Below are 67,987 nucleotides of genomic sequence, written 5' to 3'. Positions count from 1 at the left end.
GGAGAAGACTCTTGAGAGTCCCATGAACTGCAAAGAGATCCAACCAGTCCAGTCAAATAACTGTGGGGGCCCAATCCATTGATTTCCTTTTAGATACTGGGGCAACTTACTCCATGCTTACTGAAGCCCCTGGCTCACTTTCTTCCCAATCCGCTTTTGTAATGGGACTGTCTGGATGAGCCAAAAGGTATTACTTCAGTTTTCTGTAAGTTGTGACTGGGACTCTGTGCTATTTTCACACGAGTTTCTGATCATGCCAGAGTCTCTGAGCAAGGTCCATGCCTCTGTTTGCATGAATATGGAGCCCTCCCTTTCTCTCCCTTTAACTGAGCAAAATGTACATCCTAGAGTCTGGGCTGATGGAAAATCTGTGGGTCAAGCACAAAATGCTATTCCTGTAGTTGTCAAGCTCAAAGACCCGCACTTATTTCCACATAAGAAGCAGTATCCACTGGAACATGAGGTTAAGGAAGGGTTAAAACCCATCATCGAAAATTTAAGGAGCAGGGACTATTAATTCCCTGTAACAGTCCATGCAACACTCCTATTTTGGTTATAAAGAAATCAAATGGTAAATGGAGACTAGTTCAAGATTTACGAATAGTAAATAAGGCTGGAGTGCCTTTACACCCCGTGGTGCCTAATCCTATTGCCTGAAATTCCTGAACGAGCCAAATATTTCTCAGTAATTGATTTGAAAGATGCCTTCTCTTCAATGCCTTTGGCGGAGGAAAGTCAATTTCTATTTGTCTTTGAAGACCCTATACAGCCAGCTTCTCAGTTAACCTGGACAGTTTTGCCCCAGGGATTTCGTGACAGTCCTCACTTATTTGGACAAAGTTTGTCACGGGATCCAGAAAACTTTAATAGCTCCGAAGTGGTGGTGTTACAATATGTAGATGATATTTTGCTCTGTGCTGAGACAGAGGAAGCTTGTTCACGAGCCTCAGAAGATTTCTTAAACTTTCTGGCAGGCTGTGGTTACAAGGCATCAAGAGAAAAGGCTCAGCTTTGTCAACAATCTGTTAGATATCTGTGCCTAATCATATCAGAAGGGACTAGGGCCATAGGCCCTGAGAGAAGTAAACCTATACTAAATCATCCCCTACCTGTGACTTTAAGACAACTGAGAGGATTTGGGGGAATTACAGGTTACTGTCGCATTTGGATTCCAGGTTATGGGGAACTTGCCCGGCCTTCTATAAACTTATAGCTGAAACTCAGCAGACCCAAACCGACAAACTGGTTTGGTCTCCAGATGCTCAAAAAACTTTTAAGGTTCTTCAGACTGCTCTCCTGCAAGCTCCCACTCCGAGCTTTCCCACAGGGTCAGAATTTAATTTGTTTGTCACTGAAAGAAAAGGTATGGCCTTGGGAGTTTTGAGACAACTCCAAGGGCCTCACCAGCAACCTTATCTAAGCAGAGAATTAGATGTAATTTCATGTGGGGGACCCACTGCCTAAGAGTAATTGGGGCAGCGGCTTTATTAGCACCTGAAGCTTTAAAAATAATTAATGGACGAAACCTTACTGTACTGACTTCTCATGATGTGAGTGGAATCTTAAATTCTAAGGTTAATATTTGGATGACAGACAGTAGGCTTCTTAAATACCAGTCATTGTTGTTAGAGGGACCATTAACTAAGCTTACAGTTTGTGGAATTTTAAATCCTGCCACTTTCCTTCCTGAGAAGGAAAATGAAACATCTGATCACGATTGTTCCCAATTTCTAACTTTAAACTATGCAGCTCGGGAAGGTCTAATGGATACCCCATTAGACAATCCTGACATGGAAATATTTACAGATGGCAGTGCTTTTGTTCAGAATGGAAAGTGTAAAGCAGGTTACCCCGTTGTGTCTGCCGAACAGGTTTTAGAGGCAAAATCTCTCCCCCAGGGAACCAGTGCCCAGTTAGTGGAGCTGTCGCTCTGACCCGAGCTCTAGAGTTAAGCAAAGGGCAGTGGATAAATACCTACACTTTACCTAAGTACACTAAGGATGCTTATTTGGCTTTACATGCTCATGCTGCAATATGGTAAGAAAGACAGTTTAAAACAGCAACAGGAGAACCTACTAAACATTTCAGAGAGATCAAGAGACTTTTAACTGCTATATATTGTCCTAAAGAAGTAGCAGTTATGCATTGCAAAGGGCACAGCAGGGATGGGAGTAAAGTAGCCAAAGGTAATCAGCTGGCTGACTGTCAAGTCAGAAAGTGGCGCTTTATGAAACCCTTTCACTGCAGATGCCTTTGATCTGGACAGGTCCTGTGGAACAGGGAAAACCACAGTATACTGAGGAAGAATTAGAAAAATATGAGAAAAGAAGAGCAAAGATTACTGATAAAGGGTGGTCACAGTCTGAGGATGGACGACTAATAGCTCCTGAAAATGCTCAGAGGAAAATTCTTAAGGGTTTACACCAGAGTTTTCATTTGGGTGCGGAGAGTACTTACAGATGGCTTCTCGTTTGTTTGAAGGTAAAAATGTAATGAAAACTTCAAAGAACATTATCAAAAAGTGTGAGGTTTGTCAGAAAAATAACCCAAAGACTGAAAAGCTAGCAAAATCTGGATTACAACTAAGTAGAAAGTATCCTGGAGAGGACTGGGAAATTGATTTTACTCATTTGCCAAAAGCTAATGGGTATTCTTGCTTACAAGTTTGGGTGGATACGTTTACTGGATGGATTGAGGCTTTTCCCTGTGGTAGTGAACAGGCTAAGGAGTTTATAAAGATTTTAATCCATGAAATTATCCCCAAATTTGGGCTGCCACGGAGCCTTCAGAGTGACAATGGCTCCGCCTTTAAAGCTGCTGTAACTCGGGGGGTACTCTTTCTGCCTCCTTCTGATGCCTATGTCAGAAGCTTTCTCGATCTCCTTTATACTTTAATAAAACTTTATTACACTAAAGCTCTGAGTGATCAAGTCTCATCTCTGGCCCCGGATTGAATTCTTCTCCTCCGGAGGCCAATTCTTCTCCTCCCCGGCGTCTTTTCGTGGTTCAACAACAACCTTTCATTGCCATTCCCTTCTCCAGGGGATTTCTCAACCCAAGGATCAAACCCATGTCTCTTATGTCTCCTGCATTGGCAGGCAGTTTCTTTACCTCTAGCGCCACCTCGAAGTCCATCATCCCTCTGTGTCTATTTATTTTTCTATCTTCTGTTTATCATCTATTGTAATTACCTGTCTCCAATTCTATATCTATCTATTAATATCTATCTGATATTTATCTATCTATAGCTAACTATACCCAATCTACACCATGCAATATTTGGGCATGTAATACATAATAGACATCTACCTAATGATTTTTATTTTTATTGAAGTATGGCTGACTTTATATTTAAGTCAATAATATTAGCTTCAGGTGTATAACATAGTGATACAGTATTTTTTACTGTCTATATTTTAGTAAGCGGAAGATATTCTTAAGCAGACAGGAGACCTAGAAACTATAAAGGAAAAGATAAGGAAATTTCACTACAAAAAAAAAATGTTAAGAACCTCCATTATGAAAGGTAAAAGACATGAGAGCTTGGTAAAAACATCTGCAATACACAGAGGATTACATCATTTATTTAAAGAGCTCCTATACATTGTAGAAAAAGGGGTGCACTATAAATCAACTATACTTCAACTTAAAAAAGGATGACTAACCCAACAGAACAAATAATATGAATAAGCAAGTCACAGAAAAGGAAACTATTTTAAAAGGAATAGCTGAAAACAATAAACACACAAACAGAGTAAGAGAGCAAAATGTCAGTTTCACCCAACAGAGTGGCAAACATTCAAAAGGACAACTACATCCAGACTGCTGGTCACGTGGAAACTGGGTTTTCTCAGAGACAGTGAGAGTTGCTGCTACCATCATGCTGTATATGTTAACATTAAGATGACACATTCTCTTTTACCCTACAACCCCAATTTAATCTCTTATACCAATGAAGGATTAACAGTGAAGATAGTTTAAGTAGTATTTGCCTACTTATAGGTCTATGAAAAGCAACTCAAGAGAGACTAGCATCAGATCTTTTCCCAAAGAGATCCTATTTGGGAAAATAAGGGAAACACAGTGGATGGAGCCGAATTTTCCAGACTTAGGGAAGCCCTGAAAGAGCAGTACAATGCCTCTGCATCAGCTCTAGGCCAACTTTATCACTTATGATTTTATTATCCATTATTTTTTTTTATGACTGAATACACCCAAATTATAATTAGAGCCTGGAGGGTGATTCTTAATTATAGGCCATGGAGTATTTACTGCTTTCATCCATTTCTAGCTTGTTCCACTTACATCAGTGGTAGTTAAGCTGCTGGTACAGAGCTGGACCATGATGGTGGTGGTGGGTGGGTGCATGACAAAGATACCACCAAACAGGGGACAAATGGTAGGTAAAGCAGAAACAGATGAACAGCTAAACGCAAAGCTCTTTACTTTTGCCCTGCCCCCTCCCCAATGGTTCCCCCACTCCAAGGAAAAAAATCAAGCCCCAAACCCCAAACCCGACCGCCTAAGTCTGTAATGGGAGAAAAATGACTAAACAGCAGCGTCTGCCAAAAAAAGATCAATTCTATATGAATCAGCCAAGTGACTCAGCAGCTGAATAAAAGCTTATCTTGAGTGTTTGTGCAAGAGAGCAGGTGGTCCTCCTCTGGCCTGTGGTCAGTCCTTACCTGTATTGGCAGGCCCAGAGCTCAAAAGAGGCAAGGTGCAGAAGGCCAAAGGGTTGGGGAAGAATTTGCACACAGTGACAGAGCAGGCAGTGACAAGCCTGGGAAATGCTGGGAGTAATGAATTAGCCCTTCAAATAGCTGAAGGGCTACTAGCAGTAGGGAGATGGATTGGGTTTTCTCTGTGTGGCTCCAGATGACAGACCTGGATCTGAGATTGTCCCTTGCAGGAGCCAGACTCTGACTTCAACAAGCTGTACAGACAACTAACTCTGTGGACAGTTTTCTAGATGATTTCACGCATGGAGGTAGTGAGCACTCACTTATTGGGGGCATCCAAACAGAGGCCAGGCTGACCACCTGATGGGAATGTGGCAGTGGTGGTGGTAGTTGGGGGCAGTTGAGAATCAAGTAGTGGAATCTAAAAAAAAAAAAGGTATAAGGGGACTTCCCTGGAGGTCTGGTGGTTAAGACTTTGCCTTCCAATGCAGGGGGTAAAGGTTCCATCCCTGGTTGGGGACCTAAGAGCCCATATGACTTGTGGCCAAAACTCAAAACATAAAACAAAAGCAATATGGTAACACATTCAGTTAAAAAAAACAACTTTAAAATAAATATAAAAAGAGTATAAACGAATGCATCTACAAAACGGAAACTAAAGTACAGATGTAGAAAACAAACTTATAGTTGCCCAGAGGTAAGGGGAGGGGAGGGATCAAAATTGGGAGATTGGGACTGACATATACACAGTACGATATATAAACTAGGTAACTAATAAGGACCTACTGTATAGCACAAGGAACTCTATTCAACAGCTTGTAATGACCTATATGAGTAAAGAATGTAAAAGAGTGGATATGTGAATATATAACTGATTCACTTTGCTGTACACCTGAAACTGATACAACATTGTAAAAAATCAACTACATTCCAATGAAAGTTAAAAAGAAAGAATCAACTATTGGGTGAGGGCTTTAGACTATTTAAAATCTAGTTTATGCATTTACGGTGCACTTTTCCCCTTTAGGTTTCATCTTCTGAGCCTTGTGTGCTTAGTGGGGAGCTGGAGTCATCAAGTAATTGCTCCCAGAGGACCACAGTTGAGGCTGTGAATCATGTTATTTTCTCCCAATCCCTTCTTCTCCTCCCTTCCCCTGCTTCAGCTGACTAAGGCAGATATCCTTATCTTGTCCTCCAAAGTCTGATTTTGAAAAAAATATAATTATTACAGATTTGTGCTTACTGTACCAGATGCTGGGGAGTCACAGAACAGAAAAGTTACAAGGAGGGAGCTCAAAGAGAATCCATCTGGTCTGGGGGCATTGATAGAATGCTAAAGAGGTAGCAGTTTCCATAGAAAATGTAGCTGTTACTGATAATTAGACTTTTTCAGGAAGATAAAGTGAAGCCTCATGGGAGAAATACTGTTGCAAATTCTGGTTGGATTTTTTTTTTTCTTCTTCTTCTTCCTTCTGGGCTGATGATCTTCTCACACTTGGCATTGCTCCTGGTGACGTTGAAGGGGACCTCAGAGATGATACATTCCAGATTCCTCATTGTCCAAAAGGAAGAAACTTGAGAACTGAGGAGCCCGGATGGGGTGTGGGGGTTAAAATCTTCGGGCTGGCCAAGGTCACCCAGATCCTCAGGATGGAGCTAAGAGCTCCGTCAGAATTCTATGCAACACTCCTCCCCCCTTTTGCTCCCACATACACTTTCTCCCTGTTTTTCACTTGCCTAGAAGCTCCCTCTGTGCTCTGTCCTGAAAAGGGTGGAGTTCTAGTTGCCCCGAACCTTGGGCAACCAGGGACTGGGTCTGAAGCTGTATGTTGAAAGCTGTGAGCAGGAATACTCAGCCCCTTGCCATAGGACTCTCCTCTTTGCCCCTCATCTCGCCGGTTTTCAGTTGGCAAGTGAACCAAACTGTCCCCACCTGCCCTGCACACCCATCTTCACCCAGCCAGGGCGAGAACCACCCTCAAGCCCCTAGGCCTTTCTCTTAGGGCTCAAACATCCTGGACCAGAGTGCCTGACTCGGTTTCTTCCCCACGAAGTATTAATCGCTATGCCTGTGGTGCTTCTGGGTTGGTCCCCTCCCTGCCAGGGGGTGGCATAAGGGCTCCCACCCCTCATCCCCATCAAAGCCCCCTGCCACAGGGAGTCTGTTGGCAAGCTTCCTCCTGCCAGCAGAGGGAACTTGGGGCTGGTGGAGATGAGTGAAGGCTTTTGCAAACAGGATCAGCAGCATAATTTGAGAGGCCCTGGGCACAAGGAAAACGCAGGGCCCCTTGTTCAAACACGATTGAGAATTTCAAGACTTGGACAGTAGCTCATCAAATAATGCACGGGGCAGCAGGGTACCACGTTCATGAAGCCCACTCGGTTTGGCTGAGTCTCAAGTGGATGGGGACAACATTTCGTTAAGGTCCAGGAATCAGAGAGTCAGGGAGGCCTTATGATTTCCCAAACGGATGCTCTGTTCATTCCCAAGAACCTGTTTCTGTTCCTGCCGCCTAGCAGGTCTGCCGTGGGATCACCAGGTCACTGTAGTGGTTTGGGAAGCGGTCATTTCACTCTTTCTGCGTTCCTTCTCTATCACGACATCCCTCTCCATTACAGCCCCGTTATTTCTGATGCTGTTAAATGGAGCCGGAGGAGTGGCGCAAGTGAGAAATTAACGTTCAATCGGGCAGCGGAATTGTGAGTTTTGATTTGGGAGTAGGCACCAGCCTGGGGCGCGGAGCATCCCTCCACTTCTGCGGAGCTGGGGGCTCGCCGTGCACGTTAATTCAGGCTCTTCCCTCCTGGGGGCGCCGTGCCCCAGCTCTGAGCCCCAAGGGTGCGATCCCGCACCCCAACGTCTGTCTCCGCTGGAGCCTTTCGCGGTGCCAAAGCGCCCCCCTGCGCCCCCCGCTGAGTGCTGCACCGGATCTCTCCCCCCCTCCACCCCCAGCCAACTGCCCGCCCCCCGCATCTCAGCACCCCCTCCCGCGCGGGCTTCCAGAAAGCTCCCGGTGCTTTCTACGGCATTCTTTGGGCGTGAGTCATGCAGGTTTGCAGCCAGCCCCAAAGTGGGTGTATACGCAGCGGAGCGCTATAAATACGGGCGCCTCACGGTGCTGTGCACGCGGCGTGGCCAGGAGGAGCGCGCGGGCAGCGGTGACTGGTGAGACGTCCCCACCGTTCCAGTTCCCTACGTGGAGCCCCGCCGCCGGGACGATGAGCGAGGGGGTGGGGGTGGGGGTGGAGGTGGCCGCCAGGCTAGGAGAGGATGATCGCTGGTAGTTACAGGGCTGTCAGAGGGGCGCTTTGAGTGGAGTCGGGAGATCAGGGAAGGCAGGTGACCGGAACCCCATCGCCTGCGAGCCTGGCGGGGTCCGAAAATTGCTGGGGTCGGCGCACAAGCAAGGACTCGGGAGCCCTTTTGCTCATGAACTCCAATCACAGTTCTGTGGGGGTAAACAGGATAGGTGTGGTGAACCTCTTTTTGTAAAGATGGGGAAATTGACATTTGGAGGACTGCCGCAGACGCTGGAGGCCAGGCTCGTTAGTGGCAGAGCTGGCCCGCTCTGAGAGCCTTCCTGCAGCATTTTCCTTGGAAAGGCGCTGATATCTCCAGGGGTGGCAGTCAGCTTGAGCGCGTGAGTCATCTTGTTTGCTCCCGAATTCTCTAGTTCTCTGGCTAGTGTGTTTATAAGTATGATGTTTTAAGTATACATTGTGTGCGTGCTCCATCGTGTCCGACTCTGGTACCCCATGGACTGTAGCCTGCCAGGCTCCTCTGTCCACGAAATTCTCCAGGCAAGAATACTGGAGTGGGTTGCCATTTTCTCCTTCAGGGGATCTTCCCAACTCAGGGACGGAACCGCATCTCTTGAGTCTCCTGCATTGGCAGGCAGATTCTTCACCACTGAGCCACCTGGAAAAACTCTTTCTCCTTCCTAATGCCCCAGAGTACATCAGAGAAACGTGTCACACAACCTCCATCAGATTTCAGACGTCTGATTCAAAACTGTCACAATTTATAGATGAAAATCTGGAAGAATAAACAGAAAGAAAAGTCTCCAAAGATAAACAGAAAGTAGGTATCAGAATTGGGATTAGAACCCAAGTCTTGACCTTCCAGAATTTCTGGACTTACTGAAAAAAAGAAGCTGATTATTACTATTTAAGAGTGAGGTTAAGAATTTAAGAGTAAGTACAAATTCTATAAAAGGATGCTCTTGAGAGTGTTCATTATAATAATAGTCAGAAATTAAAGACAATTTAAATGCTCAGCCTTGTGGGATGGCAAAACAAGGTACACCAGAAAAAAGACTATTACGCAGCCATGAAAGTATGCTTTTAGAGTGTATTTGAAGATAGTAGATGTAAAGGACCCAATTGCACAGAAAAGAGGAAAGATACCGCAGTGCTATTGTTTGCCTCTGGAGGGTGTGAATTACAGGTGAATTGTTTTGTTTTTCATTTAGGTAGAGTTTACTTATTTGGGGAGGGAGTAGGAGGGGAGCTTGGGCTTTGGACCCTGCAGCTTACTCTGCCTGACGTGTCCTCCCCATGGCTTCTTCTGGGGAAAGGAGGGCCTTTGAGTGGCTTGTTTAATCAGAGCAGTTGGCAACCAGGTGCCTTGGTCTGAAAATGGGAGGGGAGGGGAGTTAGTGCAAAGGGAGGGTAATTTGGCTGCACAGCCGCTGTTCTCATACTGTCTGTTCTTCGGCTAGTATCAGTATTGCTACTGCTGCTGCTGCTAAGTCGCTTCAGTCGTGTCCGACCCTATGCAGCCTCATAGATGGCAGCCCACCAGACTCTGCCGTCCCTGGGATTCTCCAGGCAAGAACACTGGCGTGGGTTGCCATTTCCTTCTCCAGTGCATGAAAGTGAAAAGTGAAAGTGAAGTCATTCAGTCATGTCTGACTCTTTGTGACCCCATGGACTGCAGCCTACCAGGCTCCTCTGTCCATGGGATTTTCCAGGCAAGAGTACTGGAATGGGTTGCCATTGCTGTCTCCAAGTATCAGTATTACTTGGAAGCTTTTTAGCACAGCAGTCTCGGAATCAGAATCTGGTGTGATAACAAGACTCCTGGCTAATTCCCAGGTACTTTTAAGAAGCCGATTGCTTCATTAAGGCAAAGCCTGCAGCAGGGAAGGACTGCAGGTGGCCTCTGTGTGCCTGCTTCAGTTTCTCTGTCCCTGTCTCTACATGTAGGACATGTCTCTACATGTCCTCCCACTTCCCTGAAAGATATCGTGCCAGTGCCCACAGTTGGTCCTACGTCTATTTTTGAAGGAGTCAGAATTTCCTGTGGTGACATAAGACTCTTGTGTTTACAGAACAAATTCAAATCTCTGAGGTCTGTATTAGGTCCGTTTTACAGATGGAAAAACTGAGGCTCCAATTTCAGTGACTTGGTGTCAAGGAAAGAACACTGGACTGGGGGATTGGGAGGGCTGGGTTCTCAATCCTGGGGTTGCCACCTGCTGGTAGGCCTTGGGGAGCCCCATCGTGTTTCTGGGTTCTGCCTCCCCTCTGAGGTGGAGGATTGAATGGGAGACAGGTCCCTGTCCCAGCTCTCAGCTCCATGGCTCCCGTGGTCTCCAGACTCCTGATGGCAGATCCTGTACTGACCCCTGGGTTTCTGGACTCCTCATCCAGTGCTCTTGCCTTTGACTTCCCTGACTTCCCTGCATCTCTTTTCCTTAGGACCCAGTGCCCTGTCTTCCGGTCCAAGCCTATTTCGAAGACTGGTATATGGGTTTCTCAAAAGCCTTCACTTATGGGGGGTGCTCTGCTGGAGGGGTGTTTCTCTCTGGGTTTGTCTCTCTAGCATGACAAAGCCTCTGTCCCTGCTTGAGGCGTTTCAGGCCTCAGTGAGCAGCTGGGGCAGTGCCTGGCAGACCTGAAATAGCGCCCTGGCTCAGCCGCCCACCCACCATCTCTGGAGAGGTCAATGACCCGCTCTCCTCTCCCACGCTGCTCAGGGACCACAGCCCAGCTGCGTTACTAATTGCATCTCAGAAGAGACTTGCCTTATTCATGTTCTCCCAGGGTCTCAGCCTACGGAGCTGAGAGCAGCTTTGGAGTGAGCGTCATTCCAGGAAGGGGAGAGCCCCTTCCCGTTCTTGTTAGGGGAAGCGGGTGAGTTCAGATGATAAGTTGCGGGGAGGGGTGCAGCGGGAGGGATGCGGGGGGAGGGGTTTCTGTTTTGCAACAACTTCAGCTTTGGGGAAAGGATCCATTGTGTAAGACCAGCTGGTCCAGGGTTCAGGCAGCCAGCCGAGTGTGGTGGAAGGACCTTGGCAGACGCGCTGTGGTGTGTTAAGAGAGACCAGCTGAGTGAAAGGGACCTGGCAGAGCAGAGAGGCGCTCCTCCCAGCAGGACTTCTTCTGGGGAGGCTCCTTGCCCTCGCCCCCGCCGACGCCACATGCCCCTCCCCAATCCTTTGGCTTTGCCCCTCCCTTGCTATGCTCCCTGGAGACCACTGTCCTCGCCTTGCTCCACTCTCATCCACACCTCCTGCCTCAAGTCTCACGCTGGTGATGACAAATGGATTTATTTTCCTGTGCCAACCCAGAGGGTCTGAGGCTGTCAGTGCCTCAGGCCCTCAAAACAGCCTCAGACCCTCGAAAAGCACTTTCAGGAGGTGTCGAGACATGGCTGGGGACAGTGCTGTGATCGATTGGTGATGCCTGCTGCGGGCAGGCTTGGTGATGTCAACAGCAGGGGGCTGGCTGCACTCTGGGCTGCAGTCCCCACGTTAGGGGGATGGAATAGGCCGGATGAGTGACCCAGGAGAGGTGTGTTCAGAGTTGAGTTTGGTGTGAGCAGGTATCATCAGATGGATGTCCTCTCTGGATGCAGACGTTTCCTGTGCCTTTTTCGGGCACAGTCAGCTATGATGAGAAGAGGAGGAGGAGGGGGAGGAACAGGCGGAGGGTAGCTTGGACCTGAGTCCGGTGGTTCTGACTCCAGATCCTCGTTTCGTCTGTATGAGGCTGCTTTCCTGCGGTTCTTCCCGGTACCCGCTGCCTCCCACTTTCTTTTGAAAATGCCCATTGGCAAGACTGATCCTTTCTTGTCCAGTCCCTGGGATAAAAAGGTGTTAGTGCAAGTAAGGGCATAGCGGAGGGCCAGGCCTCAGCAGGGCTCCAGGAGAGCAGGCGGCAGGCTGGGCCGGAGACCAGCGGGCTGTCTAGCTGTTGCCATGACAGTTCCCTGTTCTCTACAAACAGAGGCGTGCTGGGATTCCAGAAGTGGAGAAGGAGGCAAGATGAAGACTCTACTGCTCTTGGTGGGGCTGCTGCTCAGCTGGGAGAGTGGCCGGGCAATCTCGGACAAAGAGCTCCAGGGTAAGTGACCAGGCCCCCAGGGGTCAGAGACCATTTCCGCCCTGTGCATCGGATCTGGTTTGCTCTGCTCAGGCCCCTCTCTGAGCCCTCTGTCGCCAGCCCAGGCTCCTGGTGGTCAAGTTGTCTTCCAGGCACTTTCAGGTGGAACCCAAGCCCTTTCTGACTGCTGCGTCTCCTTCAGCTGTTCCCTTCCCAGGCTGCTTGGCCCAGCGCCCGCACTTCCCCCATGGCGCTCCCTGAAGCCTGGACCACTGGGGCCTCTGTGGACTTCCCTTTGAGTTTCCATAAAGCTCACTACCTGTATCTGCCACCTTGCCACCTAGAAAACCAATGCTCTGGATTCAGGAAAGAGGAAATATCATTTACTAGGAGGGCTTGTCATCCTTCAAAGCCCAGCTTTTGCTTCCCCTCTTCTGCTAGGTCCTTCCTGACACCTGTCTTCCCTCTGCTTCACTCTCGTCCTGTGAGCTGACCAGCTCTCCGGGGTAGTAGTTAGAAACCCTAATGCTGAGATCAGAGGTGGGTGGGAATCTGTCTCTGCCCTCCCCAGCTGTTATAACCCTGGGTGAGTATCTTGACCTCACTATGATTCTTCATCCTCATTTGTGCAGTGGGGTGAAGGCAATGTTGAGAGTCTTAAATAAATTGCATGTGAAGCGTCCAGTGTGGTGCTTGGCCCAGGATAAGCACCAGAGAAGCATGGGCTGTTACTTTCAGTACCTCGGTGACATTATCTCATTGTATTTGTCACACGATGTGGTGTCTGATCACAGTCTCACTTCCGTGTCCCTGTCACCTGATACCATCCGTCAGAACAAAGATGAAATTCAGATGTTTGCTTAAACTGCATTCCAGAAGAAATTGTATCCAAAAGGATACTATTTTATATTTTGATGCTTAAACAATTACGCTTCCAGGATTTTTTTTTTCCTTGAAAATTTTCTTCTGCAGCTGGTTAGGCTGCTCTTCCAGCGTCCCAGGAGAACACTGGGTTATTCCTCCTCTGGGGTGTGTCTGCTCCAGTGTTCGCATTTCTGAGCAGCTGGCTGTAATTGATTCTCAGGCCCTGGGTCTTCAGTGTGCCCTGGAGATGGAACCGGGCATGGGACCCGGGTCAGGGTGAAGCTGGGACCCTGAAGGCTGCCTGCCAAGGAGACCCCAGCCATGGCAGCCCCTAGACCCCCTGGCCTTTCAGACCCTTTAAACTGGTTCCAGGGTTGTATTCCCAGCACCATCCCTTCCTCTCACATCATCCACCTGCCTGCCCTTTTCCTGCAGAAATGTCCACTGAGGGGAGTAAGTACGTGAATAAAGAAATTAAAAATGCCCTCAAGGAGGTGAAACAGATAAAGACCCAAATAGAACAAACCAATGAAGAGCGCAAATTACTGCTCAGTTCCCTAGAGGAAGCCAAGAAGAAGAAAGAGGTAAGGAAGAGCCGAGCTGCCCCCACCTTGATCCTCTGTGCTGGAGGGAGGGCATGGGGAGGCCCTGCCAGGTTGCCATGGTGACCCTCTGTCTTTCCTTCCCGGCTGTGTCAGCTGATATCCAGGGCTGTGGTTAACAAATAGGGAAGGTTTATTTGCTTTTGAAAGCTTCAAGGGGTGAGATTTTGGATCTGGTTTCGTTTCAAGCCTGGCCTAGGGCCTGCTGCCCAGATTCATTTCAGTAGATTTTTCTAAACCCCGATTGTGTGCAAGCTCCAAGGTCGGCTTTAGGTAGGGTCTGTCATTGTCACAGGTTAGGAGGTGGATGTCACCCTTCCTTCAGGAAGCTTAATCTAGTGTGAGTCATGCCTTTGGGGTACAGCAGGCACACACTATTGCTCACATCTGAGTTTTGGACTACTTTGTGAAGAGACATCTAGGTCCGCTGGTGAACACTCAAAACTAAACTACTGTTGTTCAATAAACAGCTTATTTGTGCGGTGCTAAGTCGCTTCAGTTGTGTCCAACCCTTTGAGACCCCATGTACTGTAGCCTACCAGGCCCCTCTGTTCCTGGGATTTTCCAGGCAAGAATACTGGAGTGGGTTGCCATTTCCTCCTCCAGGGGAATCTTTCTGACCCAGGGATCGAACCTGCTTCTCTTCAGTGTCTTCTGCATTGGCAGGCGGGTTCTTTACAACTAGTGCCACCTGGGAAGCCCAGCTTATTTGAAAAATAAATGGTCTCCTTGAAGATACCCTCAAATTCTACTCCTGTTGCTACCCTAACCCAATGACAGAAATGCTGAAATGGGCCCTATGGTCCCTAATGCATGGAGTGAAATCATTATAAAGACTCAGAGAAGTTCTTCAGTAAAGCAGCATATGTGACTTCATTCAGCCCAAGTGCTTTCCAAATCCAATTGACCAGGGAATCCATTAATTTTTTTCCTGATAACTTGTAGCACAAGTTCATGGAAGCCACTCACAGAAATGTTGGCCTGGGTGCAGCCCTTTCTTTGAAACTTAATGGCCTTTCTTGGCATGAGTAGAAATTCCCACCATGCTATGAGAAGGCTCCTAGGGTCCACGGAGAAGTGGCAAGTCTTTTTCTTGAATATTTGTGCTACTCACTGGAATTTGATAGTTGACAATCTATGATAAAGCACATCATGTTTGGAAAAAGACTCCATGACTTCTCAGTTGAGGAATATGGGAACGGGAAAGAAAGGAATTGCCTGTGAATTGGCCTAGTAGAAGGCATGGTGGCCTTCCCCATTTGGGAGCAAGAGGCAGTGGACACGGACCAGAGGGACAGGGAACATGAAGCAGGGAAAGACCTCACATAGCTCCTCCTGGTCACACATGCCTAGTGTAGCTTCATTTGGGGGTTTGGGTGGTCTACTTAATTCCTTGAAGAGTAATACACTCATTTATCAAGATTTTAATATAGAAAAGCAGAAGAGGAAAAGTTTTTCCATAATCCTTTTACCTTCGGACAATTCCTTAGGCATCTAAAGATACCTGCATTTGATCTATTTCTTACTACTTTTTCTCCTCTCTACTTTTTGGACAGTGGCTATACTCAAACTCATGAATTTTTTAATGTGAGAAATGCTTATTATAATATTTAACACTTATTATAAACACCCTTGGTAATGCTACCCCGTTTACCATTTGTAGGTACCACAGTTTCCTTAACTGGTCCCCTAGTTTTGAGCATCTGAGTCGACACCAGTATTTTGTTTTTGCCATTCACGAATATTGAAACAAATATCTTCAGGCATATGAACTTCTCCTTTATTGCAGGAAATCCTTGGGATAGATTCTTGCAGATTTCCTGGGTCAAATGTCATGGTCATGTTAGAGAGTTTTGGTGGTAGATGTGACCTTGATTTTGGAAGCTTACTTATTACCGTGGTATGCCAGGGGCCGTGGTTGCCATAGGAAAACAAGATTCAGGGAAGCTTTGGAAGATGACATTGAAATTCCTGAAGTTGAGAGTAGAAAGTGGGGTATTTAGTGAGAGGGGAGAAGTCTTGGGGTAAAGACTGTAGGTTCAGCGTCAGAGAAAGAAGTCCAGATGAGCTCTAGGGGCCAGAAAGGAGTAAGGAGCAGGATGAAGATGGGAGGATGTTTAAAACCAGATGAGAACGGACATCCACATGGCAAATGCAAACCAGGGCAGGGATGGAAACAAGCACCCCGTGTGCCCAGGTTGGGCAGAGGTGGGAGGGCCCACCCATGCCTACCTTGGGCAGGGGAAGCCTGTGGTTTCTATGGCTAAGCCAGCCTGTGTCATCCCCTAGGATGCCCTGAATGACACCAGGGATTCTGAAAACAAGCTGAAGGCGTCCCAGGGGGTGTGCAATGAGACCATGACGGCCCTCTGGGAGGAATGTAAGCCCTGCCTGAAGCAGACCTGCATGAAGTTCTACGCGCGGGTGTGCAGAAGCGGCTCGGGACTCGTTGGCCACCAGGTGATGAGGGCCCCGTTCCTTCAGCACAGCATGGCTTGGGGTGGGGAGTGAGGAGAGCTGAAGATGCTTCTTTGATTCTGCGCCGAGTTCCAAGTCGGGGGAGGGATTTCCCCACCAAGGGCTTCTCTCATACCATCTGGGTGCCCTGCAGTTCAGCTCAAGTTGGACCCCATCTACCCGGAGACAGCCTCAGACCCCACAGGTTCAGGGCTCAGTCCCACAAGACTGCTCCATCATGCCCACCCCCAACTTCAACAGCCAGTCAGAAGTCCAGGTGGTTACCTGTGCTTCTGACTGACTGGCTGTAGATTAGAGGGTTCCATGACTGCTTCCTTTTGTTGCTGTTGATTCGCTGAGTCGTGTCTGACTCTTTGCAACCCTATGGACTGTAGCCTGACAGGCTCCTCTATCCATGGGATTTCCCAGGCAAAAATACTGGAGTGAGTTGCCATTTCCTTCTCCCAGGGATCTCCTTGACCCAGGCGTCAAACCCAAGTCTCCTACAGGTGGATTGCCCCCTTAGGTGCAATTAATTTGCTCGAGAAGCTCACAGGACCTGGAAAAACATTTTACATAGTAGATAATCAACTTGTTATAGAAGGCTATAACTCGGGGGATTTCCCCAGTGGTCCAGTGGTTTAAGTACCTTGCAGTGCAGGGGACATGAGTTCAAACCCTGGTTGGGGAACTAGGATCCCACTTGCCATGGGGTAAATTTCACATAGGTAAAATCATTTTTAAAAAAGCCATGAATGGGTGACCAGCCCATTGGTCACCCATTAAAAAAACAATAAAAATAAAAGGATATGAGTGAGGAACAGCAAGACAGAAGAGATGCCCAGAGCTAGGGATGGGGAGTGGTGGGTGTCCTTCGTGTCCTCCCCAAGTGCAGCAGTCTCTTGCATCTCCTTGGTGCATGTGTCTATCAACCCAGAAGCTTTACAAGCCCATCCTTTTGGATTTAATAGAGGCTTCACTACACCAGCATGACTGATTAAATCATTGGCCATTGGTCACTGATTCAATCTCCAGCCCCTCCCCTCTGTAGAGATCACGGGCTGGGGCTGAAGGCACTAGCCCTTTAATCATGTAGTTCGCTCCGGACAGTCAGCCCCCATCCTTAGTTGCTTTCCAAAAGTCACCTCCCTAGCATAACAAAAGACACCTTAATTGCTCTTATCACAGGAAATTCCAAGACCTTTAGGACCACCTTGTCAGAAACCAGACTATATATACATATATGTATATGTATATATACATATTTATATATATACATATATACATATTTCTTATGATAAATCACAGTATCACAGCTTCATTTCGCATGTCAGTTGCAATTGATTAATTCTGGCTGCATTGGGGCCCAGAGTGTGTGATTGATTGGTAATGTCTGCTATGAGTGCAGTAATGCGGAAATGTGAAAAACACCTGTGCCAGGTATTTGCCATCTTAAAAGATTCTCATCCAGCTATTCTTAGCTGCATAAGTTAACAAATGGCTCCACAGTAGGGCAGAGCCCTGTGTCCTCTTTAGCAAAAGGAACTAAGAATTTTTAGTATGCTAATATTGATCTACCCTCCCCTGCAGGCCTTGCTCAATTAGGACTCATGAATTTCGCCCTTCCCCAGAGTCCTATTGGTTGGCGCTTGGCTGATTGGGGAGGGGGGTGCGTCAAAGAGGACAGAAGACTAGTCTCACCTGACGGGTCTTGTGACTTTCTTAGCCTCACAGGTCTTCTTACTCCTCCCCGCTGGGGTCAGTAGAATGGAAGGGGGCTGGCCTGGACGTTTCAGAGATGGGGAGCCATGCCCAGCTGGGCCTTCCACCTCGGCTGTGACTCTGAGATGTCCCAGATGCAGCTGGGGTGGGCCTGGCCCATCTTGACAAAAGGGGAAGCATCCCTGACTATCCCCCATCTCCTGCCACAGCTCGAGGAGTTCCTAAACCAGAGCTCCCCCTTCTACTTCTGGATCAACGGTGACCGCATCGATTCCCTGATGGAGAATGATCGGGAGCAGAGCCATGTGATGGACGTCATGGAGGACAGCTTCACCCGGGCGTCCAGCATCATGGACGAGCTCTTCCAGGACCGGTTCTTCCCCCGGAGGCCCCAGGACACTCAATACTACTCCCCCTTCAGCTCGTTCCCAAGGGGGTCACTCTTCTTCAATCCCAAGTCCCGCTTTGCCCGGAACGTGATGCCTTTCCCCTTGTTGGAACCCCTCAACTTCCACGATGTGTTTCAGCCCTTCTACGACATGATCCGCCAGGCCCAGCAGGCCATGGACGCCCACCTGCAGAGGACTCCCTACCACTTCCCCGTGACGGAATTCACAGGTGAGAAGGAGGGGGATGAAAACTCGGTTCTTTGAGATGCTTAACCTAGTCACACAGGCTGTGATGCTGACGAGACGTACGAATAGCTAAGGAGCTAAGGAAGTGTGGAGGGAGGGAGCCTTAGATGCTCAGATCTGTGCCCAGGACTTGGCCTGTATCGTCTGAATCCCCCAAAGAGCAACCTGGGGAGGGGGCTACCATCCCTGTTTGACAGGGAGTGTAGGAACATGCCCAAAGGTTCACAGACATCCCTGTTGGCTCAGCTGTAAAAAATCGGCCTGCAATGCAGGAGATGTAGGTTTGATCCCTGGTTTGGGAAATCCCCCGGGATGGTCAAATCTAGCCCTACAGGACTTGTAACTCTGGTATTCTTTTGAATTTTCCAGGCTCCTTCCAACAACTGGTGGGCATGACACTATTTCCTCTAGGGTAGGGATCCCCAGCCTCTGGGATTTAATGCCTGCTGATCTGAGGTGGAGCTGGTGTAATAGTAATAGGCATAAAATGCACGATAAATGTAATGCTCCTGAATCATCCTGAAACCATCCCCCACCCACCCCCTCCCTGGTCCATGGGAAAATTGTCTTCCACAAAACTGACCCCTTGAACCAAAAAGGTTGTGGACCACTGCCCTTGAGGGCTAGACCCCTTTGTCTTGGGAACTCAGGTGCTTTATATGGATGCCATGCATATATTGGCAATGAATTATATAATCAGCTCACTGTACAGTTAAGAAAGCTGTTTGTGGCTATAACCTTAGGGTCTGGTAGAGAATGGGCACATAGCGAGTATCTTTTGAATGAATGAACTCTAACACGGACACGAAAAGCCGAAACTTTTAGATGTGATTTCTTTCATTGAACCAATAGACTCTGGTTGGTCAACCCCATCGCCTAAATGCTACGGCTGGGCCAGCACTGGGTTCTGGCTTGTAATGGATTGGAAGTGCGGGAGGGTGCTGACTTAAACAGGTTTCCCTGGTGGCTCAGTGTTGAAGAACTCACCTGCCAATGCAGGAGACGTGGGCTCAACCCCTGAGTTGGGAAGATTCCTTGGAAAAAGAAGTGTCAACCTGCTCCAGTATTCTTGCTTGGAGAAGCCCATGGACTGAGGACCCTGGCAGGCTACAGCCCATGGGGTCGCAAAAGAATCTGACACAGCTTAGCAGCTAAACAACAAATTGACCTGAACAAGCATTTCCTGCATATCCATAAGGTTGAGGGGGGTGGGGTGGTGGTGAAGTGAAGTCGCTCAGTCGTGTCCGACTCTTTGTGACCCCGTGGACTGTAGCCCACCAGGCTTCTCCATCCATGGGATTCTCCAGGCAAGAATACTGGAGTGGGTTGCCATTTCCTTCTCCAGGGGATCTTCCCAACCCAGGCCCTGTGTTATAAGGAGGTTCCAAGGTAAATCTTACTCCTGCCTTCAAGGAGCTTGCTGCCTGGCCAGGGGGAGAGAAACAAGACAAGACAGAATGCAGAGCAAAACGGGTTATGATACCAAAGAGAAGTACACACAGCTAAGGGAGTGTGGAGGTGGGAGAGGTGTCAGCCGGTGAAGGAGATGAGAGGGTGGCCATGCCCAGCTCAGGGGGGCCCGGGAGCCACCTCCTGGTCCCACTGCAGGGAGTCTCGCTGCTGGTCCGAGCCTGGAAGACCAGCGGTCTTCAGGCAGACAGCCAGATGCTAACCTGCTCTGCCCGCAGAATCATCTCAAAGGGCCTGACAGTGGTGTGGAAGGGCCCAGAGAGATGGGGGCAGCCCATGTTGCTCTGTGTGACTTGTCCCCGTGTGTTCCCAGAAAACAACGACCGCACTGTGTGTAAGGAGATCCGCCACAACTCCACGGGATGCCTGCGGATGAAGGACCAGTGTGAGAAGTGCCAGGAGATCCTGGAAGTGGGTGAGTCAGGGACCCCCTGGTCTCCTGTGTCTTCAGGTCCCCAGCACCTCACTGGGGTTGCCTTGAGGGGCTCAGGTGGGTGGGAGTTTAATGCCAGCTCTGCTGCCTTCCAGCTGTGGCTTTTAGGTGAGGGGGACTGTCCTTTGCTCGGCTCTGCCTGGATCCCCATCTGGGGTTGAGGGTTAAGATGCAGAGTTGTCCCTGAGGTCAGGAGACAGAATACTTATCACATCAGCTCATGGTTAACAGGCTGACTGTGGGAGCGGTGGCTGTGCTTTCTACAAAGCTGTCATCCTGTGACTTCCTCCAATTAGTCTGTTCCCAGGGGCCAAACCTAGTATACGTCTTCTTTTTTGGCTGCAGACGAAAATTTAGAAAGTATGTTGTTGTTGTTCTGTTGTTTTGTCGCTAAGTTGTTTCTGACTCTTTGCAACCCATGGACTGTAGCCCACCAGGCTCCTCTGACCATGGGATTTCCAAGGCAAGAATACTGGAGTGGGTTGCCATTTCCTACTTCAAGGGATCTTCCCAACCCAGGGATTGAACTCAAGTCTCCTGTATGGACAGGCAGATTCTTTACCACTGAGACATCGAGGAAGTGCTTCAACAGCACGGAGACTATTAAACTCTTGCCGTGTGTTTGTTACTAAATACCCTTCTTCTCAACACTTACAAACATTTACTCTTCTCCCTAGAATAACGGGTGGCTGCTTTTCTTACAGAGGAGGAGACTGAGTTAGAGGTTTGATGACCTGCCAAGATTACTGGATGCCCCTCCTGAGGGGATGTTTGGGAGGTGTTCCCCACCAGGGCTGCTGTGTTCTCTGCCCTGAACATATGGTCTCTCCTTGGGGTACCTTCGCTTTCTGGCCACCTTCCCTGTGGTTGGTTGGTCCCTGAGTTAGAGGAAATAGCTCTTTTCCGCTGTTGCTTTCTGTTTTACCAAGGGGACTGAATTCTTTCTATTTGGAGGTCAACAGCTATAAAAGCAGTTGACACACAAAACTTCCTGGCTCACAAAAGTCTATGCCTGGAAGGAAGGAGTTAATTATTTCCCTGTACTGAGTGAATCGATCCCGGTTGGTGTGTCGGGGGCGGGGTGGGGGTGGGGGGGTGGTAATGATGTTTGCTTTGCATTTAATTCTTTTCGGTGCCTGGGCAGCCCTTCAGAGTCTAGTTAAACATTTCTAGTCTCAGTGCTGTGATTTTAGAAGCCACTGAAAAAGTACAAGTGCTATACGAGGCTGATCTGTGAAGGAGTAAGGTGAGTCCACAAACCCGCCTCTTGGGTTTAGCCCATAACATACCATAGTTAGAAAGCCGTAAATCACATAGTGCCTCACGGTGAGAAGGTCACCTTAGGGCCAGAAGGAGAGACCTACCCACGCCCAAGCTCAGATTGGTGCCCCTGCTACTGATCTTAACCGACACTGATCACAACTTCCTGAAACGCTGCCTTTCTTTCCTCCATTGAGGAAGCATGTGTGTGCTGCCTGGGACCTCCAGCCTGGACTTTTGCAGTCTCCCTTCTCCTGGCATTTTGAACCAGATCATTCTTTTTTTTTTTTTTTTTTAATGATAGGCTTCATCATTTTTTAAATAACTATTAAAAAATGTTTTTTTCTGGCTGCACTGGGTCCTAGTTGCGGCATGCAGGGTCCTCATCGCATCATGCGTCGCAGTGGTGAGCTCAGTAGTTAAGGCATGCAACGTGGGATCCTAGTTCCCCAACCAGGGATCAACCCCGTGACCCCTCCACTGCAAGGCGGATTCTGAACCACTGGACCCCTGGGGAGGTCCCTGGACCAGATCACTGTTTGTGATGGGGGCTGCCCTGTGCACTGTAAGTTTAGCAGCATCTCTGGCCTTTAGCCCCTGGATGCCAGGAACCTCCCACCGCCGCTGCCCGCCCCCCGCCCCCGCCACCCCCACCAGTTGTGACAACCAAAAGTGTTTTCAGACCTTGTCAAATATCCCTGGCGACAGCGCCGCCCCAGGTGAGAGCACTGCCCTAGGCTGCATCCCAGTTGCCAGTGACTGTCCTTATTTTCAATGACTCCCTGGCACAGAGAGTTTAGTCATGGTGCGTATTTCTCAACCCAGCCGATTGTTCATAATCCTATGTCTTGCTCCACCTAACATTTTATTTTAATTTAATAGAAATGATTATAACCAGCATGATGAAGCATGCAAGAACTCCTCCTTTTCCCTGACTTGCTTGGGGATATTTTTCAGCAATTAAGGGAGAGAAAAACAGAGAGTGTTTAAAGAGAATGTTGTTTCTAGCTCTTGTTTATCTCACCATCTGCAGTGGGTAGGGTTGGAGGTGGGGACCAAAAGCAATGAACTTCCCTACTCTCTGGTGAGGTTGGCAGCCAGCCACGGTGGGCAGGTGGGCAAACCTGGACCCACAGCCCTCACTCCCTGTGTGCTCGTGGTCCGAGGATCCTGGCTGGCTCTTCTGCTACCCAGGTTCTTGGGTCCAGAATTTCCAACTCTATAGATACAGGCTAGCTTGGAGAACTTTCCAGAGCCATAGACTGAGCAGCAAGAGCCCAAGTTTAGGAGTGACAGCTCTGGGTTCACCATCCTGACCTCCAAAATCGTTCATCCTATGACCCTGGGTAAATGATTTAGCTCTGTGATCCTCAGTTTCACTGCTGGACATCAGAATACATCAGACCATTAGTGATCACTGCTATCCAGAGTGCTTGGTAATGCCTGGGCAGAGGCATAGCTGCTGCTGCTGCTAAGTCGCTTCAGTCGTGTCTGACTCTGTGCGACCCCATAGATGGCAGCCCACCAGGCTCCCCCGTCCCTGGGATTCTCCAGGCAAGAACACTGGAGTGGGTTGCCATTTCCTTCTCCAATGCATGAAAGTGAAAAGTGAAAGTGAAGTCGCTCAGTTGTGTCCGACTCTTAGTGACCCCATGGACTGCAGTCTACCAGGCTCCTCTGTCCATGGGATTTTCCAGGCAAGAGTACTGGAGTGGGGTGCCATTGCCTTCCCCTATAGGCATAGCAGTACCGGACAAATAGCAGCTACAGATAACATCCACCATTTCTGGAAATGATTCCTGAGGGGACAGGGCAATGAGAGGATCTCTTGGTCTGAGCACACGGAGTCCCGAGGCTGTGCTTCTTGAGGTGTGGGGCAATGCCCCTCCTTGCCCGTCTCCAGGGAGACAGAGTCTTGCACCCAAAGAGAAATCAGTGATGTCACCAAGACAGTTTGCTTCAGCTGACACCATCTCCGAGAGCAAGACTTTCTCGGTGAAGACAGCAGGTGCTGAGTCACACTCAGGGCCAGCTCTCTGCTTTGTCTTGGGCTGACCGCGGACGCTTGGTGGAAAGATGGCATTCTGAGTAGCTCTGGCTCAGGTCCCGGCTGCGTGACTCGGTTGCCATTGGTCTTCATCCCTGTTGAGCTCTCCCTTCACATTTCTGTCATCTGTCTGTGTTCTTTGCCTCTCTGGGCAGACTGTTCGGCCAGCAGCCCGACTCAGACGCTGCTGCGCCAGCAGCTGAACACGTCCCTGCAGCTGGCGGAGAAGTTCAGCAGGCTGTACGACCAGCTGCTCCAGTCCTACCAGCAGAAGATGCTCGACACGTCGACCCTGCTCAAGCAGCTGAACGAGCAGTTCACCTGGGTGTCCCAGCTGGCCAACCTCACGCAGAGCGATGACCAGTACTACCTGCAGGTCTTCACGGTGAGTCCGTGCTAGCCGCGCACAGCCGCTGCACCCGCGGTGCGGTCTGGAGGTCGTGTGGTCCTCCCCGGGGGTGAAACAGCATCAAGATGTTCACGGGGGCATGTCAGCTTTCGATGGAGCACTTGTCCTACCGCAGGAGGCAAACCCTCAGGCACAGCGGTGCACGGAGGCCCCGTCGCCCACTGAGGCGGAGTGTCACAGTCCCATTTTATGGGTGAGGAAAGGGCGCGGTTCAACGGCTTACCCACCTGAGGAGTGATCACCGTCCAGCTGCAGAGCGAGAGCTCTTTCTGGAGAGCTGCCCTGTCCCACGTAGGAGGCCTCATCAACTGGCCTGTTGTTCTCCACCAGTGAGAAGAAGTTTCTCTCTAGTACCAGGACACGTTTCTTTTTCTCTCCCTGCTGCCATTTCTACTACCACCTGGCCAGTGGCTGCTCAAAGGAAGCAGGCAGCTCCAAACCATATTTTACTTGGTGGGGCTCCCCTTGGACTGGCCCTCCATGGAAGGTGTTTCCCCCCCAGCCAGCCCCTACACACACACAGACTAGTGTGTGGGGCATTTCTGTTCCCTGAGTTGTATAGAATGTGGAGGTGAGTGAAAAGCAAAGGAGTCCGTGGATCCGAATGAAGCCTGACTTTAGTTGCCAGCGGAGTCCGTGTTGACTGTCGTCCCCGCCCCTTTGTGAGCTTTCTTTTCTCCTTCCAGGTGAATTCCCACAGCTCCGATCCCAGCATCCCATCTGGCCTCACCAAGGTGGTTGTGAAACTCTTCAACTCCTTCCCCATCACAGTGACGGTCCCGCAGGAAGTCTCCAGTCCTAACTTCATGGAGAATGTGGCGGAGAAAGCGCTGCAGCAATACCGCCGGAAGAGCCAGTGAGTGTGTGCCCCCTGCCCCACTGCAGTCCATCTGGAGCCAACAGCATCCTGGGGGTCCATAAAAGGGGGAGCAGCCTGGGCATCACTGGAGCTACAGCCAGAGCCCAGGCAGGAAGTCGGGAAGCTGCTAGGAAGTTTCTTCTTTCTTTGGAGGATGTTCTTTCTGGGTTGGAGAGAATCAAAGTGTTGGTTGCTGCATCTCAGGGAGTATCAGCCCTCACCTTCCCCTCCCCTGCTTCTTTTTCAGTGAGGAGTGAGGCGTGAAAGTTGCTTTTGCAAGTATGCAGGCGTCTCCACCCACTTGCCCCTGAGATGAGCTTCAGGCCCCTTTAGAGAGCTGTGCACGTCGCCAGATGACCAGGCCCTGACTTGGAGGTCCTCCTGACCCCACCAGCCTCTCCTTTGAACTCCTCTGAAACGCACTAATGCCTGTGTTTGCCGATCACGGGAACAACTTGCTCGCATGCCACTAACTCAATAAACCACCTTGTAATCTGAATGCTCTGCTGTGTCCTCTTTTTTTTTTTTTTTTGACTGTGCCCTGAGACATATGGGATCTTAGTTCACTGTTGTTTATTTGCTTAACCTCTATTGATCTCTATTACAGAACCTGGTAGCCCACCAGGTTCTTCTGTCCATGGAATTCTTCAGGCAAGAATACTGGAGTGAGTTACCGTTCTCTTCTCCAGGGGATCTGCCTGACTCAGGGATCAAACCCTCATCTCCTGCATTGGCAGGCAGATTCTTTCCTGCTGAGCCCCAGAGAAGCCCCTTTTAGTTCACTAATGAGGGATCAAACCCTCGCCCCCTGCATTGGAAGTGTGGAGTCTAGACCACTTGACCACCAGGGAAGTCCTGGTGTGTCCTTATGCGGATTGTTCTGTTTGTTTGTTTTAACCCCCACATGTCTTCATTTGGATATTGAAAAAAAAAAGAAAAAAGAAAAGCTGGTGTCTAAGCTGGTATAGTCTCATATAATTGAGAATAAAAGGAGTGGGATGATGAAGCTGGCTCCGTTAAGGATTTCCTGCTTTTAGGAAGAGATGTGCCCAGCAGGCGACTAAAACATGTTTCTGAAAAATGAACCTTTTCCATTTTATTATAAAGCAGATGTGTACTCTGATTGAGGTTAGGGTGATCTCCTGAAGGAATGCATTGAAAATTAGGGTGCATATGGGGTAAAAATAAGACATACCAGTTATTTTAATACATAATTGATATTTTCCTTCTGGAAAATGTACTCCCCCCAAAAAGCAAAATGAAGTTATTTTAATTGTGAGAGCTTAGAATGAATCCCTGTGAAACCTTCTTGACTGTGGCATGGTTTCGTTACTGTCTGTTCTATACAACCTTTATATCCTTCCATCGACCTTAAGAAGTTCTCTTCTGCCTGGATTTTTCCTGGTAACTGTTTACCCCTCGGGGCTTCTCAGGTGTCTCAGTGATAGAGAATCCACCACCAGTGCAGCAGAGGCAGGATTGATCCCTGGGTCAGGAAGATCCCCTGGAGAAGGAAATGGTAACCCACTCCAGTATTCTTGCCTGGAGAATCCCATGGACAGAGGAGCCTGGAGGGCAACAGCCCATGGGTTGGCAAAAGAATCAGATCCAACTTAGCAACTAAACATTTCACCCCTCATTCGGAAATATAGCTGGCCTGCAGCACCCTCAGATTGCCAGCAGGTGGCACTGACTAACTGAGATACTTCTCTTCATATAAAGAAGCCTTTCCATTTATGGATCTAAAGAATCCTGTTCATCAAATATACATCAAAGGGAAATAAAAACCATCTGGATGCACCCCAGGTCTGTAACAAAATCCACATGTAAATTAAAAGCTTAAAATATTCTTAGTTTACTTTTCCTTGTCTCTCAAGTTATAAGCACCCTTGCCACACAGACAGCAAGCTTATGTCCACAGAAGCTAGTGCTTTGGCATTGCTATCAGGGAAATTCAGAGGAAGGCGTGTGTGATTCACTTACACACACACATTAAATTAGGGTTATGGTTCAGAAGGTATTTGCTAAAATGACCATAACTGTAAATTCACGTGCTTAGAGCCCATGCTCCACAACAAGAGAAGCCACCGCAACGAAAAACCCAGGCACCACAACTCAAGTAGATCCCACCTGCTGCAACTAGAGGAAACCCACATGCAGCAACAAAGACCCAGTGCAGCCACAAATACCACCCGATGTGAAGAGCCGACTCACTGGAAAAGACCCTGATGCTGGGGAAGACTGAGGGCAGGAGAAGAGGACCATGGAGGATGAGACGGTTGGATGGCATTATCGACTCAATGAACATGAGTTTGAGCAAGCTTTGGAAGTTGGTGATGGACAGGGAAGCTTGGCATGCTGCTGTCCATGGGGTCACAAGGATCAGACAAAACTGAGCGATGGAACAATAAAAGCCAAACAATAACAACAACAACAACCCACCAGAAGCTGAATCTGACTCTGAGTTTCACTGGGTGCCCCTTTCCCCCTCCTGTTTCCCTGTTTGCACGGTGGCTTGGTTTGAGGGTCTTTGGACATCCCTCCATCTCCGACAGAAGTCTCAGCCTGAGGCCCCGGAAAGCCTGAGGCAGGAGATGAGGTCACCAAGGTGCTGGATGAGACCTGGTGGGGATCTTCTGGCTGGGGGTCTGTGGATAACGGGCTCTCAGTTTCTGGCTTCTAGGATCTTTGTGGCAGATAGGGAGCAGGACTTGATGTTCTGAGAAGAGAGGGCTTGACCTCTGCCTGGTGAGGGCATGGTGGTGGCACGAACCCTGCTCTCAGCCTTTATGTGGACACTTGACTGCCTTCTGCCAGAAACTTGTGATAAGATATCGTCTCTGACCACCGCGAGGTGAAGTAACACCAGACTTGTGCAGTGTGCAGCCTGGGCAACTGTGACCAGGAACCCGGGGCCAGCCGCGGTTCTCTAACCCCTGGGCCAATTGTTCTGTGCAATCCCATCAGGTCTCCACAGTTACCTTGAGGGCGGTGGTTACTTCCTCCACAGCCTGGAAAGTTGCCAGGGGTGGCTTTCATCAGAGAAGTGCCCTGTGACCAAGAAGGCCTAGAGGGGAGAAGACCACACCCTAGTTCCTTGTGGCCCGGGTTGCAGCACTGGCGGGAAAAGTAGCAGGGAATAGGGGAGCGGTGGGAGCCGAGAAGCCCCCAGAGCGTGCGGAGAGAGTGCGCCACCAACTGGTGGAGATGGGGATGACAGTCACTCAGCTCAGGCCTCCCTGGGCTCCTGGCATTATCTCTCCTGAGGTTACAGGGTCACGGAGTCTGCCCCTTCCTATTCTGCTCAGGCTTGTGCCCCCCACCTCCTCCTCTGATGGGGGAGAGACAGAGCTCGGCTTTGGATGGGAGAGTGACGTTCCAAAGTAATCGGATCCTTTTATTACCTGTGAGATTTTCAGGAAGTAGAACAATCTGCTCGAGCTATTATCAAGGGACAGAACAGTGGTTAGAATGAATAAAATTGCTTTTTGTGTGTGCCTCCGAAGGAATGGAAACTCCACAATTAACAGATTCCCAGAGTCGCATCCACAGTTGAGCAAGAGGTTCAGACAGAAAGTGGACCAAGGAGAGGTAATTGCGAGTGTGGTTGTAGACGTGAAATGTGTGCCTAGTTGCCCAGTGATATCCCACCCTTTGCAGCCCCATGGACTGTAGCCCGCCAGACTCCTCTGCCCATGGGATTTTTCAGGCAAGAATACTGGAGTGGGTCACCATGCCCTCCTCCTCCAAGGGATCTTCCCAACTCAAGGACTAAACGTGTGTCTCTTATGTCTCCTGCATTGGCAGCTGAGTTCTTTACTACTAGCACCACCTGGGAAGCATAGACATAAAAAGAACCATTTATTTGCAGAAATGCAGAATTGGGATCAAACCCAAGTCTAACTCTGGGGTCCAAGGCCCTTGCCCCAGTGCCTTCTCACAATGACCATTTGTCCGGTGTTTTCTCGCTGTGACAGGATGGGTTGGCAAACCCAGGAAGTAGCAATATTAAATAGATCTAAAGACAACTCAAGGACTCAGGTCTGCAGAACTTATTAACAGAACTGACGATTACCAAATCCGTCAATAAGATAGCAAGTAAACATTGGGCCACGTGGAACAAATATACCAGGTTAATAATGAACTCTTTGTTTGCCTCTGAGATATCTCAACCCCTGGTGCACAATCCTCCCAGAAGGTGACATTGATCAGAGTGGGTGGGAGATGGGCTATGACGGTGCCTCCTGCCCCACCCCCACCACTCTTGCTCTCTAATGGTCAACACTTGCCTTCAGCCAGGTCAAGTCCATTGCAAAGGTGGGGAGAGGTATTCAGGCTACAGAAAGGGGAGGAAGACAGGTCAGCACATTTCTTGCCCTCACCTCTTCCCAGGTGGCGCCGGTGGTAAAGAATCCATCTGCCAGTGCAGGAGACTTAAGAGGTGTGTGTTCAGTCTCTGGGTCAGGAAGATCCCCTGGAGGAGGGCATGGCAACCCACTGAGAATCCCATAGACAGAGGCGCCTGGTGGGCTACAGTCCGTAGGGTCGCAAAGGGTCAGACACAACTGAAATGACTTAGCATGCACGTTGACTCCAACATCAAAGGAATAAAGACGGTGATCTTCAACTGGTACCAGGTGTTCTACAATCTCCTCTTGATCTCCAGACCCTTCGGAGCCCAATTCAATAAAAAAAAGAGCACTTTGCCAAGCAGTCCCATCACAGTGGTGGAGGTGACAGGTGAATTACTAACTCCAGCCTCATGTCCACAAGATACTTTTGCCCTCTTTGTGAAGGACTTTGTGTACACGGACCACATCACAGAGATGCCCTGACAGCACCAAAGGAAGGTATTCGTCCCCCAAATTCAAGCCTGTGCCCGTTATCACCTGCCTGGAGTGAACAAGATATCATTCTTTAAAACAATATCCTCTGATTTTCTGGAGCCCAGCAAAACCATTCTTTTACTCTGTGTGTGCGTAAAAGCATCCATTTGTGGGTGTCAAAAATTAAAGCTAGCCAAAAGTTTGATAATTCTCTCTGGGAAGTTTCTGGAAACGTCTGGGCCTCTCTTGACCCTGTCACATGGAGAAGAAACCCAGGGTGAAAATGAAGATAAGCCAGGCTTGGGTATTTAGTGCAGCTTTACTCAGCCACTGCCTTGGATTTTCCCCCTTTAGTTCACGGGTTCTTCAAGGAACCACTTTTCATATTTATTTATCCAGCTTCCACTGCCTCATTCTGCCCCATTCTTGGAATAGCTCCTGCCTTTGGCCTCATTTTTTTTGTGTGGCGCAAGCGGTAAAGAACCCGCCTGCCAGTGCAGAAGAGATAAGAGACACGGGTTCGATCCCTGGGTCGAGAAAACCCCCTGGACTAGGAAATGGCAACCCACTTCAGTATTCTTGCCTGGAGAATCCCATAAACAGAGGACCCTGGCAGGCTACAGTCCGTGGGGAGGCAAAGAGCCGGACACGACTGAGCACACACGGGGACCTACGGGTAAGATCTTCCTCAAAGGGGACCCAGTGACACCCCTTCTAAATTTGTTTTCATTTTTTAACTTTCAATATTTTATTTGGCTGCACTGGATTTCACTACAGCAGGCAGGATCTATTTCCTTGACCAGCGATAGAACCTGGGCCCCCTGCATTGGGTGTGGGGAGTCTTAACCACTGGACCACCAGGAAGTCCTCCACCCCTTCTCAATTTGAAACCTGCTTTTGTAGGGAGAGGTCTGTTGTTCCCTTTGGCCCCCCTACCCCATCCTCCAGGGTTTGCTCCCTTTCCTGAGGCCTTCTGGTGGCATCAGCATTTGAGACTAGCCAGCTTCACGCCTTTAGAGTCAGCCTTGCTTGCTTTCTTGTGTGCTGACTCTTCGGGACCCCATGGACTGTAGCCCACCAGGCTCCTCTGTCCATGGGATTCTCCAGGCAAGAATACTGGAGTGGGCTGCCGTTTGCTTCTCCAGGGGATCTTCCCAACCCAGGGATCAAACCTGCGTCTCCTGCACTGCAGGCAGATTCTTTACCACTGAGCCACCTGGGAAGGCCTTTAGGCTCAGAGAGGGAGGCTTCGTTCCTCTAGAGCTCGCACCTCGCAGGATCCCGACAGCTGCCACCAGGGGGCGCCATGAGTCCCTGTTTCAGGTCTCACAGTGGATGCTGACCTTGAGAGGAGGACCAGAGCTGTACTGTGCTCCACAGGCGCTGGGCTTTGCTGCGCTGCCCACTCCCTTCAGTTGACCCACCCACTCCCTCGTCTGTCTTCCGATCCCAGCCCCTGCAGGTGGCCAGGCTGACTTGGTCAGTTTGGGGTTATCCCCATGCAGAGACACCTGCAAGTGAAGAGAGGGGGCATCATCTTGGCTTTTAAATGTCCCACATCTTGGCATTCGAGGAGGCTTTCTGAGCAGTAGTGCATCCTTCTGGGACCCTCAGAGGTCCCCTGGAGCCCTGTCTGGAGCCCTCCCTTTCTCAGCTGTGCACTTGCAGGGTGCAGGGACTGGGCGGCCACCCGAGGGGAGAAGCTGCCCACAGTCCACTCACTCCACTTGGTGAAAATTACATGTTGCTTTTCAGCCAGTGACTGCTCACTCCAAATTCAATTTTGAGAACTGCTCAGGGCCCAACAGCCATGATGCTGCGCTATGACTGAGCTTCACACTGGCCCAGGGGACCCCTTTCCTCATCCTTCAAAGATGCTGCCGATGATCACTGTTCACTGTTAGGAGCACAGGTTCTGAGTCTCAACAGCCATGATTTTCTGAGTCCCCTGAGATGAGGAGAGTGTTTGCCTGAGGACAGCACTAAGAGATAGGGGAAGATGGCCAGTGGGAATCTGGAACAACAATGGCCAGGATGAGGCAAGGGAGCAGAGAAAAAGTGATTGGCATCAGTGGTGGGTTCAGGAGCCCAATTTGTGGCCTCAGTATACACTCAATCTCAAAAGGACTCTGCGATGAGAATTTGTGGGGATAAGATGACCTTCAGGCTTTAAAAGGTCTCAAATCAAAGAAAGAGTAAATTAGAATTCATTAAAAGCCTGATCTAGAAAGGGGCCCAGGGTTCTCTGGTAATTAGAAAGTCTATTTCCAGAATATTCTTTGGCCTCAGCATTCCAGGAATTTAGGTTTAACTGAATCTCAAGGTTTTGGACTTAAGCCATTGCACTGTGTGTTCCTTGACCTGAACAGGAGAAGGGCTGAGATTAACGAAGGTTGGTTCTCAACAGCCTAGTTTGGAAGAATGAATGCCCAACAGTAGCTGCCAATTCGGCAACTATTTGTTGGATGAATGAATGAATGAATGAATATAAGATAAAAAGTAGGTGAGATGAGGTAAGAAAGGAAAATTCCATTTTAGATGTGTACATTTGAAGGCAATACAAAAACTATAGACGCAGTAGTTTTTGAGGAAAGTTTCATGAAGGTTTGGAGGTTTGGATTGGGAAGTTGTAAGCGTAGAGATAGTTCTTGAAGCAACAGAAGAATCTGAGACCACTCAACAAGAAGGCGTAAACCTTAAAGAGGACAAAGGCAGGGATACTGACCTTTGTGGGTATTTAAGGGGCAGACAGAGGAAGATTGGCTGGTAGAGAGGGGAAAGTGGCTGGAAAGAAGTTAGAGGGTTGAGGGAATTCCCAGGTGGTCCAGTGGTTAGGACTCTCCATGCTCTCACTGCGGTGGCCTGAGTTCAATCCCTGGTCAGGGAACTAAAGTCCTGCAAAAAAAAAAAAAAAAAAAAAGAGGATGGGGAGGAAGTATGTTTTGAAAATAAAGGAAATAAACAGAAAAAGAGTGAATGTGTGTGAGTATGTGTGGGGTGTGGGTATGGCGGGTGGGTGTGCTGGAGGGCTGTATTGAGAGTATGTTTTCAGCCTGAATTCTGAGATGTGTTCTACCAAACTCTTCTTTCTAACAGTTTGCCGGTAGATTTAGCTCTCTTTTAAGGTCGTTCCTGGTTCCTGTCTGGTCAACAGCATAAAGGAAAGTAGTAGACTTCCTATTCACTGTAGCTGGAGGGCCATACTTATTTCAAGTAAGAGCTATTTCAACTTACTTAGACATAAGGTGGCCTAGGACATGTTACCCCCCCATCCCCACAGCACGTGTCCCCTTGCGGTATTTAGACTAGAACTAGCCTTGTTTGAATTTCTCTTTTACTCCTAAGCTTCCACAGCTTTTGAAGATATATTAACACACTCCCCAGTAGATACAAGGGTGCCCATGTCTCTTTCTGTGTGTGAAAATTATTATTAAAAAAAGCTCTGCTAATGTGTTTGGCAAAGCAGATAGCTCATTTTAATTTTAATTTTGATTTCTACCCCAGGCAATGGATGGTTGTTGTCATTTTCAGATGGTTATGAAACATTTGTATTACTTATGTTTTTCTGTAAATTCTGCTTGGTATTGTTCTCCACTTGTGTTTTGGGTCTTAGAGGCCTTTGGATTGATACGTCTATGTTCATTATCTATTAATGGCATTAATAACCCTTTGTTAATAATCATTTTTCCAAACAGTCATTGATGCAGCCTTGGAAGGAAAGTGCTAACAGTCTTTAAAGCAGGCTCTCAATCGAGTTCTGAGGCTCACCAACCAGGCTTCTTGACCTCTGGCTCTTAACCTTTTGTTTACATTTCTGAGAGCCTCTCCGCCAGGCCCCAGGAGGTCTCCTTACAGAATCAGTGCCCCTTGAAAATGAGGGTGACTGAAGGTGAGCTTGTGGATTGTATCTGCTGTATGGCTTAGCTTCCTTTCTTCTCTTCCAGAGCTCAGGAAGATGTGCCTGGAACTATTGTGGCATCTGGGGTGTTGGGTTTCCTCGCAGCTGAATGCCTGGAGAGCCATTCTGAGGGCCCGTCTAAAAGGAATCCCTGCACGTACTCTTGTTTGTTGGATAAACAGGAGTTCAGTTATTTAAATATAGGCCATATGACTTCCTTCAGGGTGTTACATTCATCATCAGATGACTACTTAAAGAAACCAAATCTGAGCTCCATTGGAGAGAGGAGCTTCCTGCGTAGCTCACTTGGTAAAGCATCTGCTCACAATGTGGGAGACCTGGATTTAATTCCTGGTTCTGGAAGTTCCCCTGGAGAAGGAAATGGCAACCCACTTGTATTCTTGCCTGGAGAATCCCATGGACAGAGGAGCCTGGCAGGCTACAGTTCATGGGATCATAAGAGTCGGACCTGACTTAGCGCTATCTTTCTTTCTTTCCATTAGGGAGGAGGGAGATGAGAGTTACCATTGTATCATTTTTCAGATCTCATTTCCTTATAGTTTATTTTTGTTGTCTGTTAACCTTGTTTACTGGTTATTGTTGTTCAGTTGCTAAGTCGTGTCCAACTCTTTGCCACCCCATGAACTGCAGCATGCCAGGCTTCCCTGTCCTTCAGTATCTCCCTGAGTTTGCTCAAAATCATGTCCATTAAGTCAGTGACACCATCCAATAATCTCATCCTCTGTCACCCCTTCTCTTCCTGCCCTCAGTCTTTCCCAGCATCAGGGTCTTTTCTAATAAGTCGGCTCTTCATATCCAGTGGCCAAAGTATTGGAGCTTCAGTTTCAGCATCAGTCCTTCCAATGAATATTGAGGGTTGATCTCCTTGCTGTCCAAGGAACTCAAGATTCTTATCCAGTACCACAATTCGAAAACATCAGTTCTTCAGCCCTCAGCCTTCTTTATGGTTCAACTCTCACATCCATACATGACTACTGGAAAAACCATAACTTTGACTATATAGGACCTTTGTTGGCAAAGTGATATCTCTTCTTTTTAATATGCTTCTATAGGTTTGTAATAGCTTTTCTTCCAAGGAGCAAGCATCTTTTAATTTCATTGCTTCATTGACACTGAAAAAAAAATTACTAGTAAATTTGATAAATTCATTTGTTTGTAGACTGCCTTGCCTCTCACTCTCCCTCCCGCCCTTCCCCTCCCCCCCCTAAAGCCTCTACCACCCTAAGAACCATTTGCCTGAGGAGAGAATATCGAACTCACTTTAGCAAGCTTCCCTTTTCTTTGGAGTCTTGGCCCTTCGCATCCTGGTTATTTTGAGAGTTCTCTGACGTGTTTAAACAGATGGCCCCATACCCTGGAGCTATCACCCTCCCATTCCACCTCCCCCCATCCCTAAGCAAATACCGATCTACTTTATGTATTTATAGAGCTACCCGTTCTGGACGTTTCATGTTGGTGGAATTACATAGTATGCAGTCTTCTGTGACTGGTATCTTTCACTTAGCATGATGTCTCAAGGCTCCTCTACGCTGAGCATCTATCAGTACTCTGAAGTGAGTAAAAGTCGCTCGGTCGTGTCCGACTATTTGTGACTCCATCGACTATACAGTCCATGGAATTCTCCAGGCCAGAATACTGGAGTGGGTAGCCTTTTCCCTTCTCCGGGGGATCCTCCCAATCCAGGGATTGAACCCAGGTCTCCTGTATTGCAGGCAGATTGTTTACCAGCTGAGCTACCAGGGGACATTTTTATGCCTCGGCAAATTGTCATAATCTTTTTTAAGTTTGAATCAGCTTTCAACATTTTATCCTTTGTGCTTTCAATGTCATGACAGGTCTGAGAGTTCGCTTAACCTTAGGTTTTCTTTTTTTCCTTGCAGTCTCACCTCCTCTGGAACACCGGTACGCTTTTGCCACAGCCACTTTCATATCTGAAAGCATCATGACTACCTGCTTTAACTAACCCTTGCAACCTGGATTCGAATTTCACAGCAGCATCCTTATTTGTGCTAACCACTTCATCAGAGAGTGTAACATGAGTCAGTTCATGCCCACATATGAAATGATGGAAACTTTTACTGGCAGTGAGAGGTTCTTTTCTGGTCTCCCTTTAATTACTGTTTTCTTTTCATACGCCAGCTGACTTTACCATTTGGCCTGAATGCTGGCTGACCTGATTTGAATGATTTTTTTTCTTGCAGTCTCAATCCATAGTAGAAGTAAGTGCTCCATTTCAACCACAGTTGGCTTTCTGTTGCTTCTACTGATACAATTTAAACTAAATCATGCGGGAGCAACTTTACCTTGTTTTTCATATTCACTGAATCTTGTCGCTATAGTTTAGACCAGAGCCTCACGGAAGCCTGGATCTCCTTTCTTTTGCCTTTTTTCAGATCTTCTCCTTGCAGCCAATTTCGCTTCCAATGTTACCACTTTTTGTTTCTTTCCTGCAGTTAATCTTTTTATGTAAACTGCTTCATTAATTTATCACTGGGAGACAAGGAGCCCATACAACTGTACTATTCATTGTCTGTGAAATAAATAAGCAACCCATGTGCAGTGGCCGGTCACTGGCAGACTTGGAAAGAAGTGATGTGAGCGGTCACTGCGTGTGATGACCATCTGTTACGCTGTGATTTGTGGAGGGAAGGTTAGCAGCAAAGTTTGTATCTAATGTGATGATTTGAGTTACTAAATGGTGGTCACTGAAATTTGAATCGTTGTATTGAATGACTGGTGTTATTTAACTAAACCGTAGTAACTGCAGTTTGTACATCTTAGGACTGTGCAAGACAAGGGATGTCTGAATTCGATTTCAGTGGATCACCCATCTTTAAACCTCAACTACTTGATAGTCTTGGGTCTTGTACTAACTGCTTTATTTGTGTGAGACTCTTGAGGCGGTACCATTCTGACCTTTGGATTTAAAAATTATGGTAGAGAAGACGATTCCTGGGATTATCATCTCAAAATGAGGGCTACCCTGGCCTCCTACCTCCACTAATGAGGGCTTAGAGCAGCTCTGCCTCTGACATACATTGTTTTATTCTGTGTATAAGACAGCAAAGTCTTCTCTATCTCTGATGTCTGCTGTCTTCTCTGTGTTTCTCTATATTCTTGTGATTTAAAACTGCCTTCCAGAAACATATGGAAGTTTTGCCCAAACACCCACAGTGTCAGAAAGCTAGATACTACCTTTCAAGTAAATAACTCATAAACACCGAAAGAACTATTTTCCCTGAAGAATGCCTCATAGTAGCTGTAACAACCTCTCTTTCAAACCTCAGGCCAATCTGTTCTTTCCCTGTTTAAGAATCTAAGTTTCACAAGCTCTTCTGTAGTATTTTACATGAGTTTCAAAGGCTCACAAAGGAAAAAAGCTTCCTGAAGTTCTGTCTCTCTTTTTCCTTTGGCACCTTTGAGACATTTTCAGTGTGACAGATAGGTTTTAAATAGATCTGGAGAGATTCTTTGTGCTGCTTCTGTGTCTCCAAGCACTTAGAACATGGCTAGGCACATAGGACGCATTTAACAAATGCTTGTCGCTTTATTGATTGAAATGACAAGCTACAGGCATACCTTTTGATTTACACCTAAATTTATTTCTGAAAATTGATTTTTTGAGGAGAGGGAGGGAGACATGACACTGGATTGGCAGAAGGGGGAGAAAACGTGCCTTGAGAAAATTCGTAATGTGGATCCTCCTAACAGTCACAAATTCAGACATCTTCTTGATGAGGCTTTGGAAAATGAGTAGTTTGCAGGCAAAATATCTTTTGTTTAAAATCATAATTTAAATATTTTCTTTAAATGTGATAGCTATCTATCAGTGAAAGACTGTTGCCGTCAAGATAAAAAGATAGGACCATGAGACTTGGGGAAAATGTATTGCGGCTTGTTCCCTGGAGGAGAAAAGCATGAAACCCAATGCGAATGTCTTCTGGAGGAGTGCTCATGGCCAGGCTGTCAAATCCTCTAACCTGTTAGAAGTTGAGGGTATTTTCCTTTTCATTTTGTCTCATCTGTGATAACTGTGAATTCAGCAGACACCTAATGTGTGTATCGTGAGAGTAACCTCCTCCCTTCTGCTAATTCTGAGCAGCCTCAGGGCTGTTTGCAGGTGTGGACAAACCCTCCAGCTGGCCTCGTCTTTATTTCCTCTAGCCCCTAGCAGCGGAGAAGGCAATGGCACCCCACTCCAGTACTCTTGCCTGGAAAATCCCATGGACGGAGGAGTCTGGTCTGCTGCAGTCTATGGGGTCGTGAAGAGTCGGACAGGACTGCGCGACTTCCCTTTCAATTTTCACTTTCATGCATTGGAGAAGGAAATGGCAACCCACTCCAGTGTTCTTGCCTGGAGAATCCCAGGGACAGGGGAGCCTGGTGGGCTGCCATCTATGGGGTCACACAGAGTCGGACACGACTGAAGCGACTTAGCAGCAGCAGCAGCCTCTAGCAGAGAGGAGGACTGCGCGCGGAGTTGGTGTCTAGAGGTCGTCACAGAGTCTTTAAATCACGCTTCCTTTAACAGTTTGTAAGATCTGCTCTGGGAGAATCAAAGGTCAGTTACATGACCGGTTCAGGGCCCCACAAGGAGGATCTGAGAGGTCATGGTGTCAGGTCATGAGGTTAGATTCAGGAGAAGAGCAAGACTCCAGGAACTCCTCTGTGACATGGCTCATTACATGGTTCAGATGGTCTAAGGGAAAATGGACCACGGCACACAAAGCCCCACATAATACCAGCGCTAATTCCACCCAAACAACAGAGTCCAGGGCTTCCTCAGTGCTTACTTAATTTGGTTTTTGTTCACTCATGTTAGTTTATGTTTTAGATGAAGAGCTTCCAGAACGCCGGATTCAGGACTGTATGGATGGAACTGTGACCGCCCCCGCTTCCCCTGCCCAAATTCCTGTGTTGAAACCCTAACACCCAGTACCTCAGAATGTGACCGTTTTTGGACACAGGGCCTTCTAAAGATGTACTTAAGGTAAAATGAAGTCATGTGGGTGGGCCCTAACCTAAATATGACTAGCGTCCTTAAGAAGAGATTCGGACTCGGAATCGCACAGGGGAAGATCATGTGAAAATACCAGAAAAAGATGGCCATCTGTAAGCCAAGGAAAGAGACTTTGAAATAAACTAACCCAGTTGACACTTTGATCTTGAACTTCTAGCCTCTACAACTGTGAAGAAATAAATTTCTATTGTTTAAGCCACCCAGTCAGTAGTATTTATTATGACAGCTCTAGAAAACAGATACAAGGTCTGTTTAAATTTCTATGAATAGTATCAAGTCTCAAGACCGTATGCAAAATAGATGCATTTAATGGAGCAGGCAAAAATACAACAGATGGACAGAAATCTTTTTTTTTTCCCCCTTTCACTGGCAGGTATGGCATTTAAAGGCTAGGAATTGAATCAGGCAGGATCAGGCATTATCTTTTCATTATCTTTTATTGTACACCTGAACATCTTTCAACTCTCCCAGAAGCAAGTATCTGGTGAAATGTGGAACTTCCGAACCACTCTGATGCCACGAGATTAAGTAGAGATTGTGCTGAAGAATGACTTTGGAGACAGGTTTGGAAATGATGACTAGCTATTATTGTTTGGTCTAGGCAGTGGCACAGTTGATTGCTGCACCTTGGTTTTATCAACATCATGGGAGAGATGTTGTAATAATAGAACACGCATTATGTAGCTTTTTTTTTTTTGCCCCCATTCACTATTGAAGGACCTTTTTCCGGCTACGTCTTCTTACTTCTCCTCTTTGTTTCAACTGATTTCCAGGGAAAGATTCTCTTATATCCTTTTGAGCACAGACCTCTCATGATCTCTACTCACTGTCTCTCTAATTATCTATCTATAGATAACAATTTAAAACATTGTTTGATATGTTTCATAATTTTTATGTTAACTTGGATATTTTTATTTATTTATACATATTTTATGATGAGACTGATATAACCACAATAAAAGAAAGTTTGGAAATAGATAAAAGAAAAAAAGTCACCCATAGTCTTATCATTCTAAGGCTTTTTTTTTTTTTTGGTGCATTTGATTGATTTTCCTTTCAACCTTTTAATCCTATGCATAGGAACTTTTCTCCAAAAGTTGAGATTCTAATGTATATGCACGAATTTCTATACGATGTAAATTGCATCTTGAGCCTTTGTATGGTGCAATAAAATTTTCTTAAACATCATTTGAGTGATAAAATACTATAGCATTGAGTTGACACAATAGTTTACTTATTAGTTTCCCAATTCTTGGACATTTAGGCTGTTTCCATTTCTTTAAAAATAAGTAACTATAAACAACACAGACATCTTTGACAATGGATATGTTTGAACATACTTGCTATTTCTTCCTTGTTTTGCATTTCCTTCCTTGGAACACATTCCCATTTGCTGAGTTACTGTTGGGTGAGGTGTGCTCTTTTTGTGTGTGCAGAAGCTGCAAGTGTGTGTTACTGTTGGTGGTAAGACTCCTTGTAGAGTATTTGTATTTTGGGCCACTCTTCTTCATTTAACCTGTGCCAAGATCCCCGATGGCTTGAGGACTCTGCTGCTGCTTTTGGGGAATCATCTATCTAGTTCATAGCTGGTGCATTTTGCCTAATAAGTTGCATACTGAATTTTACCAGTCTGATGAGATTTAAGGACAAGTGAATAAAGGAGACAGGACAGAATGGGTCTAAGACTCACACAAAGAGTTGGTTTAAGAGTCCTCAGACACCTCACATCATCAGTAACACTTCATATGTCAGTGAAAGAGTAGTGTGAGCACTATTAAGTAGGCATGGAGGAGCAGCTCTGCTGCACCAACCAGGGGGCTGACACAGGAGACTGTGAGACAGGAGATTGTGTAGGGGACTCTCTAGCCACGTCACTGGGTCTTGGGTCTTGTCTGGGGAACAAGCTATCATGTTTTCCTAGAGTTAGGGGAATGTATCTCCACAACCTGCTACTTTCCCTTTGTTCTGAAAAATCTGGCTGTAGCTCAGCTTCTTTGGTATCATGATACCAGGACGGTGGCAGCACATTGTGTACCTCACTGTGTTTGCCTCTATTCTGGCTGCGAGGAGGCTACTCAAGAAAGAACACAGGACCCCCTGCTCTGCTTTGTGGGCTGACTTGACTCCCAAAGCCATCTTGCTTTCTTAATTTTATTTGCTCTTAGCCTCATCTTTTTATTTTGGATGTATTTTCTCTTATTAAATGTTTGCATATTTCTAGGTAGCATTAACTTTGTTTTGGAATGAGTCATGGCTTGAATGAAGAAGGAGAGATTGGCTTTCTGGTTTAGGGATTGGTCCGGTTCGGTAGTATGAGCTTGGCACTGAGAGACTGTGCATCTTGGGTCCAGTGTCTGGATCTGACTGATCCGCAGTCAGGCAGTGGCTCCTGATGGTTCAGCCTCAGCACTGTCCTGAGGTCCTGTCATTAAAAATTCAGCCCCTCGGTGGGAATATAAATTGATCCAGCCACTATGGAAGACAGTATGAGAATTCCTTAAAAAACTAGGAATAAAACCATCATGTGACCCAGCAATACCACTTCTAGGCATATACCCTGAATAAACCAAAATTTAAAAAGACACATGTACCCCGATATTCATTGTAAATATAGCCAAGGCATGGAAGCAACCTAGATGTCCATCGACAGATGAATGCATAAAGCTGTGGTACATATGTGCAATGGAAATATTACTCAGCTATGAACAGCAACACATCTGAATCAGTTCTAATGAGGTCGATGAACCTAGAGCCTGTTTTACAGAGTGAAGTAAACCAGAAAAAGAAAAACAATATCATATTTTAACACGCATATATGGAATCTTCCCTGGTGGCTCAGAGGTTAAAGCGTCTGCCTCCAGCGCTGGAGACCTGGGTTCAGTCCCTGGGTTGGAAAGATCCCCTGGAGAAGCAAATGGTAACCCACTCCAGTATTCTTGCCTGGAGAATCCAATGGACGGAGAAGCCTGCTGGGCTACAGTCCATGGGGTCGCAAAGAGTTGGACACAGCTGAGTGACTTCAGTTGCTTCACTTACTTCACTTACTTATATGAATCTAGAAGGATGGTATTGATGAATCTGTTCACAGAGCAGCAGTGGAGAGGCAGACACAGAGAACAGACTAATGGACAAGGGTGGAGGAGAAGAGGGAGAGGGTGAGATGAATGGAGAGAGCAGCATGGACGCACATACACTAACAAATAGCCAATGGGAGTTAGCTGTATGACTCAGGGAACTCACACTGGGGCTCTGTAATAACTAGAGGGGTGGGAATAGGCAGGAGGTGGGGGGGTCGGAGATTCAAGAGGAGGAGACATATGTACACCTATGGTTAATTCATGCTGATGAGGGCAGAAATTAAACCTATATTTTAAACCAATCATCAGTCAATTAAAAATAAATAAATACAAAAAACCCACAGATGAATGGATACAGAAGTTGTGGTTCATATACACAATGGAATATTACTCAGCTATAAAAAAGAATGCGTTTGAGTTAGTAGATAAAAAGATTCTTTCCCTCTTAGGCTCTACCCTCCTCCACTTTGTGTCTTTTTAAAATGGCAGGTGCTGCTGCTGCTGCTGCTAAGTCACTTCAGTCGTGTCCGACTCTGTGCGACCCCATAGACGGTAGCCCATGAGGCTTCCCCATCCCTGGAATTCTCCAGGCAAGAACACTGGAGTGGGTTGCCGTTTCCTTCTCCAATGCATGAAAGTGAAAAGTGAAAGGGAAGTTGCTCAGTCGTATCCAACTCTTAGCGACCCCATGGACTGTAGCCCACCAGGCTCCTCTGCCCATGCAGGAGGTAGACTGTATTTATTTATGGTTAAAAGCCTAGTTAACAGTTAAGTATTCCTACCCCATTGTCTTTTTTACTTCCTTATACACTGTACTTCTGTATTTTCAACCTATAGAAACTTTAATTTTGACTGAAGGAGAAAAGTGGATTTAGCTTTTAACCTGGATTATTCTGCTAATTAAATGTCATTATTTAATAATTTAGAATTTTGGAACAGCCCTTTTAATACTTAGTATCTCTTATATCGTTGACTTTTCCAGCATTAAAAAAAAATGAATTTACCTCTTCTTCCCCAAAGAAACTCTTGAAGATAGGGACTCTTCATTTTTGAAACTCTCACAAAACTGAAACTAAGTCTTTGCACAAAGCAGGAGCTCAGAACGAGTCTGTTGGACTGAATATTCTCACCTTCAAACAGGCTTGAGAAATGAAGATGTCTGGAAACTCTACCCTATGAAACAGAGCAGTCCTGGTAGTAAACATATATAGGATTGATCAACTTGACTGAAGACTGATCTCAGTGATGCCAAAAAAAAGTCCCACCCACCAGAGGTGTCACACTAAGTTTTGGTTTGAACTCTACTTGCAGTCGGAGGATCTCTAATTTTAAGATTGAAAAGTACTGTATGAAGAGTATATGAAGATTGCGTTTTCTTGTAATTTGGTAAATGTCACTTCTGCTTCATTGTTTGAAATTAAATTTCAATTTTTGTCATAGTGAGAAACAGTCAAAATATTTCACATATGGGGAGAATAAGACCCAAAGCTTGTGGTTATGGCAGGCCAAGAATCTTTGATTTGAGGTGAAAATGTGATTCTTTTGGAAACCCCTTCTAACCTTCCAGTATGTTTTAATTTCCTCCAAAGACTCAAATATTTTAAGACCATATGTAGGCCTAGTCATCTGAGCATTTTAAACATAATAGCTCTACTTTGGGTATCCAGTTCATTACTGTGATGGTCCTTGAGAACAAAAGACACAGAAAAGAAATTTTTTAAAATAGGTGAATTGCATTCAGTTGCATTAGATTCTGACTAGGGAGCTAAAATAACCCATTTTCAAAGCTCTTCAGAGTGATTGGGCTCTGCATTTGCTGCAGAGTAGCCCTGGTCAGGAGAAAGGGTTTAAATAACCCTACTTGTGATCATTTCTTTTTTTCCTCTTTTGCTTTTTGTTCTGTACTTTCACATCATTATAACTGATGCTTTCTTGTCTCTATTTTTTTTAAAAGCAAAACAGCATTTTTTCTTTTGCTGAAGGGGAAAGGTGGAGCATGTGGCCCCTGAATTCCTGCCAATGGACAAGTAGTCACTCACATTCCATCTGCTGCTGGCAAAATGACCAGTAAAACTGGACATTGAAGCTACGAGGCATCTGTGAACACACCGCACAGGACACGCAGGTGTCAGCTGTACACACATGGGAAATGCATTCACTGTCAGCCCAGCATAGGAGAGGACTGAAGTCAGAAGGGTGTAAAGAGCCGCAGGAGGTCGTTGATGTGGTTACTGTGACAGACGAATCGTGGACTTTAATAGGAGAATCACCTGAAACTTTGTGAAAAAGAGAGGGACCATGAAAATCTTTTATACCACAAGAAGTTTTCTGGTCACCTTGAGGCAAAAGAATGGCCTGTTTTAAAGATCAGTATTTACCAAATTTTATTAAATACGTAATTAGATTGAAATTTGAGTTAGTTTTTATCCACAAAGTAGTTGGGGTTATGAGTAAACTATGCTGCTGCTGCTGCTGCTAAGTCGCTTCAGTCGTGTCTGACTCACAAAGTTGCGGAGCTACATTTTCTCAGCACATCTGAATATATAACATTTCTACCTTTGTATATTCTTTTGTTTAAAATGGCTAAAATTGAGTTACACATTTTTTTTTAAACAAGTGTTCTAAATTCACTAACCTCTTCTGTGACACTGGCAGCTGTTGTTTTAAACTTATTATTCTTCAAAGCAAAGGTGACATTTTATCAATGAGAGAAAATACCTGCTTTTCAAAAGAATTCTTGCTGTGGCGAGAACATCTTGAAAATGGATGTTTGGAAATGTTTCAAAAGTTATATGATTTTGTTGTGGAAAATGATGTACCTCAAGCACAAAAAATTTCATACTTTTGTACTTCAGAGAACAGGATTTTCTGACTGGCATAAGAATTTCCATCATATTGAAAAGAATAAAATACCTAAGAATAAACTTAACCAAGGAGGTGGAAGATCTATACTCTAAAAACTATAGACATTTTTGAAGGAAGTTGAAGGTGATACAAAGAAATGGAAAGACTACCCATGCTTTTAAACTGGAAGAATTAATAATGTTAACATGGCCGTACTACCCAAAGCAATCTATAGATTTAATATAACCCCTATCAAAATACCTGTGACATTTTTCACAGAACTAGAGCAAGTAATCCTAAAATTTATTTGGAACCATAGAAGACCCTGAATTGCCAAAGCAAGCTTAAGAAAAAAGAACAAAGCTGGAGATATTACCTTCCTAGACTTCATACAATACTTCAAAGCTATAGTAATCAAAATAGCATGGCACTGGCATAAAAACAGACACATAAATCAGTGGGACAGGATAGAAAGCTCAGAAATAAAACCATGCACTCATGGCCAACTGATCTATGACAAAGAAGACAAGAATATACAATGGGGAGAAGAGAGTCTCTTTGATAAGTGGTTCTGGAAACACTGGACAGTTACATGTAAATTGATGAAATTAGAACATTCTCTAACACCATATACAAAAAACCCACAAAACACTCAAAATGGATTAAAGACCTAAATGTAAGACCAGAAACTATAATCTCCTAGTAGAGAACACAGGCAAAATACTCTTTTACATAAATTGTAGCAGTGTTTTTTGGATCTGTCTTCTAAAGCAAAAAAATTGAAAAGCAGAAGCAAGCAAATGGTATCTAATTAAATTCGAAAGCTTTTGTACAGCAAAGGCAATCATTGACAAAATGCAAAGACAACTTTTGGAGTGGAAGGAAATATTTGCAAATGATATCACTGTCAAGAGGTTAATATCCAAACTACATAAAGAGCTCATACAACTCAATATCTGGAAAAAAAAAAAAAGAAAAACCAAAACTCCAAACAACCCAATCAAAAATGGGCAGAAGACCTGAATAGGCATTTTTCTAAAGAAGACATACAGATAGCAAAAGGGCACATGAAAAAGATGCTCAACATTGCTGATTATTAGAGAAATGCTAATCAGAACATAGTGAGATATCACCTCATACCTATCAGATGGTTATCATAAAAAATCCTATAAATAACAAGTACTGTCAAGAATGTGGAGGAAAGGACATTGTTATACACTGTTGAGATGTAAATTGGTGCAGCCACCATAGAAAACAGTGTAGAGATTCCTCAAAAAAATAAATTTAGGAGTATATATGATCCAGCAATTCCACCCTTGGTTATATATCCAGAAAAAAAGAAAACATTAATTCAAAAAGATAATACACCCCAGTGTTCATAACAGCACTATTTATAATTACCAAGATATGAAAGCAACCCGAATATCCATCACCAGATGAAAGAATAAACAAGATGTGATATATATATATATAATTGAATATTATCATATATATTTATAATGGAATGTATTACTCAGCCATAAACAGAATGAAAGTTTGCCATTTTCAGCAATGTGGATAGACCTAGAGAATATTGCGCTTCGTGAAGTAAGTCAGAGAAAGACTAATACTATGTGATATCACTTATATGTAGAATCTAAAAAATAAACAAATGTATATTACTAAGCAGAAACAGACTCACAGACATAGAAAACACATTAGTGGTTACTGGTGAGAAAAGGAAAGGGGGAGGGGCAAGATTAGGGGTACGGGGTTAAGAGCTACATACTATAATGTACAACATAGATGAGCAGCAAGGATATATTGTACAACCCAGTAAATTATCAGCATTATTTTGTAGCAACTTTTAATGGAGTATAATCTATAAAAATGGGCTTCCCATGTGGCTCAGTGGTAAGGAATCCACCTGTCAAAGCAGGAGACTCAGGTTTGACCCCTGGGTCAGGAAGATCCCCAGGAGGAGGAAATGGTAACCTGCTCCAATATTCTTGCCTGGAAAAATGACATGGACAGGAGCCTGGAGGGCTATAATCCATGGAATCGCAAAGAGCTGCAGACAGCTGAGTGGCGGATCACGCATGCGTGCAATCTGTGAAAATGCTAAATCACCGTGCTGCATACCGGAAACTAGTGTAACAGTGTAAATCAACTGTACTTCAGTTGAGATTTCCAGAAGAGAAGTTCAGTGGGCTTGATTGGTTCTGTGAGAACTGTTTGATATCAGAGAACACAGGAATTTATGAGCCTAATTTCAACAAAAGTCTTTGCATAATTGGTAACGGGGATTAAAAATTCATAATGTTGAAAATTCTGCCAATGATATGGTTTTTCTTTCCCACTTGGACCTACTGTCATTAAAACTGAGGTTTTCAGCTATGCAGAAAAATTAAAACCAGCTGTTATGTATGAACGTATCATCTGACGTGATTTTCTGTGTCATTTGTTGTTGTTCAATCACTAAGTCATGCCCAACTCTTTGCGACCCCACAGACCACAGCATGTCAGGCCTCCCTATCCCTTGCTATCTCCTGGAGTTTGCCCAAGTCATGCCCAAGTTTCTGTGTCATAGAGTTGAATGAAATCTATTAAAACAATGAATAATAAATAATAAAATGTAAATATTTTATTAATAATTATGTTATGGAGAATACAAAGCTTATATTAATTATAATGTAAAATATTTAAAATATCTGAATTCATTTAAATGTTTGAAAGAGCAAAAAATTATGTTTATATAGTTTATATACAACTATAAGCATTATGAATATGATTATGAATACAATTTGTAAATAAGGACACACCTATAGCATAGCTCATTTTATTGTGCTTTGCTTTACTGTGCTTCGCGCATACTGTATTTCTTATAGATTGAAAGTTTGTGGCAACCTTGCATCAAGCAAGTCTATTAGCACCATTTTTCCAACAGCATTTTCTCGCTTTGTGTCTCTAGAGTCACATTTTGGTAATTCTCGCAATATTCAAACCCTTTCATTATTATTATTTAATCAATTGTTATGGAAATCTATGATCAGTGATCTTCGATGTTACTTCGATGTAGTTGTTTTGGGATGTCACACACTGCGCCCTTGTAAGATGATGAAGCGAATTGATAAACATGTGTGTTCTGACTGCTCCCCTTAGTGGCCATTTTCTCCTTTTCCTCCGGTCTCCCTATTCCCTGAAACGATATTGAAATTAATCCATTTAAAACCCTGCAATGGCATCTAAGTGTTGATGTGAGAGTAAGTCACACTTCAAGTCTCTCGCTTTAATCAAAAGCTAGAAAGGAAGGCTTCCCTGGTGGTCCAATGGCTAAGAATCTGCCTGCCAATACAGGGGACACTGGTCTGATCCCTGGTCTGGGACCGCATGCCATGCACCATGACTGCTGAGGCCAAGTGCCCCGGAGCCTGTGCTCCAGAAGAGAAGCTACCATACAAAGAGGCCTGTGCATCGAAACTAGAGCATAGGCCCTGCTCACTGAGACAAGAGAGAGCTCACATGCAGCAGTGAAGAGCCAGCACAGCCAAAGAGAAACAAATCATAAAAATATTTTAAAAGCTAGAAATGATTATGCTTAGTAAAGAAGGTTGCCAACAGCCAAGGTAGACTGAGAGCTAAGCCTCTTGCACCAAATGGTTAGCCAAGTTATAGAGGCAAAGGAAAATTCTTGAAGGAAATTAAAAGTACTACTCCAGTGAACACCTAATAGATAAAGTGAAGCAGCTTATTTGCTAATATGGAGAAAGTTTTTTTTGATGGTCTAGACAGAAGATCCAACCGGCCACAAGTTTTCAAAGCCAAAGTCAAATGCAGAGCAAGTCCCTAACTCTCTTCAGCTCTATTAAAGCTGAGAGATGAGAGAGTGTTGGAAACTAGCAGAGGTTGGTTCATGAGATTTAAGGAGAGAAGCTGCCTCCGTAATATGACAGTATAAGGAGACGGATCGGGTATTGATGTAGAAGTTGCAGCAAGTTATCCAGAAGATATAGAAAAGATAATTAATGAAGGTGGCTACACTAAACAGAAACACTTTTGTAAACAGTGTAGAGGAAATAGCCTTCTACTGGAAGAAGGAAGATGCCATCTAGGACTTTCATAGCTAGAGGGAAGTCAACGCCTGGCTTCAAAGCTTTCAAGGACAGGCTGACTCTCTTGTTATGGGCTAATGCAGCTGATGACTTTAAATTGAAGCCAGTGCTTATTACTATCCCCCCAATCCTAGGGCCCTTAAGAATTATTCTCAATCTACTCTGCAGGTGCCCTGTAAGTAAAGAAACAAAGCCTAGATGCCAGCACATCTGTTTACAACATGGTTTACTGAATATTTTAGGCCTACTGTTTAGTACTACAAGCGATGTGGGTTCAATACTACTGTTAAGTAACAGTAGTACTGTTACTACTCAGAAAAAAGATTTCTTTCAAAATATTACTGCTCATATAATGTACCTGGTGACCCAAGAGCTCTGATGGAGATGTATCAATACAATGAGAGTCATGTTGTTTTCATCCTTGCTAACACAACATCTATTCTTCATCCTATGGATCAGGAGTAATTTTGACTGTCAAGTTTTATTAGTTAAGAAGTATATTTCACAAGACTCTAGCTGCCATAGATAGTTATTCCTCTGATGGATCTGGGCAAAGTAAATTGAAAGCTTCCTGGAAAGGATTCATCATTCTAGATGCCATTAAGAACAACTGTGATTCCTGGGAAGAGGTCAAAATATCAACATTAGCAGGAACTTGAAAGAAGTTTCCAACTCTCATGGATGACTTTGAGACTGCAATGGAGGAAGTAATTGTATATGAGGTAGAAACAGCAAATAAAAGTGGAGCCTGAAGATACGACGATAAACTTCAACAGATGAAGACTGCTTCTCGTGGATGAGCAAAGAGAGTGTTCTTGAGATAGAGTCTACTTCTGGTGAAGATGTTATAAAGATTGTTGGAAAGGATAACACAGAATTTAGGATATTACATAAACATAGGTGATAAAGCAGCATCAGGGTTTGAGAGGATTGACCCCAGTTTTGAAAGAAGTTCTACTGTGGGTAAAATGCTATCAAACAACATTGCATGCTGTAGAGAAAACATTTATGAAAGGAAGAGTCAAGCAATGCCACAAGCTTCACTGTTATTTTATTTTAAGAAATTGCCAAAGCCACCCTAACCTTTAACAGCTACCACCCTGACCAATCAGTCTTCCCAGATGGCGCTAGTGGTAAAGAACCTACCCTGCCAATGCAGGAGACATAAGCAATGTGGGTTCAGTCCCTGGGTTGGGAAGATCTCCTGGAGGAGGGCATGGCAACCCACTCCAGTATTCTTGCCTGGAGAACCCCATGGACAGAGGAGACTGGTGGCTACAGTCCATAGGGTCACAAAAAGTCAGACACAACTGAAGCAACTCAGTGCACACACACTCACCCTGATCAGTCAGCAGTCATTAACATCAAGGCAAGACTCTCCACCAGGAGAAAGACATGACTCAATGAAGGCTCAGACGATGAATAGCATTTTTTAGCAATAAAATTTGGAGAAGGAAATGGCAACCCACTCCAGTGTTCTTGCCTGGAGAATCCCAGGGATGGGGGAGCCTGGTAGGCTGCTGTCTATGGGTTGCACCGAGTCGGACATAACTGAAGTGACTTAGCAGCAGCAGCAATAAAATATTTTAAAATTAAGATATGTATATTGCTTTTTGTTTTTAAAATGTGTACAATGTTGTGTTGATTTCTGCCATACAACAATGTGAATCAGCCATAATTATACATATATCCACTTCTTCCTTAGCCTCCCTCTCTTACTCTCATCGCAGCCCTCTAGGTCATCACAGAGTGCCAGACTGGACTCCCTGTGATATACAGCAACTTCTCACCAACTATCCATCTTACACATGATAGTGTGTATGTCATCCCACTTATTCCCTCACCCGCTGTGGCCACACGTCCATTCTCTACATCTGTGTCTCCATTCCTCCCCTACAAAGAGGTGCATCAACACCATTTTCTAGATTTCATATATATATATGCATTGATATACTACATTTGTTTTTCTTTTTCTGACTTACTTCACTCTGTATAACAGGCTGTAGTTTCATCCACCTCACTAGAACTGACTCAAATTCATTCTTTTTTTATGGCTGAGTGACTGGTTCCAAATAGGAAAAGGAGTACATCAAGGCTGTATATTGTCATCCTGCTTATTTAACTTATATACAGAGTATATCAGGAGAAACGCTGGACTGGAAGAAACACAAGCTGGAATCAAGATTGCCAGGAGAAATATCAATAACTTCAGATATGCAGATGATACCACCCTTATGGCAGAAAGTGGAGAGGAACTAAAAAGCCTCTTGATGAAGGTGAAAGAGGAAAGTGAAAAAGTTGGCTTAAAGCTCAACATTCAGAAAACGAAGATCATGGCATCCGGTCCCATCACTTCATGGGAAATAGATGGGGAAACAGTGGAAACAGTGTCAGACTTTATTTTTGGGGGCTCCAAAATCACTGCAGATGGTGACTGCAGCCATGAAATTAAAAGACGCTTACTCCTTGGAAGAAAAGTTATGACCAACCTAGATAGCATATTCAAGAGCAGAGACATTACTTTGCCGACTAAGGTCCGTCTAGTCAAGGCTATGGTTTTTCCTGTGGTCATGTATGGATGTGAGAGTTGGACTGTGAAGAAGGCTGAGCGCTGAAGAATTGATGCTTTTGAACTGTGGTGTTGGAGAAGACTCTTGAGAGTCCCTTGGACTGCAAGGAGATCCAACCAGTCCATTCTGAAGGAGATCAGCCCTGGGGTTTCTTTGGAGGGAATGATGCTAAAGCTGAAACTCCAGTACTCTGGCCACCTCATGCGAAGAGTTGACTCATTGGAAAAGACTTTGATGCTGGGAGGGATTGGGGGCAGGAGGAGAAGGGGACAACAGAGGATGAGATGGCTGGATGGCATCACGGATTCGATGGACGTGAGTCTGAGTGAACTCTGGGAGTTGGTGATGGACAGGGAGGCCTGGCATGCTGCGATTGATGGGGTCACAAAGAGTCGGACATGACTGAGCGACTGGCCTGAACTGAACTGAACTGAACTGAACTGAATATCCCATGGTGTATATGTACCACCTCTTTATCCATCCATCTGCTGATGGACATCTAGGTTGCTTTCACATCCTGGCTATTGTAAATAGTGCTGCAATGAACCCTGGGGTTCTAGTCCTTTAGAATTGTGGTTTTCTCAGGATACGTGCCCAGTCGTGGGCTTTCTGGGTCTTATGATAGATTTATTCCTAGTTTTTAAAAGAAAGCTCCATATTGTTCTCCATAATGGCTGTATCAGTTTACATTTCCTCTAACAGTGTAGGAGGGTTCCCTTTTCTCCACATCTTCTCCAGTATTTGTTGTTTGTAGATTTTTGATGATGGCCATTCTGACTGGCATGAGGTGATACCTCATTGCAGTTTTGATTTGCATTTCTCTGATGATTAGTGATGTTGAGCATCTTTTCATGTGTTTGCTGGTCATCTGTATGTCTGCTTTGGAGAAATGTCTGTTTAGGCCTTCTGCCCATGTTTTGATTGGGCTATTTATTTTCCTGATATTGAGCTGTATAAGCTGCTTATATATTGTGGAGATTAGTCCTTTGTCAGTTGTTTTGTTTGCAATTATTTTCTCCCATTCTAAGGGTTGTCTTTTAATCTGGTTTATTGTTTCTTTTGCTCTGCAAAAGCTTTTAAGTTTAAGTAGGTCCTATTTGTTTACTTTTATTTCCATTTCTCTAGGAGGTGGGTCAAAGAGCATGTTGCTGTGATCTATGTCAAAGAGGGTACTGCCTATGTTTTCCTCTAAGAGCTTTATAGTTTCTGGCCTTATATTTAAGTCTTTAATTCATTCTGAGTGTATTTCTGTTATGTTGTTAGGGTGTTAGGAAGTGTTCTAGTTTCATTCTTTTACATGTAGCTGTCCAGTTTTCCCAGGACCACTTGTTGAAGAGGCCGTCTTTTCTCCACGGTATATTCTTGCCTCCTTTGTCAAAACAAGGTGCCCATGGGAACATGAGTTTATCTCTTGGCTTTCTACCTTGTTACATTGGTCTATGTTCCTGTTTTGTGCCAGTACCATACTGTCTTGATGACTTTAGCTTTGTAATGTAGTCTGAAGTCAGGAAGGTTGATTCCTCCAGCTTGGTTTTTCTTTGTGAAGCTTGCTTTGGCTATTCGGCATCTTTTGTGTTTCCATACAAATTCTGAAATTTTTTGTTCTAATTCTCTGAGAAATCCCATTGGTAGTTAGATAGGGATTGCATTGAATCTGTAGATTACTTTGGGTAGTATAGTCATTTTCACAATATTGATTCTTCCAATCCAAGAACATGGTATATCTCTCCATCTGTTTGTGTCATCTTTGAAGGATATGTAGACTGATTTTTAAAGACATAATGATATTACACTCTCAATAGACTATAGTGTTGTTTCACATAATTTTTATATGAACAAGAAAACCAGAAAATTCATGTGGCTTGCTTTATTGTGATACTTGCTTTATTGCAGTGGTCTGGAACTGAGCCCATACTGTCTCTGAGGTATGCCAGTATTTAAAGTGTAGTTAAACCTTTTTTTTTTTTTTGAGAAGGAAATGGCAACTCACTCCAGTATTCTTGCCCATAAAATCCCATGGACGGAGGAGCCTGGTAGGCTACAGTCCATGGGGTCGCAAAGAGTCAGACATGACTGAGTGACTTCACTTGCTTACTTACTTACTTACACCTTTTTACTAATAAGGATGTACCATCAAAAAGTTGGGGTGATTGTTTTAGACGTATAACAAGAATCTCAATCCCAGAATCCCAAGAAAGAGAAGATAATTGCTTTAGTTGGGGCAGCATTTCATCTCTGATCCAGTCATCTGTGGCCCAGGAAGGAGGGTGGCATAATATCCCCAACATCTGAGTGGTTATGATTCTAGTCACAACAATTACATGATTTCATGGTGAAGTAACATTTATCACCACGTGAAAATATTCTACTTGTAAATTTGCCTCTTCTCAAGTATCTCTCCTGCTTCGTGCTAGTACCTTCCTCTCTATCTATCAACATATTTTTACAGTTTCAGTGATGAATATTGTAGTATACATGCAAACTCATTGTAAATAGGTTGTGTAGTGCAACTGTCTTTCCTGGAAACATTTTAGGATTTCATAAAATTGAATAAAATTATGTTTAAATATTGCTCAAATCACCCACAAATGAGGTTTGGGAAAGTCAGATAAGGTAACAATTGAAGAGAAAACCAATAAGCGTTATGACATGATAGTTTTTCAAAGCAAAAGATTTGATTAGAATATTGACACTGGTAAATTAATATGCCCTTGAGTATTTTCTTTGCCGAAATGACCCTGTTTATTCTGCAAGTAAATCCCGCTCTTGTATTTTAAGAGCTTTTGTGATAGCAAAACACAACCCCACAACCTGTACTCATATATCCCAATGCATCTTAGACCAGCCCCTCGCCACCACCATGTCATTCAGTGTTGACAATCTGAACAACATTCAACTTTGTTTACAGAATAGCAGCCAGTGGTCCTGTTCAAGAGGGGATGGGTGCACAAAACCACCAACTACAAAGGGAAAGTCATGTGGGCTGCACGCGGCATGGAGCCACCAGAATCCTGGGAAGTAGATATTATACATGTTTTAGAGGATGAGATATCATATTGGTTAGGAAATGTGCTGTGTGTACTGGAACAAAGAGGGGGATCTCTCTGGTGAAAAATAGCCTTCTGCAAGAGGGAGTGCAGAGGGGGTCCAGGCAATTAGGCTCTAGCCCTACTCTATCCCTCAGCTGCAGCAAACGAGACAAGGGGGGAAACGAGCCTGTTTATGATCTCACTAAAAAAACTGGCATGAAGTGAAGGTTATTATATAATGCTATTATACGCCTGTGCTCATCTTCTCCGGCGAGAAATCCAAAATTACAATTCACTGCTGAACAACCATCGACAGAAGAATGTTGGATCCCACCATAAAAAGATACCCCACCTCCAAGGGCAAAGGAGAAGCACCAGCAAGATGGTAGGAAGGGCGAAATCTAAATGTGATTTCAAACCCCATACCTGCCAGATGCTCAGAGGGCTCAAACAAAACCTTGTGCACACCAGGACTCAGAGACCCCACAGAGACTGAGCCAGACCTATGTTTGAGTGTTTGAGCGCCTCCTGTGGAGGTACGGGTTAGCAGTGGCCTGCCGCAGAGGCAGGGGCTCTGGGTACAGGAGACCTGATCACATCGCCTGTGGCATAAGCCCTCTTGGAGGAGGTCATCATTAACCCCACCATAGAGCCGCCAAGCAGACGACCCACAAACTGCAGAACAGTTACATCTTGCACTGTTAAGAAAGTTCTAGGACCCATAACAGATTTCCCAACCTGGGGATCTGGCAAAGGAATTGAGAAGCCCCAGGGAATTTGACTTTGGAGGCCAATGGGATTTGATTACAGAAATTACACAGGACGTGGAAACAGACTCTTGGAGGGTACAAACAAAACCTTGTGTGCACCAGAACCCAGAAGACGGGAGCAATGATCCCACAAGAGACTGACCCACGCTTGCCTGCGAGTGTGCAGGAGTCTCCGGTGGAGGCGTGGGTTGGCGGTGGCCTGCTGCAGGGTGGGGCACTGAGTGCAGCAGTGTGGGCATGGGACCTTTTGAAGGAGGTCACCATCATCTCCATTACCTCCACCATAGTTTGGCCTTAGATTAAACAACAGGGAGGGAACACAGCCCCGCCCATCAACAGAAAATTGGATTAAAGATTTACTGAGCATGGACCCTCCCATCAGAACAAGACCCAGTTTCCCCTACAGTCAGTCTTTCTCATCAGGAAGCTTCCATAAGCCTCTTATCCTTATTCATCAGAGGGCAGACAGAATGAAAACCACAATCACAGAAAACTAACCAAACTGATCACATGGACCACAGCCTTGTCTAACGCAATGAAACTGTGAGCCATGGTGCATAGGGCCACCCAAGACAGACGGGTCATGGTGTAGAGTCCCGACAGAACGTGGCCCACTGGAGAAGGGAATGGCAAACCACTTCAGTGATCTTGCCTGGAGAACCCCATGAACAGTATGAAAAGGCAAAAAGATAGGACACTGAAAGATGAACTCCCCAGGTCAGAAGGTGCCCAATATGCTACTGGAGAAGAGTGGAGAAAAAACTCTAGAAACAAAGAACAGATGGAGCCAAAGCGAAAACAAAGCCAGGTGTGGAGGTGACTGGTGATGGAAGTAAAGTCCAATGCTATAAAGAACAGTATTGCGCAGGAACCTGGAATGTTGGGTCCATGAATCAAGGTAAGTTCAGTTCAGCTCAGTTCAGTCGCTCAGTCATGTCCAACTCTTTGCAACCCCATGAATCGCAGCACGCCAGGCCTCCCTGTCCATCACCAACTCCCGGAGTTCACGCAAACTCACATCCATCGAGTCAGTGATGCCATCCAGCCATCTCATCCTCTGTCATGCCCTTCTCCTCCTGCCCCCAATCCCTCCCAGCATCAGAGTCTTTTCCAATGAGTCAACTCTTCGCATGAGGTGTCCAAAGTACTGGAGTTTCAGCTTTAGCATCATTCCTTCCAAAGAAATCCCAGGGCTGATCTCCTTCAGAATGGACTGGTTGGATCTCCCTGCAGTCCAAGGGACTCTTAAGAGTCTTCTCCAACACCACAGTTCAAAAGCATCAATTCTTCCTCACTCAGTTTTCTTCACAGTCCAACTCTCACATCCATACATGACTACTGGAAAAACCATATCCTTGACTAGATGGACCTTAGTCAGCAAAGTAATGTCTCTGCTTTTGAATATACTATCTAGGTTGGTCATAACTTTTCTTCCAAGGAGTAAGCATCTTTTAATTTCATGGCTGCAGTCACCATCTGCAGTGATTTTGGAGCCCCCCAAAATAAAGTCTGACACTGTTTCCACTGTTTCCCCATCTATTTCCCATGAAGTGATGGGACCGGATGCCATGATCTTAGTTTTCTGATTGTTGAGCTTTAAGCCAACTTTTTCACTCTCCTCTTTCACTAGTTAGAAGTGGTCAAATAGGAGATGGCAAGAGTGAACACTGACATTTTAGTAATAGTGAAATAAAATGGACTGGAATGGGTGAATTTAATTTAGATGACCATTATATCTATTACTGTGGGCAAGAATCCCTTAGAAGACATTGCATAGCTCTCATAATCATCGAAACAGTCTGAAATGCAGTACTTGGGTGCAATCTCAAAAATGACAGAATGATCTCTGTTCATTTCCAAGGTAAACCATTCAGGATCACAGTAATCCAAGTCTATGCCCCAAACAATAATGCTGAAGAAGCTGAAGTTGAATGGTTCTATGAAGACCTACAAGACCTTCTACAACTAACACCAAAAAAAGATGTCCTTTCCATCATAGGGGAATGGAATGCAAAAGTAGGAAGTCAAGAGATACCTGGAATAACAGGCAAATTAGGTCTTGGAGTACAAAATAAAGCAGGGCAAAGGCTAACAGAGTTTTGCAAGGAGAACACACTGGTCATAGCAAATACTCTCTTCCAACAACACAAGAGACTACACATGGACATCACCAGATGGTCAACACCGAAATCAGATTGATTATATTCTTTGCAGCCTAAGATGGAGAAGCTCTATACAGTCAGCAAAAACAAGACTGGGAGCTGACTGTGGCTCAGATCATGCACTCCTTATTGTCAAATTCAGACTTAAATTGAATTAAGTAGGGAAGACCACTAGACCATTCAGGGATGACCTAAATCAAATCCTTTAGAGTTATATAGTAGAAGTGACAAATAGATTCAAGGGATTAGATCGGATAGAGTGCCTGAAGAACTATGGACAGAGGTTCGTGACATTGTACAGGGGGCAGTGACCAAGACCATCCCCAAGAAAAAGAAATGCAAAAAGGCAAAATGGCTGTCTGAGGAGGCCTTACAAGTAGCTGAGAAAAGAGAAGCAAAAAGCAAAGGAGGAAAGGATAGACATACTCATTTGAATGCAGAGTTCCAAAGAATAGCAAGGAGGCATAAGAAAGCCTTCCTCAGTGATCAATGCAAAGAAATAGAGGAAAACAACAGAATGGGAAAGACTAGAGATCTCTGCAAGAAAATTAGAGATACCAAGGGAACATTCGGAGAAGAAAATAGCAACCTACGCCAGTGTTCTTGACTGGAGAATCCCAGGGACTGGGGAGCCTGGTGGGCTGCTGTCTCTGGGGTTGCAGAGTCAGACACGACTGAAGCGACTTAGCAGCAACAGCAGCCGTAGCAGCAGGGAACATTACATGCAAAGATGGGCACATTAAAGGGCAGAAATGGTATGGACCTAACAGAAGCAGAAGATATTAAGAAGAGGTGGCAAGAATACACAGAAGAACTATACAAAAAACATCTTCATGATCCAGATAACCACGATGGTGTGATCACTCACCAAGAGCCAGACATCTTGGAACGTGAAATCAAGTGGGCCTTAAGAAGCATCACTACAAGAAAAGCAGGTAGAGGTGATGGAATTCCAGTTCAGTTCAGTTCAGTTGCTCAGTCGTGTCCAACTCTGTGACCCCATGGACTGCAGCACACCAGGCTTCCCTGTCCATCACCAACTCCTAGAGTTTACCCAGACTCACGTGCGTTGAGTCGGTGATGCCTTCCAACCATCTCATCCTCTGTCATCCCCTTTTCCTCCCACCTTCAATCTTTCCCAAGATCGGGGATGCTGGGAAATGAGTCAGCTTTTCACATCAGGTGGTCAAAGTATTGGAGTTTCAGCTTCAACATCAGTCCCTCCAATGAACACTCAGGACTGATTTCCTTTAGGTTTGACTGGTTGGGTCTCCTTGCAGTCCAAGGGACGTTCAAGAGTCTTCTCCAACACCACAGTTCAAAAGCATCAATTCTTCAGTGCTCAGCTTTCTTCACAGTCCAACTCACATCCATAAATGACTACTGAAAAAACCATAGCCTTGACTAGACAGACCTTTGTTATCAAAGCAATGTCTCTGCTTTTTAATATGCTGTCTAGGTTGGTCATATCTTTCCTTCCAAGGAGTAAGTGTCCCTTTTAATTTCATGGCTGCAGTCACCATCTGCAGTGATTTTGGAGCCTCCCAAAATAAAGTCAGCCACTGTTTCCACTGTTTCCCCATCTATTTGCCATGAAGTGATGGGACCAGATGCCACGATCTTAGTTTTCTGAATGTTGAACTTTAAGCCAACTTTTTCACTCTCCTCTTTCACTTTCATCAAGAAGCTTTTTAGTTCCTCTTCACTTTCTGCCATAAGGGTGGTATCATCTGCATATCTGAAGTTATTGTTATTTCTCCCAGCAATCTTGATTCCAGCTTGTGCTTCCTCCAGCCCAGTGTTTCTCATGATGTACTCTGCATAGAAGTTAAATAAGCAGGATGACAATATACAGCCTTGACGTACTCCTTTTCCTATTTGGAACCTGTCTGTTGTTCCATGTCTATTTCTAACTGTTGCTTCCTGACCTGCATACAGATTTGTCAAGAGGCAGGTCAGGTGGTCTGGTATTCCCACCTCTTTCAGAATTTTCCACAGTTTATTGTGATCCACACAGCCAAAGACTTTGGCATAGCCAGTAAAGCAGAAATAGATGTTATTTTGGAACTCGCTTGCTTTTTCAATGATCCAGCAGATATTGGCAATTTGATCTCTGGTTCCTCTGCCCTTTCTAAAACTAGCTTGAACATCTGGAAGTTCATGGTTCACATATTGCTGAAGCCTGGCTTGGAGAATTTTGAGCATTACTTTACTAGTGTGTGAGATAAGTGCAATTGTGCAGTAGTTTGAACATTCTTTGGCATTGCCTTTCTTTGGGACTGGAATGAAAACTGACATTTTCCAGACCTGTGGCCATTGCTGCATTTTCCAGATTTGCTGGCATATTGAGTGCAGCACTTTCAGAGTATCATCTTTTAGGATTTGAAATAGCTCAACTGGAATTCCATCACCTCCACTAGCTCCACTAGGAATTCCACTAGGAACTGATGAAAGTGAAAGAAGAGAGTGAAAAAGTTGGCTTAAAACTCTGCATTCAAAAAATAAAAGATATTGGCATCCAGTCCAATCACTTTATGGCAAATAGATGGGGAAACATTGGAGATAGTGACAGGCTTAATTCTGGGGGGCTCCAAAATCACTGCAGATGGTGACTGCAGCCATGAAATTAAAAGACACTTGCTCCTTGGAAGGAAAGCTATGACCAACTTATACAACGTTTTAATAAGTAGAGACATTACTTTGCTAACAAAGGTCCATCTAGTCAAAGGTATGGTTTTTCCAGTAGTGATGTATGGATGTGAGAGTTGGACTGTAAAGAAAGCTGAGCACTGAAGAATTGATGCTTTTGAACTGTGGTGTTGGAGAAGACTCTTAAGAGTCCCTTGGATTACAAGGAGACCCAAGCAATCAATCCTAAAGCAAATCAGTCCTAAATATTCATTAGAAGGACTGATGTTGAAGCTGAAACTCCAATACTTTGGCCACCTGATGTGAAGAGCTTACTCATTGGAAAAGACCCTGATGCTGGGAGGGATTGGGGGCAGGAGAAGGGGACGACAGAGGATGAGATGGCTGGATGGCATCACTGATTTGATGGACATGAGTTTGAGCAAGCTCTGGGAGTTGGTGGTGGACAGGGAAGCCTGATGTGCTGCAGTCCATGGGGTTGCAAATAGTTGGACAGGACTGAGCAACTGAACTGAACCAATATACTCTTTGTTTAAAATATGTGTCCCCTAACATAAATATTTGAGTTGTTGAAAAATGAAGTATGTAATCATGCTAATTAGAATCTAAATTAAAAAGTAAGACCAAACATATCTTTTTAAATTTTAATTTCATTTATTCAAGATAAAGCCCTAATCCAATGTTCTTCTCCAGCTGTTTACTGTAGGGTTTTGTTCCCTATTTGAGGCTCTGATACTCAGTTTATTGTTTCGGGCCGATCCTCCTGAGAGCTGTGGGTGTGAAGGGGTGTTCTGGACCCAGCCCTTTGCATCTTCTTTGATGAATTCCTGGTCATTTACCTCTTCAAATCTGATCCACGTTGAACCCTAATCCTTTTCTTTCCTAGTGTCTGATTTGTTGATGGGAAAAATTAATTTGAGCCAAGGTGCTTCTAAAAGACCATATAATTCAAAAGGTATTCTTTCTTTAAAAGACCATTGCTTGAATAGCAGCCATCAGTACCTAAAACCAAGAGGGAAAAACAGGAGAGGTTTGGAGGTCGAAAGAGATGATTGGAGGCAGGGAGTCCTCTTCTCCCATATGCCACCTGTAAGGGCTTGTCTTCACCCTTTATAGAACCCAGCTCTGCTGTTTGGTTGCCTCTGTACCATCAGCTCCAATACTCTGTGCCGCTGGGGTGGGATCTTTGGGCACAACCCCCTGCATTGACACTTTCGCCGTAACCGTCCCACAGAAAAAGAATGCCAAATGCAAATAGATTTCTTTGTCCTAGATTGTGCTATGGCAGTGACATTTCTGTACCACATCAGGAAGGTTGTTTATCACCATTTCGCTTTTGACTGTTTACTATGGGGTCTCATGACGCCTAGCAGGTCCCAGTATGCATTTTTATGTTATGTGCCTATGAATGACTGTGCATATGAGATTAGTAGCACTATTTTGCTTTACATACAATTAAATGGCTCCTTTCTCCTACCGCTTATGCTAAATACAATTGATTGCCTTAAATGGAGTCTTATTTTCATTAGAGAGCACCAGGTTATGAAATTGTCAAGCATCAAGCTCTAGACACGAAGAATATTTCACATTTGGTCATTCATCCTTTAAAACATGCCTGGAGTAGACATTTCTGTACAGCTCAAGCTTAGGGAAGGTATTATCATTTTTTCCCCCTGTCATTTCCAACACGATGTGCTTTTATAGCTGCTGTACTGTCAGAGAAATTTGAGCAGCTTTCAGAGTTAGGAGCTTCAGGGACAATTCTGTTAGGAAAAAACCCCAGGGGGAAACAGTAAGGGCTAAAGACCCTTATTTTAGCCATCCACAAGAACATGAGGAAGTAAAGGTTGCTGTGGTTTTATTAGATGCTTGTTAGCTGTACACCTGAGCCTCAAGGTGTACATAGTACATAGGAACAAGGTCTCATTGACATGAAATTTTTTTAAAGCCTGTGTTCTCAAGGGGCAGTCTCAGAGCACTGTTGTGGTTAAAATAATACAGTCCAGCATTTAAAAGTAATTTCCAAAGGTCTCAGCCCTTAACTTGCCTTTTTTGAACTCTGCAAGGGGAGATAAGGAGACCATAGTCATGTATCTTTAACATCTCCTTTTCTCTTTCATCTATTTCCCTTACACTGAAGCAGCTCTGCCACCTCCCTCGCCAGATTCCCTCCAACAAGGTCCCCAGACCACCCCACCAGCTCTTGCCCCCATGCCCCTTGTCATCCTCACCAGCTCCTTTCCTCTGAATTGCAAGGCCTCAAAAGAGTCTATTTAGCAAAGGAGGACCGTCCCCAGGTGGGAGATAGAGTGAGGAGGGTCAAGATGGAATACTCTTAAGTGTCAGAAGGAAGAAAAAGGCTGGGAACCAAAGTACAATGAACCAGTTCCCTCCTATCAGTCCACCCCTCTTATCCCTCTGTCTTCCTGTACACCCCTTAGAGATTCACTCTCAGATGTCAAGTCTTGAGTTTCATTGTAGTGACTGGGAAAAGAAGGGATGGGTGGCAGCCTTCACACTGAGCCCTCTACGGGGTCTCTTCCACTCCTTACCTGGGTCTGCCTTTGGGATTCTATTGCTCCTGCTGTGTGATTGTGGCTTGGAAGCTGTTGATCTGGGCCACGTGTTCTAGTAACGGGCTCTGGGTGCCTACCAATCAGCTCCTGAGGTGCCTTTGCCATGGACTTTCCCGCTGGCATTAGGGGATGTCCCCTCTAGATGGCACTTTGGGGATGGCTATCTTTCTTTTATTTATTTTATTTTTTTTCTATCTTTCTTTTAAACTCCTCTAATGCCCTCTTCTGGAATGGGTCTTGAGTTGGCACATTCAGTTGGTAATTTAGGGCCAAAGTCTATTTTATTGCATCGTGAGGGCTTTTTAATCACATTTTATTACATTCAGAGGCACCAGTATTCATCAGAACTACTGAGCTTCACTAACTAGTCCAGCGCTTTTATAGCCCCTGATTTGTGTTGTCCTGAGAGCAGCCTTTAAGCTTAACCTGGACCTCATTTCAGCTGCAGCCTCTCAGGTGGGTGTTCATGTCCTCCTCACTACCTCCATCCCCAGGTTCATGGGGATGAGTATGCCTTTTAGTAGTTTTCTCTTCTCAGGGAAATTGCCCTTTGTCTGCGGTCGCTTGATCTCAAACTTTTTCTTTCTTTAAGCGAAATGTTTTCTCTTATCATATGTGGAATTCAGAGATGCATACTCACTATAGAAATCAGAAAAACACAAAAAACTGTGAAGACAAACCACCCGCTATCATCCACTGCCCTCGAAAGAACCACAGGCAGAGTTTGGTGAATTTCCTTTGTTTTTACCTGATTTCAAATAAGCAGCATATGCAGGTCTGTATTCTTTCTGTTCTCATCCCAACCCTTAGGAAAGTCATGATGCTGTCCCTGAGTTGTTCCTTACATGTGTGTCTGTGTGACTGGGCTTCCCAGGTGGCGCCAGTGGGAAAGAACCCGCCTGCCAGTGCCGGAGACAAAAGAGACGTGGGTTTGATCCCTGGGTTGGGGAGATCCCCTGGAGAAGGGCATGGCAACCCTCCAGGATTCTTGCCTGGAGAATCCCATGGACAGAGAAGCCTGGCGGGCTACAGTCCATGGGGTCGCACGGAGTCAGACACGACTGAAGCGACTCAGCACAGCACTGTGTAAGTACATACACACACTGTTACTAGTATCTTTGGCTAAGGTGCTGAACTCCTGGCCACTCTACAGCTTGATTTACAACACTCTACATTTTGGGCTCCTTTTACTAAACTTACTTTTTCCTCATCCTTTGAGTTATCCCCCTTCTCGACCTTCATATACATGTACATATATATATATATATATATTCTGTTGATTAAAGAAATTATCATACAGTGTCTAGAGCCTAACGTTAAATTGGGTAACAGGTAATACTATGAACACAAAGAGGGAGTACCACTTTTTCATAACTTTCTATCAATCTATCCCTTTCTCATTTGGAACCTCAGTTTCCACTCTGCTCAGGTTAAGCTCAACTGTTTATTCCTAAGAGCCCGCAGCCCCTGTCAATTGCTAGGAAACAAGGTCTGAGCACCCAAGGAGAGTTTCCTTGTTATTCTCTTGTAAAAGGATGACAAGGAGGTTTGATAAAAGCTGAATGAATTTTTAGTCTAGGATGTTCTGTTCTTAAGCTATAATTGCTGTTTTCTTTTTAACTCTAGAAGTGATTCTGCCAAACAAAAGAAACTTTAGACTTTGTATGTGTATTTTTATTATTTTATTTAAAAAAATTCTCCTTTAAATGTGTAATTTAAAAAAGATTTCTGCCTCATTAAAGGCAATTTTCTTCTGTCTTGGAACTGGTTTTATATGAATATCAGAGGGGAAAGATTCACTTTAAAAGTGAACCTTCTTCACAAAGTGAGATACACTTTGCAGTGAATATAGAGAAGACCATGAAATAGCCAATTTAAAAATAATTTTATAATTTAAAAATGCTAAATCATGGTTGCTAAATGCTAAATCAATGCTAAAAATCTTGGTTGTTATGGTGTCTTACCTAAATTATGTATATTCTACTTCTAAAATTTAATATCACTGAAGATAGCATAAGAGAGTAAGGATGAGATGATGTTTTGGAGGGATTTGAGTTAGACCTTAGCAGTTTTGCAAAATTCAGAGAAACCAGTCTGTGGTCATAGACAAGAGAAGCCTTACTTTGAGATCTGTTAATAAGAGAGCAAGTAATCTGTCTCCTGGTGCGGTGGTGGTTTATTGCTAAGTCGTGACCGACTCTTGCGACCCCATGGACAGAGGAGCCTGGCAGGCTATAGTCCATGGGATTCTCCAGGCAAGAATACTGGAGTGGGTTGCCATTTCCTTCTCCAGGGGATCTTCCCAACCCTGCATTATAGCCGAATTCTTTTACCAACTGAGCTACAAGGGAAGCCCTGTCTCCTGGTATTATCCTTTAAAGAATCAATGTCATGAAACAGGAATGCCTCTTTCCAATCAGTCATATGCCTGCAGGTGACTGTGAGTCTTGGTTTTGAGTATTTTAACCTGGATGAGGGATATTGTTGTCAGATTAGTAGAAAATAAATATGGTTTCTTCCTGTCATGTATGCTCCAATGAGCTAAATTACTTCAACTTACTTCCAGTGGAGGGATCAGATTCAGCATTCACTACATGAATAGCCACAGGGTGTTTATTGTCTATCATAGTTTCTTTCTTTGCACCAGAACTGCAACTTGATGTGACTGTTGAATGTATGGCCGAGATACCCAGGAAGAGACAGCCCAGGGCAACAGTGTGTGAACTCGAATGGGAGTCAGGTGGCAGGGGTGACAGGAACACTGGCTGTGCTGATTCCTTGCTTACTGCTACTCCAGGCAGTGTTGGTCCATGAGGGGAAAACCTTTCTTTTTTTAAAATTTATCTATTTCAATTGGAGGCTAATCACTTTACAATATTGTGGTGGTTTTTGCAATACTCAACACAAATCAGCCAGGGGTGAAGCCCCCTCCCACATTCCTTCCCACCCTATCCCTCTGGGTTGTCCCAGAGCACCAGCTTTGAGTGCCCTGCTTCATGGATCGAACTTACACTGGTCCTCTGTTTCACATATGGTAATATACATGTTTCAGTGCTATTCTCTCAAATCACCCCTCCCTCACCTTCTCCTGCAGAGTCCAAAAATCTGTTCTTTACATCTGCGTCTCTTTTGCTGTCTTGCATGTAGGGTTATCGTTACCGTCTTTCTAAATTCTACATATATGTGTTAGTATACTGTATTGGTGTTTCTCTTTCTGACTGACTTCACTCTGAATAATAGGCTCCAGTTTCATTCACCTCATGAGAACTGATTCAAATATGTTCTCTTTTTATAGCTGAGTAATACTCCATTGTGTATATGTACCACAGCTTTCTTATCCATTCATCTGCTGATGGACATCTAGGTTGTTTCCATGTCCTGGCTATTATAAACAGTGCTGCGATGAACATTGGGGTACATGTGTTTCTTTCAATTCTGGTTTCCTGTGTGTGTATGCCCCTCAGTGGGATTGCTGGGTTGTACAGCAGTTCTATATCCAGTTTTTAAAGGAATGTCCATAATGGTTGTGCTAGTTTGCATTCCCCTCAACAGTGTGAGAGGGTTACAACAGCAGTTCTTGGGTGTAATTTCAAAAATGACAGAATGATCTCTGTTCATTTCCAAGGCAAACCATTCAAGATCACAGTTATCCAAGTCTATGTCCCAAACAATAATGCTGAAGAAGCTGAAGTTGAATGGTTCTATGAAGACCTACAAGACCTTCTAGAACTAACACCAAAAAAAAGATGTTGTTCTCATCAGAGGGGATGGGAATGAAAAAATAGGAAGTCAAGAGATACATGGAGTAACAGGCAGATTTGACCTTGGAGTACAAAATGAAGCAGGGCAAAAGCTAACAGAGTTTTGCCAAGAGAATGCACTGGTCATAGCAAACACCCTCTTCCAAAAACACAAGAGAAGACTCTACACATGGACATAACCAGATGGTCAATACCGAAATCAGATTGATTATATTGCTTGCAGCCTAAGATGGAGAAGCTCTCTATAGTCAGCAGAAACCAGACTGGGAGTTGACTGTGGCTCAGATCATGCGCTCCTTACTGCCAAATTCAGACTTAAATTGAATAAAGTATGGAAGACCACTAGACCATTCAAGGATGATCTAAATCAAACCCCTTAGAGTAATACAGTGGAAGTGACAAATAGATTCAAGAGATTAGATCTGATAGACAGAGTGCCTGAAGAACTATGGGCAGAGGTTCATGACATTGTACAGGAGGCAGTGACCAAGACCATCCCCAAGAAATAGAAATGCAAAAAAGGCAAAATGGTTGTCTGAGGAGGCCTTACAAATAGCTGAGAAAAGAAGAGAAGTAAAGGCCAAGGAGAAAAGGAAAGAAATACCCATTTGAATGCAGAGTTCCAAAGAATAGCAAGGAGAGATAAAAAAGCCTTCCTCAGCATCAACGCAAAGAAATAGAAGAAAACAGCAGAATGGGAAAGACTAGAGATCTCTGCAAGAAAATTAGAGATACCAAGGGAACATTTCATGCAAAGATGGGCTCAATAAAGGACAGAAATGATATGGACCTGACAGAAGCAGAAGATATTAAGAAGAGGTGGCAAGAATACAGAGAAGAACTGTACAAAAAAGATCTTCACAACCCAGATAATCACGATGGTGTGATCACTCACCTAGAGCCAGACATCCTGGAATGTGAAGTCAAGTGGGCCTTAGGAAACATCACTATGAACAAAGCTAGTGGAGGTGATGGAATTCCAGTGGAGCTATTTCAAATCCTAAAAGATGATGCTGTGAAAGAGCTGCACTCAATATGCCAGCAAATTTGGAAAACTCAGCAGTGGCCATAGGACTGGAAAAGGTCAGTTTTCATTCCAATTCCAAAGAAAGGCAATGCCAAAGAATGTTCAAACTACTGCACAATTGCACTTATCTCACATGCTAGTAAAGTAATGCTCAAAATTCTCCAAGCCAGGTTTCAGCAATATGTGAACCGTGAACTTCCTGATGTTCAAGCTGCTTTTATAAAAGGCAGAGGAATCAGAGATCAAATTGCCAACATCTGCTGGATCATGGAAAAAGCAAGAGAGTTCCAGAAAAACATCTATTTCTGCTTTATTGACTATGCCAAAGCCTTTGACTGTGTGGATCACAATAAACTGTGGAAAATTCTGAAAGAGATGGGAACACCAAACCACCTGACCTGCCTCTTGAGAAATCTGTATGCAGGTCAGGAAGCAACAGTTGGAACTGGACATGGAACAACAGACTGGTTCCAAATAGGAAAAGGAGTACATCAAGTCTGTATATTGTCTCCCTCCTTATTTAACTTCTATGCAGAGTTCATCATGAGAAATGCTGGGCTGGAAGAAGCACAAGCTGGAATCAAGATTGCAGGGAGAAATATCAATAACCTCAGATATGCAGATGATACCACCCTTATTGCAGAAAGTGAAGAGAAACTAAAAAGCCTTTTGATGAAAGTGAAAGAGGAGAGTGAAAAAGTTGGCTTAAAGCTCAACATTCAGAAAACAACATTCAGTCCCATCACTGCATGGCAAAAAGATGGGGGAACAGTGGAAACAGTGGCTGACTTTATTTTTTTGGACTCCAAAATTACTGCAGATGGTGACTGCAGCCATGAAATTAAAAGGGACACTTACTTCTTGGAAGAAAAGTTATGACCAACCTAGACAGCATAT

General features: G+C 45.0%; 1 protein-coding gene across 2 annotated transcripts; it reads left to right on the top strand.

Moving 5' to 3' along the window:
• The first annotated feature begins 7,375 nt into the window (after nt 1–7,375).
• On the top strand, nt 7,376–25,268 carry LOC138433660 (clusterin). Of its 2 annotated transcripts, none has more exons than XM_069576685.1 (9): nt 7,376–7,848; nt 11,916–12,032; nt 13,311–13,459; nt 15,767–15,937; nt 17,866–18,274; nt 20,075–20,176; nt 23,657–23,886; nt 24,597–24,766; nt 25,017–25,268. In XM_069576685.1, the coding sequence occupies exons 2-9, from the start codon at nt 11,954–11,956 to the stop codon at nt 25,024–25,026; spliced, it is 1,320 nt and encodes a 439-aa protein (XP_069432786.1). In that variant the 5' UTR covers nt 7,376–7,848; nt 11,916–11,953; the 3' UTR covers nt 25,027–25,268. The 2 variants fall into 2 exon arrangements, with proteins under 2 accessions (XP_069432786.1, XP_069432787.1); XM_069576686.1 differs by having other exon boundaries at nt 7,808–8,763.
• Nucleotides 25,269–67,987: the final 42,719 nt, after the last annotated feature.

This window comes from Ovis canadensis, chromosome 2 (assembly GCF_042477335.2).
Source record: "Ovis canadensis isolate MfBH-ARS-UI-01 breed Bighorn chromosome 2, ARS-UI_OviCan_v2, whole genome shotgun sequence".
Lineage (NCBI taxonomy): Eukaryota > Metazoa > Chordata > Mammalia > Artiodactyla > Bovidae > Ovis > Ovis canadensis.
The sequence above is the reverse complement of the archived record's forward strand: the minus strand, read 5'-3'. Positions and strand labels throughout refer to the sequence as shown.

Excerpts from the sequence above, each read along its gene's own strand:
- LOC138433660 (XM_069576685.1), top strand. The coding sequence starts at position 11,954 with ATGAAGACTCTACTGCTCTTGGTGGGGCTGCTGCTCAGCTGGGAGAGT. Across the intron at positions 13,460-15,766 it reads AAGCCAAGAAGAAGAAAGAG|GATGCCCTGAATGACACCAG; the intron begins GTAAGGAAGAGC and ends GTCATCCCCTAG. Across the intron at positions 20,177-23,656 it reads CCAGGAGATCCTGGAAGTGG|ACTGTTCGGCCAGCAGCCCG; the intron begins GTGAGTCAGGGA and ends CTCTCTGGGCAG.